General features: G+C 48.2%; 2 protein-coding genes across 3 annotated transcripts; both read left to right on the top strand.

The window, feature by feature from the left end:
• Positions 1-21,584: 21,584 nt before the first annotated feature.
• On the top strand, positions 21,585-28,403 carry WAS (WASP actin nucleation promoting factor). The gene is made up of 12 exons (XM_082610498.1): positions 21,585-21,769; positions 22,140-22,280; positions 23,254-23,340; positions 23,448-23,550; positions 23,663-23,704; positions 23,798-23,851; positions 24,512-24,686; positions 25,685-25,727; positions 25,931-26,084; positions 26,294-26,700; positions 26,942-27,056; positions 28,099-28,403. The coding sequence occupies exons 1-12, from the start codon at positions 21,638-21,640 to the stop codon at positions 28,152-28,154; spliced, it is 1,509 nt and encodes a 502-aa protein (XP_082466624.1). The 5' UTR covers positions 21,585-21,637; the 3' UTR covers positions 28,155-28,403.
• Positions 28,404-33,740: 5,337 nt separating this feature from the next.
• Positions 33,741-46,019, top strand: SUV39H1 (SUV39H1 histone lysine methyltransferase). Of its 2 annotated transcripts, XM_082609542.1 has the most exons (6): positions 33,741-33,812; positions 35,935-36,080; positions 37,382-38,044; positions 43,375-43,521; positions 43,604-43,733; positions 44,470-46,019. In XM_082609542.1, the coding sequence occupies exons 1-6, from the start codon at positions 33,794-33,796 to the stop codon at positions 44,601-44,603; spliced, it is 1,239 nt and encodes a 412-aa protein (XP_082465668.1). In that variant the 5' UTR covers positions 33,741-33,793; the 3' UTR covers positions 44,604-46,019. The 2 variants fall into 2 exon arrangements, with proteins under 2 accessions (XP_082465668.1, XP_082465669.1); XM_082609543.1 differs by lacking the exon at positions 44,470-46,019 and having other exon boundaries at positions 37,382-38,031; positions 43,604-43,727.
• Positions 46,020-72,089: the final 26,070 nt, after the last annotated feature.

Genomic DNA, 72,089 nt, shown 5'->3' on the forward strand with positions numbered 1-72,089 from the left:
ACGAACCCGTGTGCTCTGCATCGGCAGGCGGACTCTCAACCACTGCGCCACCAGGGAAGCCCTGTTTGTAGAATTTTTGATGATGGCCATTCTGACTGGTGTGAGGTGATACCTCATTGTAGTTTTGATTTGCATTTCTCTAATGATTAATGATGTTGAGCATTCTTTCATGTGTTTGTTGGCAATCTGTGTATCTTTGGAGAAATGTCTAGTTAGGTCTTCTGCCCATTTTTGGATTGGGTTGTTTGTTTTTTTGATACTGAGCTGCATGAGCTGCTTATAAATTTTGGAGATTAGTCCTTTTTCAGTTGCTTCATTTGCAAATAATTCTCCCATTCTGAGGGTTGTCTTTTCATCTTGTTTATGCTTTCCTTTGCTGTGTAAAAGCTTTTAAGTTTCATTAGGTCCCATTTGTTTATTTTTGTTTTTATTTCCATTTCTCTAGGGGGTGGATCAAAAAGGATCTTTCTGTGATATATGTCATAGGGTGTTCTGCCTATGTTTTCCTCTAAGAGTTTGATAGTGTCTGGCCTTACATTTAGGTCTTTAATCCATTTTGAGTTTATTTTTGTGTATGGTGTTAGGGAGTGTTCTAATTTCATTCTTTTACATGTAGCTCTCCAGTTTTCCCAGCATCACTTATTGAAGAGGCTGTCTTTTCTCCATTGTATATTCTTGCCTCCTTTATCAAAGATAAGGTCACCATATGTGCATGGGTTTATCTCTGGGCTTTCTATCCTGTTCCATTGACCTATATTTCTGTTTTTGTGCCAGTACCATAGTGTCTTGATTACTGTAGCTTTGTAGTATAGTCTGAAGTCAGGGAGCCTCCGATCTGATTTTGAACTATGCCAAGATGCCAGCCTCTCTGGTTTGACCTCTTCTATTAATAATTCCACCATCAGTTCCCTCTGGTCTGCCATAAAAACAAGGTCTCTGTTAAGTATTCTCCCGTCACTGCTCCTTAGGCATGACCTTGAACCCAGGCCTTCATTTCATATTCTAACTGAAAGGCCCCTCTGGTCTCAAATCAAACCCAGACCTCTTATTAATTCTTCATCCAAGACTCCTACACTGTTGTACCTAGGCTTCTTTTTAACTATTCAACCTTCAATCCCTTCTGATCTGACTTTGAACCCAGGCCATTTTAACTCTTAAGCCACAGTGCTCCATTGGTCTGACCTCAGACCTGGTCCACTATTAACTGCTGCAACATCAATGTCCTGCTGGTCTATTCTCAAACCAGGGTCTCTTTTATTGTCATTCCACCTTCAGTGTCATCCTGCTTCCTTATCAAAGCTCTTCCACTATCCTTGCTCTCCCATCTGTCTGATGTTTACTCTTCCAAATTCAATGATTTACTGATCTAATTATGCAACACAGCCATTTAAATCCCTCCACTCCAGGCCTATCCTCAAACCTCTGTTAAATATACCACCATTAACTCCCCCGTGATTTGACCTCAAACCTATCCTCTGATAACTGTTCTGTTACCAGTAGCCTGTGAGTCTGTCATTGAACTTGTACAGTTATTTCTTCCAACATCAGTGCTCCTGGAATCTGAACTCTGGCTCTGTTAACTATTCTAGAATCTGTTCCTCTCTTGACTGAGCTCAAACCCAGATATTTATTCAGTTGTCTCCATCTCTGTTTTTTGGTCTGACCCTAAACCAGGGCCTTTGTTAACTCTAAATGCCCCTCTAGTCTGAGTTCAGTCATTTGCTAACTATTCTAACATCAACATCTCTCTGTCTAGATAATCAAACAGAACGATTGTTAACTAATTAAAAAAATCCCGGCCCCTCTTACATAACCCCAAATCTGGGTCTCTTTATTCCACCATCAGTGATTTTCTCATCTGTTATTGAACCCTGTGTGTAAACTCTTCTACCATCAATGCTCCTCTTATCTGACTTTGAACCACAGTCCCTGTTAATTCTTCCACTGTCAGTTCCCCTCTGGCAGTGTTGCCTTCCACTGGGGCCTCTGATAAGGCTAGCACCGTTATTGCCCCTCTGGCCTAACCTTAAACAAGGTTAGTAATTTCACCATCAGTACTCTTTTAGAGCACGGACCCTAGCATGTTAACTAGTCCATTATCCATGCCCTACGTTCTGACCTTGAACCTGGACCATTGTTAAGTCTTTCACCATCTGTGCCCCTTTGGTTAAGACTTCAAACCTGGGCTTATGGAAAATACTCCGGCATTAATGGCCTTCTTGTCTGAATTCAAATATAGGGGATGAAAACTACTGAACCTATAAGGACTTCAAAGTGGTCACTACTAGTGAAATACAGACTACAGTCAGATATAATGGGGTGGGATATTGCAATGTGGACCAAACTGTTCACAGAGATAAATGTAGATTCTAGTGGAGTCACAGACTGGAGCACAGACACTCCCATGATCCATACCTGACTCTGTGTGAGCCGAGGAGTCTCCACAACCTAGTCTGCATGACCACATATGTCCAAACTCCAGTCTGTATGACCCCCAAAGTGTCTACACCCCAATCTGTGTTACTGCAGGAGGTCCCTACCCTAGTACATATGTACCCAAGAGTGTCCACATTCTAGTCTTCGTGACATGAGTCATGTCGACACCCTAGTCTGTATGACTCCAGAAGTGTTCATACCACAGTCTGTGTTACACCAGGAGTGTCTGTACCCAGTCTGTTTGACCTGTTTCTGAAGTGCTCTGCACATGACTCATGGGACTCCACATCCCGGTCTGTTACCCTAAGTGTTCAGACACCTATCTTATGACCATAGGAGTGTTCACACTCCATTCACAAAGGAGAGAAGAAATGAATAGATATTCTTTCATTTCTGCTGTGGATAATTAGATAAATGTAGATTCAACTAAGTTTTTTTAAAAAAAACAACGATAATCACAAGTTGAATTAAAGACAGGAAAGAGAACTTTCTAATCACTTGAAAAAGAATGAGAAATGATTCCATAACAAAAGGTAGACCACTAAGGAAATACCAAGAAGGCATAAAAAATACCGAAAACATAAAACAACACAGAATTTCACTTTCTGACAATAAACATTAATGGATTAAAGTCCACACATTAAGTGACAAGGGCACGCAGATTGAGTAAAAATTCAAAAATCAACCAAATAATGTCTAAATCAAAATGATTCAGAAAGATTGTTTTAAACAATGAGTAAAAATGTGTGAGAAAAGTAAAGACATAGAAAACAGTAGTTGCAGTATAAATTCAAGATAAAGTTAAGGAAAAAAGCATTAAGCAGTTAAAAAGGACCCTTTTTATTGATCCAGGTCATGACCAACATTGAAAATATAACAGTCATGAATTTCTATAGTCCATATAACAGAGACCAGACCTTTAGCTAAAGAAATAGAAGACAGCCAATTGAACCCTTGCCATCTTATCCATATGGTTGGATCAAGTTGAGCAGTCTTCACACCAGACATTAAAAATATGATATAGTCTTATAAATTAGGTTTAGTGGAAAATGAAGCAAAATAGAGGAAGCGGTCTACTTGTTTTCCTATCCCGGACTCAAAGAGGGATACTCTCATGGCCTTGGGTGTTCTCTCTTGCAGTGAATATGAGTGGCCACAGGTACAACGTTTAACGTTCCTGTTAGATCTTGACGACGCTAGGTCCGTGTTTTTTTTAAAAATTGTTTTTTAGGGAATTCCCTGGTGGTCCAGTGGTTAGGACTCTGCGCTTCCACTGAGGAGACACGGGTTCATCCCGGGTCAGGGAACTAAGAACACGCATGCCGTGCAGCACAGCCGAAAAAAATTTTTTTTAATTTAAATTGAGGTATACTTGACGTACTATATTATATTTGTTTCAGGTGTAAATATAATAAAATATAATGATTTGATATTTGTATAAATTGTGAAATGATCACAATAGGTCTTGTTAACATTCATCACCATATATAGTTAGTTTTTTTTCTTGTGATGAGAAATTTTAAGATTTACTTTCAGGGGCTTCCCTGGTGGTCCAGTGGCTAAGACTCCACACTCCGAATACAGGGGGCCCGGGTTCGATCCCTGGTCAGGGAACTAGATCCCACATGCTGCAACTAAGACCTGGCACAGCCAAATAAATAAATAAATATTTTTAAAGAAAGATTTACTTTCAAATATGCAATACAGAATTATTAACAGTATTACTATAATATTACAGTATTATTATAGTTGCCACGCTGTACATTAAATCCCCATGACTTATTTATTTTATAACTGGAAGTTTGTACCTTTTGACTCCCTTCACCCATTTCACACTCCCCCCACCATACCTTTGGCAACCACCAATCCGCTCTCTGCATCTATGAGCGTCCACCTCCCACAAGGTCCATTTTCAGGTGCTTATTCAAAAGAAGAAGTCACTGATGGTCAAATTCTACCTCACAGCCTCGTCTGACTAAAAAAGATGTGCACTGCTCTATTACTGAACCACAAGAAACCCTCAAGTTATAAAAACAAAGAACAAAAAACAGGGACTTCCCTGGTGGTGCAGTGGTCTGCTCGTCAGAGCGCCCCCTGTTGGGAGGAAATGCTGGGCTTCGCGTCTCAGCCTCGCTGGGTCACCAGATGTGGGCTGGCCCGGGCAGGGCTTCACCTCGGGGAGGTGGCTCTCAGCAGCGGAGGCCCACCCTGCCAAGCTGACAGCTGCAGCCAGTGCTTCCTTGGAAGGGGGTCTGGGTGGTGCACATCCGCATCTACCACTGCCAGGAGAGACCTGAGGAGAGGGGCTGGGAAAGAAATGGCTGGCCACTGGGTGAGCAACTGGGGACCCAGTTTTTTAATCCATGGTCCTGAGCCAGTCACCTCTCCACTCTGTGCCTCAGTTTCCTCCAAACCCAGTTGAGAGATGGGGAGTCAGTTCATTCATTCTTCTGACATATATTGCCTGCACCTCTACAGTGTGCCAGGCACAGTGCCAGGATTTAACAGGGAACAAAACAGGCAAAACCTCTGCCCTCAGGAAACCAGCATTCCCAGCGACCCGTAAAATGCATCCAGTGATGTAGCCTCAGAGCAGAGGTCACCTCTGGCCTTGCTTTTGATGATTGTGACACACAGTGAGTGCCGTGGCCTCAATGCATATTCGAACAGATGACTGGCTGGTACGGAAGCTGAGGAAATGATCAGTGGGAACCATGTGATAACAGGAAGGAGGGAGCCACTGTGGCTTCTTGAGCAGGAGAACAAAGAGATAAGTGTGAGTTTTAGAAGGGCTATTCCAGCAGCAGTCAATAACAAAAGTGCAGGAAGAAGAAAATTTTACTTCGTGTCACCCTGCTCCTTGCAGGGGTCAAATAAAGAAAAATAGATAGCTGAGGCCAGGCCACACTGCCTGCCGAGCTGTGTGTTAAATGTTTTCGGCTTGTTGTAACCAAGTTATTGCCCATCGATGGCAGCAGTGATTGGGGATTTGCCTTTATGATCTGACCACAGGGTATCTGGTTTGTTAGGCTGTACCTTTTGCAGCTAGCCCCTCCAGGGCCTCTCTCCTCCATGTGGCCTTCACAAGATAGCCTGGACTTCTTTATATATTGGCTGGGCTCCAGTTGAGGGAGGGAAATAGAGAGAGAGAGAGAGCACCAGCAAGTGAGAGAGAGTGCACCTAAGACAAGCTGCAGTCTTTTTATAAACTAACCTGAGATGATGTTCCATCATTTCTGCCTTATTCTATTTTTTAGAAGTGACTCTGTAAATCTAGATCACACTCAAGGGGAAGAGATGACACAAGGGCATGAGCACCAGGAGGCGGGGGTCATTGGGGACCATCTTAGAGGCTGCCTCTAAAGTGTGTGTGGGACTTCCCTGGTGGCGAAGTGGTTAGGAATCTGACTGCCAGTGCAGGGGACAGGGGTTTGATCCCTGATCCGGGAAGATCCCACCTGCCAAGGAGCAACTAAGCCCATGTGCCACAACTACTGAGCCAGCGCGCTAGAGCCCTCGAGCCACAACTACTGAGCACTCGAGCCACAACTACTGAAGCCTGCGTGCCTAGAGCCCGTGCTCCGCAACAAGAGAAGCCACCGCAGTAAGAAGCCCGCGCACCTCAACGAAGAGTAGCCCCTGCTCGCCGCAACTAGAGAAAGCCTGTGCACGGCAACGAAGACCCAAAGCAGCCATAAATAAATAAACAAACAAATAAGTAAATATAAATTTTAAAAATATAATAAATTAAAAAATAAGGTGTGTGGGACCACAGACAAATATTTTTTGCAAGGCCTCTGTCTATACGAATAATTTGAATAAAAATGTACTAAAATCAGGGCTTCCCTGGTGGCGCAGCGGTTGAGAGTCCGCCTGCCGATGCAGGGGACGCGGGTTCGTGTCCCGGTCCGGGAGGATCCCACGTGCCGCGGAGCGGCTGGGCCTGTGGGCCATGGCCGCTGAGCCTGTGCTCCGCAACGGGAGAGGCCACAGCAGTGAGAGGCCCGCATACAGCAAAAAAAAAAAAAAAAAAAAAAAAAAAAAATGTACTAAAATCATAGGTCCATATGAAGTATTATGATTTATTGATGAAGATTTAGAAAAAAGTATAGAGAAGAGGTATTTATGTATTCATTTATTGTCCAATCAATACACCTGAATAATCCTTGTGTGTCCAGGCTCCATCTCTTCCTCTTAGGTCCAGGAACCATCTCCTTATGTTCTTTATTGTCAAATATGCCTAAAAAGGGAAAACAACCATTTTTCACCTCCCACGTAGGGAGAAACCAAGCTTTCCACCTCCTTTTGTGTTTCTCTTTCCAATGTGTCTCCTTTACTACTCACACAGAACACAACACCTCTGACACCAGATGTGCGGGTTGTTTTCCCCACACCAAGCAATTCTCTGTGACATCAGCTGGGTGTCCTACAACTGAACTCAGTTCTAACACTGTCTACCTGGAGAGGACATCAGATCCCACAGGTTAAGGGCTCAGCCCCACAAGACTGCCCCCCACCCCACTTCAGATGCCAGTTGCGATTAGTAGGTCCCCAGGTTACCCACAAATTCTGTCTGATTTGGTTGCAACTTGGAGGTTCCCACGACCTCCTCTTCAGGTTAGATTAATTTGGTAGAGCAACTCATAGAACTCAAGGAAATACTTACTTACGTTTACCAGTTTATTAAAGGACATGATAAAGGATGCAGATGAACAGCCAGATGAAGAGATACATAGGGTGAAGTCTGGGATGGTCCCAAGTGCAGGAGCTTCTGTTCCTGTGGAGTTGGGGTGCATCACCCTCCTGTGGATGTGTTCACCCACCCGGAAGCTTCTGGAAGTCCGTGCTATTGGGATTTTATGGAGGCTTCCTCACGTAGGCATGATTGATCATTAACTCCATTTCCAGCCCTCTCCCCTCTCTGGAGGATGGGGACCTGGGGCTGAAAATCCCAAGCTCCTAATCATGGTTTGGTCTTTCTGGTGACCATCCAGGAGCCCCCCCAGAGTCGCCTCAGTAAAATAAAGGTGCTGCTAGTGCTCTTATCATGTAGGAATTTACAAGGGTTTCAGGAGCTCTTGTCAGAAACCGGGGCAGAAACAATATATATTTTCTATTATCTCACAGTGCCATTCCTGGCTAATTTCATCTTCCACCACAAGAAGGTAGCAACTCCATTATTACTCAAAATGCCATGGCTCTTTAGAACCTGTTTGTACTGGAAAAATATAGATCTCTTGCCTCCACAGTTCCCTAATACCATTTATTTAATGCTGGTTACATCTTACTTGGGACATTGCATCATCCATTGGCCTGCCCATAAATACTGGCTTCCAGTGACTCCTCATACAGAAGTTACTGTGTTTTGTTGATAAGAACCACAAAAGCAAGCCTTACACAGAGGATGTGGGGAAACGTGAATAATACTTCATTTTCTGGTCATGTTAAATTTTCTGTTTGGAATTTTATAGCATAAAGGTAGAACAAGATAACTTCTAACCACGTCTTCTCCTGAACTCTTTGGACAATAATCAGTGCATCCTAGAATGAGATCTATTGCAAGCTTGACTGCACCCCTGCCTTCCACTCACCACCACCAGGGGGAAGGAAAGAAAGGTGCCCATGGCAGAAGTCCCAATTGTACAAAGAATGTCCATTCTTCATCTGGCATCGCTTGAGACCGACCTGGGGAGCATGATGTCACCACATTGATGAGCCAAGAGACCCCATTGGAGTTGTGGAGCAATTGTCTTGAAAGTCTCTGCAGGAAGTGGACATGCCCAGAGGACTGCTTGACACCTGGTGCAGAGCTTGTAGAGGGAATGACGGCCCTGGGTGCCATACAAGGTAAAGTCACCTGCCACCACCTCTGCACCTTTAGGTGCCCTAGACTGGAGGTAGTCCCACAGTTGGAATAGTCATGGTCAGAGCTGATACACATGCAACTCAAGCCCAAGGGATGGCACTGAATGTTCAGGCCTAGAGCCTTGAACTTGGCCTATAAACAACATGAGTGAGAGTCACTCAAAATCAGGCTGTCGCCACCATTCTGATGCCCCAGTCTCATAAAATCTTATAAAAGAAATGCCACACCAGCCAGCAGGAGCGATCTACTTGCCAGCCCCACGCCCCAGCCCAGAACTGGCCACAGAGCTCTGGGACAGCCCTATAGGTCTAAGTACCAGAGCTCATCAGGACATCTGTCTCACCCTATACATAGGGTAAAGGGTAAGAGAGAGCACCTTCAAAAAGGAAAAATAGGGATCAGGGCCCATGTGGGTCCTGGTCCAGACCAGGACCTCACTCAAATGGTACTTCTGCCCCGGCCAGTCCCAGCCACCAGACAGGGTTTTAGGCCACTTTGAGGAAGCCACTCCAAAGCATGGGGGCCCCTGCATCTCAGGGCCCGGAGCAGGGATCCTACTTGCACTGCCTGTGGCTTATGTACAAGATATACTAGGTTCCATATCATCTTTCATCAGAAAATTATTAAAGAAAGTTAGCTTGTAATATGTTAATGTGGTGGGTTTAGAATATGTCCATGAATTCTTCGACACTCTTCCATTCCAGAGATGTTACTTAATTCCCCTCCCCTTGAGAGTATGCTAGACTTAGTATAGTCTAAGTATAGTATAGTGAGTACGCTCACTTCTAATGAACGGAATTTGGTGAAATGTACAGTATGTAATTTCCTAGACTAGCTAATAAAAGACACTGCAGCTTCCTGCCTGTTCTCTCTTGGATCACCTGTCTGTGGGAAGCCAGATGCCATGTTGTGAGGCTGTATCAAGCGGCCATATGGAGGGGTCTATGTGATTAGGAACTGGGGCTTCCTGCCAACAGTCTTGTAAGTAAGCTTGGAAGCAGACCCTTCTGTCTAAATGAGACTTCAGATGAGACCGCAGCCCAACTACCAGCCTGGCCACAAACTTGTGAGAGAACTGGAGCCAGAACTATCCAGCTAAGGCACTCCTGGACTCCTGCCCCTCTGAAAATGTTCAAGATAGTAAATGTTTGTGGTTTTAAGCCACGAAGTTTTGGGGATAATTTGTTACACAGCAAAAGGTAGCTAGTACAAATACTATTGGTTAAATTTGTTCAATAGAACTTTATAAATTCAGTTCAAGGGTGGGGTGAAGTGGAGAAAACAGAGGGGGGATATATTTAGCTTTCCAAAATGGAAAGATCTTCATGTTTAAGTTTGTCAGCAGCTACCATTTGTATATTAGAAGTTGTGCTAATTACAGATGTGTGTCATTTTAAAAGCCCCCAAAAGAGCTACTGAATAATTCTTATTAACCATGAGTTACTGGATATATTTTAAAATATGAAACTGCATTCTAAAACTATAATTAAAACTTGCAAAGAATTTATACTTGTTTTCCTTCCAGGTAGTCTGGATAAGTGTTTGTTTATGTTTTTGTGCAGAGTTTGCTTTCCACTGACACAATTAAAGACTCAGCAGAGCTCTTACACAGTGTGACAGAGATGGTGGCACCATGGGATGTCAGGAACCAGGGTTTCTGAGTCAGTGATTGGAGGAGAAGCCACCTGCGCATTAGAAATACCCATTTTAGATTTTATTGCTTCCTGGAATCCCCTCCCAGGGCTGAGATGAGGCAAACAAAGTGTCTAGGGTGTAAAATTTAAGGAGACATGTCAACTGATGAATGGATAAACAAAACGTGGTCTATCCCTATGATGGAATAGTATTCAGCCATGAAAAGGAAAGAAGTACTGATCCCTGCTACAACGTGGATGAAGTTCAAAAACATCACTTAATATGGGGAACCAGAGGTTACCAGGGGACCCCAAGAGGAGCTGGAAAATGAAGACAACATGGAGAAGGCAAAGTTGAGGAATGCAGGGATCCTGAGTCTTGATGGTATTATCTGAGCCCCTGGATCCAGCCTTGTCCAAAGTCAAACTACACCTGAACCTCCTAGTTGTATGCTGTGAGTCAGGAATTCAGACAGAGCACATCAGCAACGATGGCTTATCTCTGCTCCTCCTTGTCTGGGGCCTCAGCTGGGAAGCTTGAAGGCCAGGGGCTGGATCGTCTGAAGGCTCCCTCACTCACACGCATGGCAGCTGATGCTGGTTGCAGCCTGGGCCTCTCCATGTGATTGGTTTGGGCTTCCTCACAGCATGGTGGCTGGCTTCCAAGGCCAAGCCCTGTGAGAGAGAGGCAGGTGGAAGTTGTATCACCTTTCATGACCAGTTTTGGAAGTTACATAGTGTTACTTCCCCCATCTCCTATTCATTGAGGCAGTCACAAGGTCCTGCCCAAGTTCAGATGGAGAAGAAAAAAGGTTCTGCTTCTTGATGGGTAGCGACAAGGTTCTGGAAAGGCACATGGGGCCAGAAATATTGCTGTGACCATTTTTGGAAATTATAATCTACCACTAACTGAATAAGACACTGGGCAAGTTTCTTCACCTCACTAGGCCTCAGTTTCCTCATCAATTAAATGGGCATAATAATAGTGTCTATGGTGGAGGGAGAGAATCACATGAGATAATGCATATAAAGTACTTAGCCCAGTGCCTGCAATATGGCAAGTGCTCAGGGAAAATTAGAAATTATTGTCAGAATTCCCTGGCGGGCAAGTGGTTAGGACTCCATGCTTCCACTGCAGGGGGCATGGGTTCAATCCCTGGTCAAGAAACTAAGATCCTGCATGCTGCATAGTGTGGCAAAAAAAAATTATTGTCAATAATCATTAGCATTGATCAATGAGGCATCTTGGTACAGCCAAAACAAGGTGTTGTGGGTTGAATTGTATCCGCCCCCCAAAATATATTCAAGTCTTAACCCCTGGTACCTGTGAATGTGACCTTATTTGGAAATTAGGTCTTCACAGGTGTAATTAAGGTGTAAGTTAAGGGACTTCCCCAGTGGCGCAGTGGTTAAGAATCCGCCTGCCAATGCAGGGGACACAGGTTCGAGCCCAGGTCTGGGAAGATCCCACATATTGCAGAGCAACTAAGCCTGTGTGCCACAACTACTGAGCCTGCGCCTGCCAGCCACAATTACTGAGGCCTGCGTGCCTAGAGCCTGTGCTCCGCAACAAGAGAGACCACCGCAATGAGAAGCCCGCCCGTGCACTGCAATGACGAGTAGCCCCTGCTCACCCCAACTAGAGACAGCCCGTGCGCAGCAACGAAGACCCAACGCAGCTGAAAATAAATAAATAAATAAAAATTAAAAAAAAATATGTACATTAAGATGAGGTCATACTAGATTAAGGTAGATCCTGATTCCAATCACTGGCTCCTGATGAGAAGAGGCACAGAGATACATGCACAGTGAGAATGCCGTGCGACGGTGGAGGCAGGAATTAGAGTGATGTGTCTGCAAGCTATGGACCACCAAGGATTGCTGGCAACCCATCAGAAGCTGGAAGAGGCAAGAAAGGACCCTCCTCTGGAGCCTTCAGAGGGAACATGGCCCTGCCACCAGCACCTTGATTTCAGACTTGTAACTTCCAGAGCCATCAAAAATTTGGGGGTTTTTTGTTGTTTTTTTTTGCCACGCCACGCGGTGCCGTTTGTGGGATCTTAGTTCCCCGACCAGAGATTGAACCTGGACCCTCCGGCAGTGAAGGCGTGGAGTCCTAACCACTGGACCACCAGGGAATTCCCAAAATGTCTGTTGTTTGAAGCTCCCCCCGCCAAAAGACTCAGCAGACACTGGCACCCTACTCTTTTCCTGGCACTGGGAATACAGTGATGACTAAGGTAAGGACTCTGCCTCCGAGGGGCTGGCAGCAATACAAGCAGTAAAGCAATGAATGGAGGGGCTCTGAGAATGATGGCATGCTACTGTGGACAAGAGGCTCTGTGTCGGGGGTACTTAGGTTTGATGATTTACTCTGAAGCCTTCTCAAATCGTCCCATCTACAAATCAGTGGGATCATCTTCAATTTGTTTTCTGAATCAATCACTCATGACTTCTGGTTTTTCTGTTCCAACAAAGCTTTCCTTTCTGGTATTGTAGCCTCATTTTGCTTGCCCACATGGCTTGAGGTTTTGTTAAATTTTCCTCTTGATGGCAATGTTGCTCCAGAAATGCCAAGATGCCCTCAAATCCCTCACCTCATCTGCATCTACACTGTTCCTTCGCCCGCCTTTCGCGTCTGAAAAAAACGCCTCCGAGCCAGATGGCTGCTGGAAAGGAAGTTGCTTGCTGCAGGGTTTGCGGGAAACCTGCTCACTGCCACAGAACTTGCCTTTCTTTCTCCTTTGAATATGAAATAAATCTGAGGTCTAAACTGCAAAGTCTCATCAGACATCGCTTCTAGAATTCCGTTTCTACTCGATCTAGGCTTTGTAAATCCGCACTAGTTAACCCCACATTAGATCCCCGCAATTTTCCCAAGTTGTCAAGAAATGCTGTAGGCTAAAGGCCTGGAGGAGGGCGTCCCTAGCCACCAAGCCCTGAGGTCCCGGGCCTCACACACCCGCCAGGCTCTGGGTGTCCTCCTCTGTTTGTGGACCCAGACGGGAGGCCGGTAGTTCTCAAAGCGAGGATGCAGCCGCATACTGCGGACGTGTTAGAAATGTAAATCCTCGGACCCCACCCCAGACCCACTGAAGGGGAAAACTGGGGATGAGGCCCTGCAGCCTAGGTTTTTTTTTTTTTTTTAGGTTCTGCTTTATAACTAATTGAATCAGTTATACATATACATCTGTTCCCATATCCCTTCCCTCTTGCGGTGCTTTGTGACCGACTGGAGGGGTGGAATAGGAAGGGTGGGAGGGAGGGAGACGCAGCCTAGGTTTTAACAAGCCCTCCAGTAGATTCTGTGAACCAGTGCACTAGGCCAGGTGTGCTAAGTGGGAAATAACTATCTGGGGCAAGTCCTCAAAAGCCCGGTCAGAGGGTCCCCATCAATTGATCGGTGTGCACCATACAATGCTCACACAGCGGACGCGCGCGCGCGCTCTAGGGGAGGGATACAGTTTTGTCTTGCGGTTTTATCATTTATATTGGAACGGGAGCCCTTTCCCACCCCATTAAATAGCCTTCCGTTGCTTCCTATTTCTTTTACTTTCATTCCAGAAATGGTGTTTTCTTTTATCATTAGAAAGGTCATCCACGCTGCTTGCAAGTTTTTCAGAAAAGAAGGAACTACGTTGTAGTAGAAATAAATGACAAACATGAACCCAACATCCTAGGAATAGTTTCTCATTTCTGTACTTTAAATGTTTATATATTTCTAAATTTCCGTGTTTTCATTTACATAAATATATTTTTCTAAAATTAGGTTCGCTTGTACATGCTATTATATTTTGGATCATACTTTTTCACTTCTGTATGTATTGTTATATAATATGCAGTTTCCCAGTAATGATAACTTCTGGATGTGTATTTTACAATTTTAAAATTAAAATGTAATACTTGATTATAGTGAAAAATTTTAAATATAGAAACATAAAATAAATATTTCAAATCTCAACCTAACTTTCTAGAAATATATCCAACATTACCAGCTTGATTTGCATAATTTCAAACTATAGCTATTTGTATACAATCATTCAATTATATCTAATGTATATGAGCATGGATACAAATGCCCAGGGTTCATCAGACCAATCCATATAATATTCATCTTGTAAGATACATCTAATTGTATATGAAAACATATTTATAAACAACACATTACACATTTTTATACAATAAAGATCGTATCACATATAGTGTTTCGTGCCCTCAATTCATCATTCACCCTCATGTTATAACAATGTCCCATATAGTTATTCTCAAAGTGCCTGCTATTTCTTTATTTTTTTAATAGATTAAAAAAAAACCTAGTGTTTATTCTAATTGGAAAGTCAACACATTCATTTACAAAGTTTAGAAAAATTAGAAATTATAAATGAGAAAATCATTTACTTTTAACCGTCATATAAAATCACATGTTTAAAAGTTCTAGGTGCATTCATTTTCTGCATGAATAATATTTATATTTCACATAAAAATGAAATGAGTTTCTACAGTTTTATATAATATTTCTCTAATCCTCATATTATGATCATTACTCACAAGTTTGTATTCCAAAAATTATCCAAAAAGTAAAGGCCTAAACAGGCTAATCCTATTCCTCAGACCTAATTACTTTTATATTTAATTAGCAGTATGATTTAATTTAATTAGTAGTATAACTTCTAATTTTAATCTACCCATATGTGGCTATAAATATTTTTACAACAAAATATCAATGTATGTGTACATTTATTTGTTTTACTTCTTGGATTGATTTAGGAGTTTTTATTCTTTTTTTTTTCCTCAGTGGCTTGGAAGTTATATTTTCTATTCCTACCAATGACTAGAGTTAATTAGTATCTCTATTGTCTGCTTTTTAAAAGTCCGAGGAATCACTTTAACCAAAACAGATTCATCAGCATCACAGGACACTCTTCTTCCTCCCATCTCTCCTGTTAATATTTTTGGTAATTTAATGCCTAGCTTGTTATCAAAACTTATCAGAAGTGTAAAGTATATAATTACTGTTATCTTTTTTGATAGTCAATGTTTTTTTATCTATACCAGCATTCTATACCAAGTTCTTTGCTCACTTTTGACCCTTGCATCCCACTACTTCGTTGTGTTATATTCCTGTTAGCTGGAGTACATTCTTTGGTACATTTTTCACCTCAGGTCTGTGGGCATTGATGATCGCATCCTTATTTGTCCAGTCATAACTGTATTTTGTCCTATTCGTTAACTGAGTAGTGATATAGATCTAGGTTTAAAGCTATTTTTCAAGCTACTACTCCAATCAGTCATATAACAAATACTTATTGAGTGTCCACTTGGTGTCAGGTACTGTTCTAGAGACTGCATACATGAGAGGAAAAACAATGAACAAACAGCTCTTATCTTCACCATTCAATCGAATGAGAAATGAGATATCACTTTGATCCTATTCTCACAAGTTTAATCTGTCCTTTTTTCTTTTACCTTTTTAGGATTTTCTTTTGATCTTTACATTTTTGAAGTTTCACTGCTATCTGTGAAACCTGGAGAAAGCCTCATGCTACATGAACTATAAATGGCAGGACTACTGTAGCAGACGGTGGAAGAAGGGTCAAAGAAGTGGGTGTGCTGGAGTGGATAGATGATGTGAAGCTGGAAAACCCCCAGAAAAACCCACAGAATGACTACGTCCCCTGGAAGTTCCAGGGGCTCCTCCATTTACCAAAGTGATAGGGAATGCTGTGGTGAGGGGGCCTCAGCTTCACTGAAAGGATGGGTGAGGACGCTCCTCTGTCAGCCATTGCCAGTGGGAGCCAGTCAGGGAAGGAGGTGGATGGGGCAAGGGGTGGGGAAGAGGTCAGGTGAACAAGAAGGGCCTTGGGATCAGCCTGGGGTGATCCACCCATCCTTCAAGTTGTCCAACATGAAGGTCCATAAGGGGTTCAAGATCAACAAAAACATCTACTCTTCTTCTTGCTGAAAAATAAAATTGTGTTTATTACAAAACTTACAACACACAAATAAAAGGGAAGTAAATGGTAAAATATACAGAAATAAAATCCAAAGGTTCTCTTTAATACATAAAGAATTCTTACAAACCAAAAAAAAAATTCAAAATTTTTAAATGGGTAAAGGATGACAAATTATTATTATTTTTAAACACCACAAATGGTCAGAATACACATGAAAGGGCTTCCCTGGTGGCACAGTGGTTAAGAATCCGCCTGCCAATGCAGGGGAAACGGGTTTGAGCCCTGGTCCGGGAAGATCCCACATACGACGGAGCAACAAAGCCCGTGCGCCACAACTACTGAGCCTGTGAGCCACAACTACTAAGCCGGTGCACCTAGAGACCGTGCTCCGCAATAAGAGAAGCCACCGCAGTGAGAAGCCCGTGCACTGCAACGAAGAGTAGCTCACTGCAACTAGAGAAAGCCTGCACGCAGCAACAAAGACCCAATACAGCCAAAAACAAATAAAAATAAATTTATTAAAAATGTTTTTAAAAATAAAATTTTTAATTAAAAAAATAAAGTAACTTTTGAGAGTTTTCCTAAAACCCTAACTCAAACAACGCTTTTTATTTTGAGTAAACTATAGAATAAATGAACGAAGAACCACTGGGCACAGGCATGAAAACTCTAGTGGGTGAGTTACAGAGTTTACGATTGTAACGCCCAGTGCACCAGGCACCATGCTCTGATGTATGATCTCAGTAAACCACAACAGTAAACTCCACCTTCTGCCCCTCCTACACTTGAACAATCTGAACTTCTGAAGCGGTATTCAAACCCACCACCCAAAATCCCCAAAGCCCGGCTTAAGTGGCCCGGCACATTCTTCTGGCATCTACTGCGCATGCCTCGAACCCACAACCAATGGGGGCCCGGAGCAAGGGAGCAGAGGCGGGACTATGTTATTCTCCGAACTCGCGTAGCTTCAAAGAACAACAAGGACGAGAACTCGGTCATTGACCAATCAGAGGCCACAGCGGTCTCCTGCTATCCCCACCTGTGAGCCAATTGCCGGCTCCAGTGCGTCGCGAGCTGCTTCGAAATTAAGGAATCGAGGGGGTGGTGAAAGTGGTTAAGATGGCAGATGTGAGAAGGCTGAGGGCGAGACCAGAGAGTGAGGCTCCCCCGAAGCGGGTGGGAATCAGGAGGACAGGATGGGGATCTTGGGAAAAGCAGAATTGTGACACTCCCCTCTTCATTAGGGAATGAGGCAGCCGTCGTATCCCTCCCCCACAAACAAAATGGTATGTTGCAAGATGGCCACCCCCTCCGCAGTGGTATGATCCTGGGCGACAGTTCCATTTTGCGTTCCTCCCCACGCCCGCAGTGGTCCATTCCAGACTGCCCCGTTAACACTCCTGGGCTCACACAGTCAAGGGAGTAGGCGGCCCTTGGGACCCACTGACCGGAAAGTTGAAACTCTTAGAGTCACACACACTCGGGTGTGTATCCTTCTGGTGTCACAGACTGGGAAGTAGACACTCGGGGTCACAGATCGGGGTAGGGGGTAGGGAGTACCCATTTAGGGAAAGTTGGTGGTGACTTTGAGGTTGTGGGACCTTTAGCTCCCCGGCTGGTCCGAGGTTAGCAGCACAAACCTAGAAGGGAAGGAGAGAGCTGGCTGGCACAGTGTTTTCCCGTGCAGGTGGGAGGAGTAGGGCAGGAAACGTGTGGTGGGTGGGACCTCCGAGGTTGGCAGGGAGGTCTCCAGGAACATATCACGGCCCTGGAAGAGTCTAGCTGGGCCCACACAATGGATCTCTGAGATGGACTTTGCAGCAAGGAAAAGTAGAGAAAGGGCAGTGGGAAGGTGGCCGTGTTCCGTCTCTGACCATCCACCAATGGTGGTGGGACCTGAACGTCTGATGGAGGAGGGTGAGGAGAGGATTGGTGCAGGAGTGGGGAGAATGCTAGGCTGAGGGAAGGATAGTTCATTCATCCAAGTTACTCAGCTATTCCATGAAAACAAACAGCAATGCAAAATTATAAGGCGTTAAGCTCTGCCCTCATCACATGAATTATCTCATTTAATCTTCCCAATAGTCACTACTATTATTATCTCCACTTTATGGGTGAGACAACTGAGGCACTGAGGAGTTACCAGACTTTAAACAGCTGGTAAGTGCCAGAGCCAGAGGCAGGCTGTAGGGCTCCAGAATCTGGTTCTGTCCACTGAGCAATTCTTATCTCTACAGTCGTCTCTGCTTTTCTGTGCACACCCTGTCCTCACTCCATCCTGACCAGGACTAGAAATCAGCGCCTCTCCTGAGGGCCCCTAAAGCACCCATTTGCCCATAGCATCAGTGAACAGTGTAGACATCTCTGTGGGAAGGGCTGGCCCCTGCACACTCTGAGCTGTTTTTCTTCCCTCTTTCCCCATGCAGGAAGGTGAAGAGAGGACAGGGGAGCCCAGTGGGGAGAGGGCAGTAAATCACAGCATAGAAATCTAGACCGTACAATGATTATTCAACAAATATTGACTGAGCTTTTGCATGCAGGGTCTTATGCTAGGTGGTGGAGGTATGGCAATGAACAAGGCAGATGAGGGTCCGGTTCCTGCCTGCCCTGGGAGTGTGTTTGGGGAATTCCTGGTAGGCAGACTTTGGTTATCACAATGATGGAGGTGCTTTGGCATTGAATAGGCAGGGGCCTGAGATGCTTGGGGACAGCTCCACACCACCAAGACTCATAACATCCATGATTGTCACTCCTGGATGGTAAAAAGAGGCCTCCCAAAATGTTTCTTATGAAACGGGAGCATTGGGTCCAAGGTTTGGGAACTGCTGTTTCCTTAGGCCTGTCCCCGGGAAGCACCCCTCAGTCAGGGGTAGGGAGGACCACGAGGGGCAGGAAGGAAGGGGGAGGAGAAGGATGGCATGGCAAAGGAAATTTTGCCACCTTGGCCTCAGTTTGGCCTTTGAGGACAGCGGTAGTGAAACAGGAGGGAAAGGAGCAGGACACAACTTTTAAGAGAATGGCATAGCTATAGGACATGACAAAAACTGACTAGAACCAACTGGGTGCAAGATGGTGGAAGATTCAACTTCCAGTAGACATTGAGCCTCATTATACGCTCATTGTAATACGTTGGCATACACTAAATGACACACCCATCAGTACCAAGACAGTTCCAAAGCCGACCATAAAAGGTCAAAAATGGGTGGTGGCCCAATTCCTGGAAATCCCTGCCCCTTCCCCCAAACAGTTGGAATAATCCTCCCACTCATTAGCCTATGAAATTACCCAGCCCACAAAAACTAACCACGCTGTATTTCGGGGCCTCTTGCCTTCTGAGATGGCCCACACTCTGTGGAGTGCTTCTCCTAAGGCCATTCCTGCCTTTTGAGATGGACCGCATTCTGTCTGTGGAGTGTGTTTCTCTCTAAATAAATCCACTTCTTACCTATCACTTTGTCTCTCACTGAATTCTTTCTGTAAGGAGACATCAAGAACCTGAGCTTCATTAAGTTCTGAGACCAGGTGTGTGATCTCAATTAAATGACAGTAGGTTCAAGTCCCAGTCTGGGTTTTGGCTGGGTTCGAGCCCCAATCTCAGTTGTGCGTGATTTCAGCAGGACCCTGCCCATTCCTATATCTCCTCCGTGGGTTCAATCGCGTGGCAGTGACTGGGGTGTTGAAGACACTCCCATGTCTTATAACCGACAATGTCTTATTACCTACTCAGGACTTGAGGCATGGCAGTCAGAATCTTGTAAGCAATATCCCCTCAAAATAAAGCAAAATAAGCACAAGATATAAACAGGAAATGACTCTCTGGTGATCCCTGGGGGTTGGCAGAGAGAGGTGATTGAGAGCATCAGGTGGGTGTAAATTGTTAGGCATATCCTGGTTCTTGGGGGTTCCTGGGTATTCACTGGATTACTAAGAAGTATGTTAAAACTTCTGCTCCCCTCTGTGGTGGGCTGACTTGTAAGTATTCAGTCCACTCTCCTGCTGAGAACAACCGGAAAAGCTAGATTAGGGTTTTTGTTCTTTTTAAATCTATTTGAAGGCCCTGGAGAGCAAATTATCTTTGAGGTCATCACCTCACCAAATACTGTCATCCAGTACAGAAAAGCAAGAGTTGGTGGGAGCAAATAAAAGTAAAATAAACCAGCTCCAAAATACTAGTGCAGGTCACCAGAGCAATTCAATAATCTGAATAAGATGAAAAATGATTGTAAAATGATGAATAAATCACTGTTTTCCAGGGTGGGGAGACTCATTCTATTAGGGACTAAAATAATAAAAATCTACTTTCGGTTTGTCATTTGGAGAAAAATATAAGTTTTAAACCTGTCTGCTCCTTAGAAGTAAGAACAGGAAATATACAACTTTTAAATGTTAATTTACAAAATAACCAGCAAATGTAGCAGAGGTTTAAAGCCCCCTGATGTAGACTTAAAGGGGACAGATCTAGGAGCGGAGAAAGAAGGAGAACAAAAGACAGAGAAGGAGCAGAAGAATTTTCTCTCGGGCCCCATGTAGCATTTAACAGTTTAGGAACCATTTCTCACATAATTGGCCTCAGCTCCACTACTCACAAGCTGTGTGACCTCGGGCAAGTTAGCTAAGCTTCTCTGGGCCTCAGCTTCCCTATCAGTAAAATGTAGATAGCTGGAGTGCTTACCTCAGGGGGTCGTCTGTGCCCATGAAATGAGTACATAAGTGTGAGGCACTTAGAAAAAGATCAGAAAACAGTAAATCAAATTAGACATTAGGGCTTCCCTGGTGGCGCAGTGGTTGAGAGTCCGCCTGCCGATGCAGGGGACACAGGTTCGTGCCCCGGTCCGGGACGATCCCACATGCCGTGGAGCGGCTGGGCCCATGAGCCATGGCCACTGAGCCTGCATGTCCAGAGCCTGTGCTCCGCAACGGGAGAGGCCACAACAGTGAGAGGCCCGTGTAGGCCCGTGTACCGCAAAAAAATTAAAAAATAATAAAATAAAATAAAATAAAATACATTAAAAAAATTGAATGAAATTTCATGTTAAGAAAAATAGAACGTTGAGCGGGGGGAAAGACAAGTCTCCAAATATCACATACTTTCAAAAGTTCAAAGGCAACAGCAACTAAACAAAATGTTGTTTAGGCATTTATATATGCTATAAAATCCATTTCTTACAAAAAAGGGATGATAAGCAGCAAGTAATTTGCGAGCTGCAGGGAGGCAGGGGTAGGGATGGGGAAGTTGAGCTGGGTGTGAGCAAGTTGTTGGGGTCTCAGGAGAGGGGTGGGATCCCAGGCGCTCACTGTGTAATTAAAGGAAAAGGTTTAGCGCAGCAACCCTTCAGCGCTAGGGGCCTTGGACCTCGGGCCCAGACTAACTAGATGCTTTGGGGAGGAAGGAGGCTGCCCAGCCCATGACTGCTCCCCGCCACACTGCAGAAATGCTGCAGTGGCCTAGCTCTTGCTGCCAGCCAACCAGGGGGAGGAGGGCCCGAGCGAGTTAGAGGGAGATGGGCCCCAGAGAGTAAGAAAAAAGGAGGAGGACATGAGCTGGTCCAAAACATGGGTCTAACCAGTCAAATGGAGGAGGGCCCCAGTCTAAGGGAGGAGGAGAAGGCCAGGCCCATCGAGGGGCCCCTGGAGGACTTGTTTCCCTTGTGGTTTTTTGCACTTCCTGTTCCCCTGCTCACTGCGAAAGTTCCTCTTCTTACCCTGCACTCAGAGCCTAGCCGGAGAGGACAAGGGCAGGAGGCACCATGAGTGGGGGCCCTTCGGGAGGCAGGCCTGGGAGCCGTGGAGGACCCGGGGTTCAGCAGAACATACCCTCCACCCTCCTCCAGGACCATGAGAACCAGCGACTCTTTGAGATGCTCGGACGGAAATGCTGGGTGAGCCTGGGATCTCCTGGCCCTCCCTGTCTCCCTTTCCTCGTCTTCGTCTCCTCCTCCTCTTCCGCCTCTTCATCTTCCCCATCCTCCCCCTCTCCTCCTTTCCCCTCCTTCCTCTCTCCTCATCTTCCCCATCCTCCTCTCTTTCTCTTTCTTCCCCTCCTCCTCTTCCTCTCCATCATGTCTCCTAGAATCCACTTACCCTCATTCACCAATCTCAGGAAGATCTCGATGTCCATTCAGTTTCCCTCTGGCTGCAGTTCTTCCTTCAGAGCCATGACAGCCATGGGCAAGGAAGGACCAGGTCTGGTTCCCAGACCCTCTGGCTGCCCCTGACCAGATTCCACTGAGTCCTGCTCTCCCCTCCCAGACGCTGGCCACCGCGGTTGTTCAGCTGTACCTGGCGCTGCCCCGTGGAGCCGAGCGCTGGACCAAGGAACATTGTGGGGCTGTGTGCTTCGTGAAGGATAACCCCCAGAAGTCTTACTTCATTCGCCTTTACGGCCTTCAGGTGACCCCCGCCCCCCACTGGACAGACAACCCAGTCTTCAACCCACAAACCCAGAGCTGTGTCCATAGCCCTGAGCCCTCAGGCAGATCAATGAACCCCTGAGCCCCAGAATCAAAGACGTCATCCAAATGTCAACCTCTGGTTTGTCTTTCTAAGTCCGCGATGACTGACCCCAGAGTCTTCATGTCAAGATCTATAACCCCCAATATTAGTATACCTCCTAAGTCTAATCTGTTCCACAAACTCCAAAAAAAATGAGTACTGTATTTTTACCTGAACCTCCAATCTGTTCGAAACTCAACATTTTGGGTCTCAGAAATCGCCCATCAAAACTCCTGAACTCCAGAATTTTGCCTAGCTCCTAAGTCATAAATCTGTTCCACAAATCCTCAACCTAAACTCTCTAAGCATAAACCCCAAATTCATCCTTCTAAACCATAAAGGTAGATCCAGTAGGACCACATCAAGATCCCAGGGCCATAAAATATTGACCAAACCCCTAAGCCATAACTCTGCTCTACAAACCTCAAATTGCACATACGTTGGCTGAACCCGCCTCCAAAAAAACCTCCCAAGTCTATATGTCTGAACCTCAAATCTCAACCCCAACTCCTAATACTGGAGCCCTACCTGCCCAAATGAAGGCCCCCATAAAAGGGGGGATTTGGGATGATTCTACGAATGGGCTCAGTTTCCTAGGACTAGAGTCCAAAATCCTGAAATTCAAGCCCCCAACTTCCACATCTAGGGCCCTGGACCCCAAATCCAAATCTCTCACTGAAGTGTCTGATTCCCATACTGTACCCCAACCCTCCACATCTGACACCTAGACCCCCAACTCTCTGATGCAGAGCTGGAAATCTCCAAATCAGATCCCGGGGCCCCAAGTTTATATACCATGTTCCCTGTCCAGAAAACAGAGGCCTGCCACCCAGGGCACGCCTCAGTGCCAGTGTGTTCCCCACTTCTCCAGGCTGGCCGGCTGCTCTGGGAACAGGAGCTGTACTCACAGCTGGTCTACTCCACTCCCACCCCCTTTTTCCACACCTTCGCTGGAGATGTAAGTGACCACCTAACCCCTGGCCCTCTGTTGGGGTGCAGGGAGGAGATGGGAAAGGTGTGGGGGGCCTGGAAGGCCACTGACCCCCCACCCCCACGCACGTGCAGGACTGCCAAGCGGGGCTGAACTTCGCAGACGAGGGTGAGGCCCAGGCCTTCCGGACCCTGGTGCAGGAGAAGATACAAAAACGAAATCAGAGGCAAAGTGGAGGTGAGGAGGCCTTGGGGGAGGAAAAGAGGTTGAGCAGAAGTGAGCGCAAGAGTGGGGAGCTGGAAAAGCCCCTCTCATGGTTCTGGTTCCCAGTTCACCTGTCTCTCCACAGACAGGCGCCAGCTTCCCCCTCCACCAGTGCCAGCCAATGAAGGTGAGTCCTCTAGTGCAAGGAAGAGTAAGAAGGGGCTAGCCCAGGAACCTGTGGCACGGTTGCGATAGCTCTCTACCCATTCTGTCTTCCCAGAGAGAAGAGGAGGGCTCCCACCCCTGCCCCCACATCCAGGTGGAGACCAAGGGGGTGAGTGCTGTTCTTCCCTGTGTCTCTACATGGGCAGGTGGTGGTGGTGGTGAATGGATACACAGGTGGGGAGTGGGTGGATGGATGAGTAGGTGAGTGGGTGCAGCGACAAGTGGGTGAGTGTGTGGGTGGATGGATTGGTGGTGGAACGATGGTTGAACGGGGACATGAATTGATGGAGGGATGAAAATATAGATAGATGTATAAGTGGGTGTAGAGATGTATAGGCGAGTGGGTATGTGGATAAATGGATGAATAGATGGATGGATGATTGAGTAAATTAATTAATGAATGAGTGATTGAATGAATTCGGCAGTGAATAAATGAATAAGTGACATAACATTTCAATCGGTGAAGAAAGTAACTATTGAATGAGTGAACAAATAATTTAACAAATTAGTCGATGAGCCAGTGAATAAATGAGTCAGTACTTAAGTAATAAGCATGAGTAAATAAATAAATAAATGAATCAGTGAATGTATGGATGGTTTGTGGCACCCACCCACCCACTTCTCCATAAACCCTATCTGGACCCTTCACCCACTCCCTCCATGACCATCAAACACACAGATTCCCTCAACCATCTTCCTGTCTCTTGCTCCTATGCTCTGGTTGGTAAGTAAGTGGGTCAGTGGCCCAGTCACCCATTTTTCTCCACAGGCCCAGCAGCTGGCTCACTGTCCCTGGGGCTGGTGACAGTGGACATCCAGAACCCAGACATCACGAATTCACGATACCGTGGGCTCCCTGCACCTGGGCCTGGTCCAGGTGATAAGAAACGCTCAGGGAAGAAAAAGATCAGCAAGGCTGATATTGGTGCACCCAGTGGATTCAAGTGAGAACCTCTCCCCAGTGGGCCCACGGATCCTGGGGGTGGGGGAGCAGATGGGCAGGTGGATAGGAGGAGAGTTGAGTGGATGGAAGGATGGGAAAATGGATGGGTGGGTGGGGGAGTAGGTAGACGAGTGGATGGGTAGGTGGGTGGGTTCAAAGCCGGGGACTAGGGAGAGGCACCAAAGGCACCAAGGTTCCCAACTTTTACAGAGGCAGTCACTCTCCGGGCCATGCAACTACGATTCATGACTCAGAGAGTGAGTGCCTCCTGAAATTTTGCTCCTCACTCACCTCAAGCTAGTCCCACCCTAGTCCCACCCTGGGTGGGCTGGTGGGTGAGTGGATGGGTGGGTAGATGGATAGTTGGATGAATGAATGAATGGGTGGGTTGGAGAATGGATGGATGGGTAAATGGGAAGTGGGTAGGTAGATGGATGGGTGAGTGGATGACTATGTGGTCTGATGGGTATATAGGCTGATTTGTTCACAGACAAGGTGGATGGGGATGGATAGGTGGCCAGATATGTGGATGAATGGACAGTTCAATGGGTAAATGGACAGAAGTGTGTGGTTGAATGGGTAGTCAAGTGAGTGAATGGATAGAAAGATGGGCACATGGGTAGATGGATGGGTGGATGGACAAGTGTGGGTTAGGGCAGATTGGTGGACAAATGGGTAAATAGACGTGTGTGGACAGATGAGTGGGGAGACAAATGTATATAGATCAATGGTCCGACAGGTGAATATGAATGGCTACGTGGGCAAATAGATGGGTGGATGGATGGTGGAAAGAGGGCTGGGCGGACAGATGGGTACCACAAACTATGGACCCCTTCTAGTTCCATAACTACTGCTCTCACTCCTTCATTCACTTAAGACTCATTCATTAATTCTGGCCCCTCAGAGTCCCTCTGGGCAGGAGAGGGCAAGAGGGCTTCACTAGGAAGAGAGGGAAGGAAGGGCTGTGGGGCTTCACTGGGGTCTCCTCACCTCCCCCAGACATGTCAGCCACGTGGGGTGGGACCCCCAGAATGGATTTGACGTGAGTAACTCCAAAGTCCCCTGGACCCCACTCAACTCCCACCTACCTTTCCATAGCCCACTGCTCCAGACCTACCCCCCAGACCCCACCCTTCCCACACCCCTCTTAGATCCCTCTCTGGGGTGGACCCCATGATAATCTGTGCCCCTTCCCTCCCCACCTTATTCCCACACCCCTGCCCCGGCCTTTTTCCTCCTGGGCAGGTGAACAATCTGGACCCAGATCTGCGGAGCCTGTTCTCCAGGGCGGGAATCAGTGAGGCCCAGCTCACTGATGCGGAGACCTCCAAATTTATCTATGACTTCATTGAGAACCAGGGAGGGCTGGAGGCTGTGCGGAAGGAGATGAGGCGCCAGGGTGAGCCCCCCTCTTTCTGGACACCCCCTTCTTCTCCAACCCTGGTAGCTGATCTCTAAGAGATACATTGCAGGCACTCAGTCCTCGTGGAAACCCCTATACCGCTCGAATTGGGAGTTGGTCGGTTAGGGTACCCATTTTATAAATGAGCAAAACTGAGGCTCTGAAGAAAACTATAATAATAGCTCTGTGTTATCTTTCCCCCTCAGAGCCGCTTCCACCGCCCCCACCGCCATCCCGAGGAGGGAACCAGCCCCCCCGGCCCCCAGCTGTGGGGAGTAACAAGGGTCGCTCTGGCCCACTACCCCCTGTACCTTCGGGAGGTCCTCCTCCCCCGCCAACTCCCCGGGGACCCCCACCCCCGGGCCGAGGGGGCCCTCCGCCACCACCCCCTCCAGCCACTGGACGCTCTGTACCACCGCCCCCTCCACCCCCTGGAGCTGGGGGACCACCCCTGCCTCCGCCACCGCCGCCACCACCGCCACCACCCAGCTCTGGGGTCGGACCGATCGCTCCCCCACCCCCTCCTTCTCTGGGGCTCGTGGGGGGCCAGGCCCCTGGTGGGGGTCGGGGGGCGCTTTTGGATCAAATCCGGCAGGGAATTCAGCTGAACAAGGTGAGGGCCGGCGTGATGGAGGATTGGGGGACTGGGACTCTGGGGTGTGCTGCACGAGTCAGGATATTAAGGGGCTAGGGCCGAGACTGATGGGGGTTCCAGGATTTGGGGGTTGAGTGATAGGGTTGGGAGGTTGGTGGGGAGACTGGAGTGTGTGGGAGGAGAAAGGATGATGAGGGGCGGGGAGAAGCACTCCTCTCACAGGCCCTGAGCCCTGTGTGCTGGACCCTGCTTGCTGCAGACCCCTGGAGCCCCAGAGAGCTCAGCGCTGCAACCGCCACCTCAGAGCTCCGAGGGGCTGGTGGGGGCCCTGATGAACGTGATGCAGAAGAGAAGCAGAGCCATCCACTCCTCGGGTGAGAGCCCCCACTCCCCTGCAAGCCTGCCATTTGGAGCCCATTCTGCCGAAACCCCGACCCTGGTTCCCAGCTAGTGTCAGCCTAAAAACACCCCTAACAGCCACCATCAATAGTAACATTAGCCCATATGTTGATGAGAGCATGAACATGAATCTTTTATCAGTCTCTTTTTCTACAACGTTAACTGTCATTATGTAACAGTAATATGATTAACTCTATCTTTGACAATAGTATTAACATTAATCCCATATGTTCAATAGTATTAACATTAGCCCGCTATGTGATGAGAATATTATAAGGAACCCCATCTTTGACCATCATATTGACTCTAACTCCATGTGTCAACAGATTAACCTTAACACATTATGTGATAATATTATAATTAACCCAATCTTTTACAATAACGTTGACATTAATCCCTTCATGTGTCAACAATATTGTCATTATATGACAATTATATGAGGATAATATTAACCTCAACCTATTATGTGACAATAATATAATTAACTCCAACTTTGACAATAATACTAACATCAACCCCAGAGTCTGTTCACAAGATAAACATGAATCCATTACATGACAATATCATAACAAACCTCGTCTTTTGACCATGACATCATCATTAACCCCATTCCGTGTCAACAATGTTAACCTTAACCCATTATGAAACAATAATACTGTAATTTCCTCCACCTTTGCTAATATTTAAATCCACCCCATTAAGTGATAAGTCTGTTAAAATTAACCCTTTGTGTGACAATAATATCCCAACTAACCACATATTTTTGACAATAATATTAACCTTGACTCCAACTAGAACCCAGACCCCAGCTATAGTCCCTACCTTGCCCCTAAATCTCCCTCCTCTGAGGGAACCCCTTCTTCATCCAACACACAGGCCCCAGATCTAATTTCCAAGCATGAGATCTCAGTCCCCCAGGGTCCTGAGTCCCAACCTCCCAGGCCCTAGTAACCCCCTCCCCAGGGCTTCTGAACCCTCCTGCCCATCCTGAGTTCCACTCTTTCTCTCTCCCTCTAGACGAAGGGGAGGACCAGGCTGGCGATGACGATGAGGAGGATGAATGGGACGACTGAGTCACCCCCCGCCACTGTTCTGTGCTCACTCCCCTGGCAGCCCTGCTCGCCACCCTCCACTCTCAGCTTCCAGGCCCCTAAGCCCCGTTTCTTCCCCACCCACCCCTTCAATGCTGTTATCTCTGACTTCCCCCCCCCCGACACTCACCCTAGCAATAGCAGGGGACCTTTTTATACAAAATTTCTCAGTTCTCCTCACTCAAGGATTTTTAAACAAAAATAAAATGACGGTCTTTTTGTTTCTTTAAATCTTACTTCCTTTATATTCCAAATGTGGGAATTTGGGGTCCTTTTCCCCCAAAGTCCCTTTTATTCCCATTTCATTTATTTAACCTTATAGGTATACATTCATTCATTCATTTGTTCCCTCAGTCATTTAGCCTGTACTTCTTTGTTTCCTTCTACCCTTCTTTCTTTCCACAAATATTTATTGCCAGGCACTACTTTAGGAGCTAGGGATAAGGCAGTGGGAAAAAAACAACAAAAATTCTTGGTCTTGTGAGGTCAACATTCTAGGGCAGAAGACACACAAGAAACAAGGAATTAAATCGAAACAAAAGATAGTTATAGGACTTCCCTGGTGGCGCAGTGGTTAAGAATCCGCTGGCCAATGCAGGGGACACAGGTTCGAGCCCTGGTCCGGGAAGATCCCACATGCTGCGGAGCAACTAAGCCCGTGTGCCACAACTACTGGGCCTGCACTCTAGAGCCCACGAGCCACAACTACTGAGCCTGCATGCCACAACTACTGAAGCCTGCGCACCTAGAGCCCGTGCTCCTCAACAAGAGAAGCCGCCGCAATGAGAAGTCTGTGCACGGCAACGAAGAGTAGCCCCCACTCACCGCAACAAGAGAAAGCCTGCGTGCAGCAACAAAGACCCAACACAGCCAAAAAATAAAAATAATTAATTAATTAATCTAAAAAAAAGATAGTTATAGATCATGATAAGTGCTATGATGTGCTGAGGGGAAGTGACATCAAGATGGAATGTTCAAGGAAAGCCACTTGGAGGAGGTGACCGTTATTCTGGATCTAAAGAGAGAGAAATCAACCATGTGAATATTTGGGGAGAAGGGCATTCCAAACAGAGGCAACAGCCAGTGCGAAGGCCCTGAGGTGGGAAAAAGCTTGGTGTGAGGCTGAGTGGGGTGAATGAGTGAGAGTTATTTGTTCATTCACTTACTTATTTTTTTTAAAAAACGTTCAATCAACATAATATTAGGTCAAGAGAGTACTCGATGGTCAGACTTCCCCACTCTCCATGCACACAACTCACACACTACAATCCTGATGGGCAGGATCTCCCTCTCAATTTTCAAATTTGATTCTGCCCAGTTCCCAGTGCAAACCAAGTCCTGGCCAATGGCAATGGAAGAAGCAATGACTTAATAATCAGATAGATCTGCTCTAGAACCCGGGCAAGATGCCTCACCTCGGAGCCTCAGTTTCCTCATCTATACAATGGGGGCAAAAATATGTAAACTTTTCTAACTGGGATCCCACTGGGTCACCCTCCTCCTCTAGAACTTTCTCTCCAGGAAAAAAAAAAAAAAAGGCACAACTCAAAACTGTCCGTGGTGTTTAAAGCTGTTTCCAAAGGAGTAATTAGAAACTCTTGTACATCAAAGCCTAGAATAGAGGTGCCTACTCCTTCCCATTTCTGAAACCTGGTGGATTCAAAATCTCAGGTTTCCTTAGATCTTATTCCTTTAGAGGAATAAGAAAGGGGAGAGGAAGGTAAAGGTGAGGGGGAATTCAAAGAGGGCAGACTTCTTCCATGTGCAAGACCAGTGGAAGAATTTCTGAACCATCCAAGGGCAGCTTGAGGGGTTAGGGGAGGGCGGAGGTGTGGGGAGTGGAGCTGGCTTTGCCCCTTAAGAATTCTCCCGCAGCCGTGGAAGTTGGAGAAGTGGGGAGCCTCAGGTTCTCTTTAATTCTTTCATTATTATTCATCCCCTATTCCACTCCCCACCCAACCCTGGTCGGTTCCCGTGGCAAGCACTGAGTCTAGGAAGGGCCTATCATATCACTTCTCCCCCACCTCCCCCCGCCAAACCCAGAGTTCTGTAACCCGTTGGGCAGGCTTTGTCCTGGAAAAGACCTTACATCACACAACCTCTGAAGCCCCAGGAGCACAGGCTAGAACAAGCACAGACCTGTGGTAAAAGAGTTGACTGTGGGTGAGTTGCTTGACCTTCCTGGAAATGTTTCCTCAGTCTTTAAAATGAAGATAGGGCTTCCCTGGTGGCGCAGTGGTTGAGAGTCCGCCTGCCGATGCAGGGGACACGGGTTCGTGCCCTGGTCTGGGAAGATCCCACATGCCGCGGAGCGGCTGGGCCCGTGAGCCATGGCCGCTGAGCCTGTGCGTCCGGAGACTGTGCTCCGCAACGGGAGAGGCCAACAACAGTGAGAGGCCCGCGTACTGCAAAAAAAATAAATAAAAATAAATAAATAAATAAATAAATAAATAAATAAATAAAATGAAGATAAAAATGAAGATAAAACTTAAAGTAGCTGGTGTCTGCAAAGTCCCTGGCTCCTTGTCGGCATCTATAAGCAGCAGATGCTGCTACTGCTATCGTTATTATTATTACTGGATGTCCCTGATCCTGAGTCACCACTGATTACAAAATGCATCGTTATTCTATGTATCGCTAAGAAAGACAAAAAAGTACTGCCAATTAAATTACGACCCATCAGCGCTTGTAAGACACAGCCTGATTTCAGAGATGTTAAAAAATTAAATGCTTCTGGAGCCCTGGCTGGTGATGTTGTTCCTTAACCTGCATTCTGGCTCCACATGTATGTTTGCTTGTGAAACTCATGGCATGGGTCACCCACGGTCTATGTGCTTTTCTGTATGTGTGGTACAGTCCATATGAGGTTTACATTAAAAGCAGGTCAAACTTGTGCAGCTTGGAATGGATAAAACCTTGTATTGGCCTCACACTGGGAGTATACACAGGTACTAAATTAATTCTGAATGAACGGACGAGTGGCTGGGAGTAGGACACAGTAATAACAGGGTAGCCTCTTACTTTGAAGTCTCTTGAAAAGGTGCTAGTCCAGAAAGATTCATTTTCTTTTTTTTAAATAAATTTGCTTATTGTATTTATTTTATTTTTGGCTGGGTTGGGTCTTCGTTGTTGTGCGCGGGCTTTCTCTACTTTCGGCGAGCAGGGCCTACTCTTCATTGCGGTGCACAGGCTTCTCATTGCAGTGGCTTCTCTTGTTGCGGAGCACAGGCTCTAGGCACGTGGGCTTCAGTAGTTGTGGCACGTGGGCTCAGTAGTTGTGGCTCGTGGGCTCCAGAGTGCAGGCTCAGTAGTTGTGGCACGTGGGCTCAGTAGTTGTGGCTCGTGGGCTCCAGAGTGCAGGCTCAGTAGTTGTGGAGCATGGGTTTAGTTGCTCCGTGGCATGTGGTATCTTCCTGGACCAGGGCTCGAACCTGTGTCCTCTGCATTTGCAGGTGTATTCTTAACCACTGTGCCACCAGGGAAGCCCCAGAAAGATTCATTTTCTAGATGAGCAGGAGATTCCCACCCAAGGTCATTCATCCGAGGTTTTACAGACGCAGAAACTGCCTAAGGTCACACACTTTAGTAAATGGTGGACCTGGGATTGAACCTAGGTACTTGGGCTCTAGACTCCAAGCCTTTACCCACTACACTGTACTGTTTGGGGAAGACCAAGGGATGCTTCCCAACACCCATAAACCTCTACATTTTCCCCCAGATTCAGGCAGAAAGAGGTCATGCCTTAAACCACTTTCCTGGGTTGGACAAGCCTTCTGGACTCCTGGAATTGGGAGGGTCCTGCCTGCGGGGGGAGACTGGGGGCATGTGAGGACCAGCATCAGACTCTGTTCTAGAAAGAATAAGGGAGGGAAGGGGAATCTATGGTGGGACTTCACTGTTAACTGTTCCACTCACAGCAAGCAGGGACTAATGGAACCTCAGCCTGACCAGCCATTTCTCCAACCGGTGCACAGCTGGCCTGGCAGGCACAGAATAACCGTTTGGTTAACTGTATAACCGTTTGGTTGACTACATAACTCATGGACTGACAGGGAGAGGGGCAATTTGAGGAAATGACAGTGCAGTTTCCTGACACTGTGAGCTACTGAAAATCGAACTGAATTACAGCCCGCCTGGGACAGGCTGGGGCTGGTGACCTGATGGTGCAAAAGATGGGCAGCCTCCTGAGGGACTTACAGGCTGGCTGACTGATGATCCACGCTGTTGCTGCCTGCCTCGGTGGCGGGACGTTGCAAATGGCTGACTTGCTAGGAATCACACCCAGCCCGAGGGGCTGTCTGGATGTTACACTGTCTGGCGATGTGTAAAGGAGATCTACCCTGAGGGAATTTCAGGCTGACTGATGGACACATCTGTGGCCTCCTGATAGGCAACTGTATCTGGTGACTGACTGTCTATCCTGACCAAATCACAGGATGCTTGACAGACCATGTGGTCAGTCGGATGCTGAGAATGGCTACCTGGCTGACTGATATGAGGGGCAGACTGAACAAGTCACAGACCAGCTGACCCACTGAAAGATCAGTATAGCTGCCTGACCCCATGGCTGTCCATGGATAGAATCACAGCCGCCCCAAGAGGGCCCCGGGGTCAGAGGTTGCTGACTGATCGACCAATGGGGGGCATGCCTTGCCTGAGAAATGACAGATTGTTGACGACTGACAGGTGGCCTGGAGGCTTTAGCTGCTGTGACTACGTGCTCTGAGGGAATAAAGTGCCTGATCATGGTGTGAATGAGGAGGAACCTGAGGGAATTACAGAGTGACCAACTGACAGTGGAGAGTGCGACTGCCAGGGCTACATTAGATGCTGACAATGACAGCCTGTCCTGACATAATCACAGCCAGCCCGAGGACCCGGCTGGTTGCTGTGGCTTCCTGGGTGAGAAGATTCTCCCTAGGGGATTCGGAGCTACTCCCATAGCCAGGGTAGATAGAGAGCCCAGTTGCTGGACCGACTATCGGTGCGATGAAGGGACAGTCTAAGGGAATGAGAGGCTGGCTGACGAGCAGCGAGCAGCGTAGCTCGTCAGTGCCGTGTGTCTGCCTTGAGGGCCTCGCAGCTGGCCCGAGGGCACGAATGGATGCTGCTATTGACAGACTGTGTGAATGGGGGGCGGAGGTCTGATAAGACAGTGGTCGTGGTGATTGTCTGATTTGAGTCGGGTGACTGACTGAGCAAGCTGTATGTGGAGGTAATCCACCCGGGGAGTCACGGCCTGCTTGGGGTTAAAATGTGGTGACGGACTGACGGCGGTAATTGGGGGTCTGACAGGACGGAGAATCCCCCCGTGCAGCTGGCTGACAACGTGATTGGCTGACAGCGTGACAGACAGACCGGCTTACGGGCAGGGCCTCCGGCAACCTCAGCTGCCGCCGCCGCCGCCTCCCAGACGCACTCTGGGAAAGCGCCGGCGAGCACCCGCCTTCTGGACCGAGCCGGGTGGCGGGGAGGGGTCCGGTCACGGCTCGCCGGTTGGTCCGCGCGGACGCTGCTCGCGGCACGGTGCGGCCAATAGGCTGCGCGTTCTCGGCCACGCCCGCGCGAGCTCTCTTCTCGCGAGGCCGGTTAGGCCCGAATGTAGTTAGCCGTGGGGAAAGATGGCGGAAAATTTAAAAGGTGAAGCAGTGGCGGCAGCGACGGGGGCCCGCTGGCCGGGCCGGGTGGGCTGGAGGGGTGGCGTCGCTGGCTCGGGGCCCCGGCGTCCGAGGCCACGGGGTCGGGAGCCGGAAGCTCGGCGCCGAAAGGCTGGAGCTCGGGGCGCGCGGGCCTGGCGCGCGGGGCTGGGCGGGGCTGAGGGGAGGGGGCGCGTGCCTCGGAACGCGGCGGGCACGGGGCTAAGTGGGGACACGGGAGGGGCGCGCGCGCCGCAGGTCGCGACCGGACGGCGCGCGCACGCGCGGGGGTTTGTCTGGGAGGCCGCGCCCGCGCGCGGGAAAATTGGCCGCCGGTGACCGTTACCCTCCTGGTGTCCACGCGAGACGCCGGAAGGGGAGGGGAGGGAAGGGGACGGACCTCCTTTTCAGAGTTAGGGGACGGGGGACTCTTCTGGGGGAGGGTATTTCCTCACAGCGTGGTGGGGGAGGGGCTTGCGGCAGAGAGGGCTCACCCAGGAAGAGGGGAAGGGGGCTTCCCTAAGGGGAGAGCTGGACTCCCCCATGCGCGGGGAAGGAGGGGTGACTCAGTGTGTTGGGGAAGGTGGGCCCCTCTGGGTGAGGGAAGCTGCGGGGAGGATGGGTTCCACAGGTGTGAGGGGGAGCTTTGAGGGTAGGAGAGTCCATCTGTGGTCAGTGCGGAGACAGCAGCTGACGTGAGCTGGGACCACGTTACCGGGGCTTCAAAAGCAAGTTAAGGGTTTGAAAGGGAGAGGCATCACAGGGAAAGGAAGGCGTGGGTACAGGCCGAGTCTCCACTAGGCCTGCCTAAGTGGAGGGGGGGGAAATGCACACGTAATAATTTTGCAAAGCTCTTGTACATTTGTAGGTTGACATCTAGAGTATTTCATCATGAGTTTAAATGTTTGGTTTTTGTAATGGAAGGTAGAAAATATTAAACATTTTTAAAAGATGAAATAGGTTGAGGACTGCCTATATTTGGAATAAGGGTTTTGTAAAATGATTTGATAAAATGGCTTCTAAAGCACAGTAATTAAGAATACGCCTTGAACCGAAAGAAGCCTTTTTAAAAATAAAAAAAATCTGTGTGTCCTGAAAACTTTTGGTAGCCCCCCAAAACATTCCAGGTATATTTAAAATAGTTGCTGTCACTAACCTATATTGTTCTGTGTGTTCTTGAATTCAGAGCACATCCCTTTGGGCCAGCCTTACCCTTCACAGTAATGTGGATGAGACAGAGAAAATCAAAATGCAGCGTGAAAAAATATACCTTGTGGGTTTAAGGCACCTACACTAACCATTTGGGGAAGCGTCCTGTAATCTGATACCACTCCACAATCTCTTATTCATAATTCTGAAATCCAAAAAGCCCTGAAAACTTAAATTTGGTATCATTCAGTGGTAAAACTAGGCTATATGGAGGGACTTTTCAGTGCCACTATCTTGCAGCTTTATTTCTCCTATTTTTGTGAAAATTCAGACTTTTGCTACAGAACTATTGATGTATTTGATTATGGCTTGATGCCCTGACCACACTGGGGGTTGTTAGGGAATGTATGGGATGTACCTAGAACTGCACTTGTAAAATCTAAAAAAGAAATTTGGATTCCAAAACATCTGGCCTCAGGAGCTTCAGATAAAGGATTATGGACCAGTCTTTCTAGTTACGCCTTTGTTTGGTGCCCTGGAGGTTTTAATCCTATCCCTACCCACACCCCTTGGGGAAATGCACCCTACTGAGATGGAGGGGGTTGTTCTCTTTCTTTTGCAAAGTGGGGAGAAGGATGGTTAGGTCTTGAACTCCAGGCAGGTTTGCAGGCAGTTTAAGGAATGGTATAGAGGGAGCTGGAAGCTCTGGGAATAGATTCCTTTAGGACAATCCATGCAGCAGATCCCACTTGGAAGTCTGCTGCTCCAGGGAAAGCCTTGGACAGTGAACACTGGGGTAGATGGGAGTGGCACATTTTTGTTGTAGAAGGGTCTTAGCGTTAGGAAGGCCTGTGGATTAAATTTCACTGACTCTGAGGTAGTCCTTTGGAAGTCCCAGGGAGGATTTGGGGTCCTCTTTGACCCCTGGCCTTGCCAGGGTGCCCAGCAATAGTTCCTTCTGGCCCCCTTTGTTCTAGGCTGCAGCGTGTGTTGCAAGTCTTCTTGGAATCAGCTACAGGACCTGTGCCGGCTGGCCAAACTCTCCTGCCCTGCCCTTGGCATCTCCAAGAGGAATCTCTATGACTTTGAAGTCGAGTACCTGTGCGATTACAAAAAGATCCGCGTGAGTCTGGGGTGACCATGGCCGGGGCAGGGGTGACTCAAGGAAGTCACCTGCCCCCTTACCCCCAATTACCCACATCTGTTTCCAAAAGTAATTTTCTCCTCTGATCTTAAAAAAATAGGATTAGTAGGCCCTCTTATCATCTCCATTTTACAGGTGGGAAAACTAAGTGGCTTTCCGAGAGGGGCAGGAGCCAGAATAAATCTCTCCTCCCACCTCCCTAGGAATACAAACCAAATTGCAGAGATTGAGATGTTGAGCCCAGGAGTGGAGATGATGACAGTTAATGGTTTTGAGCACTTTGCATGCCAGGCACTTCCTTTCAGAAACTCATTAACTCATCAAAAACTCATTTAATCCCGCCAACAGCATTGTAAAATGGGAACTGTTATTGTTGCCAGAGGAGGTAATGGCAGGATAGTTAAGAGAGCAGCCTGGAGCCAGCATGCTTGGGTTCAGATACTGGTTCTGTAACCCCGGGATACTTACCCAAATTTTCTGTACTTAATTTTCCTCATCTATAGAATGGGTATAATTAGTAGTATGTACCTCATATAGAGTTGTGAGGGTTAGATTAGTTAATAATACATGTAAGTTGCTTAGAACGGTACCTGCTACATAACGAATGCTAGAAAAATGTCAGCTTTTTTTTTCTTATTTACAGATGAAGAAACAGGCCCAGCAAGGTTAAATAACTGCCTAAGTTTACACTGCTAGGGAGCGGCAGATTCAGGATTTGTCTAGTTGTAGAATCTGTGTAGTTAAACTCTATCCTATAGCTGCCACTCAGCAAGAAAAGATCCCTCTGGCTGCTGCGCGGAGAACAGACTGTAGGGGCAAGGGTGGAAGTGGGGGGACAGGTGAGGAGGCTGCTGCTGCACTCCAGGCAAGCGATGACGGTGGTGACGGTGACAGAGGTGTGAAGTGTAGGATTCTGGATGTAGCTTGAAGGCGGGGGCTGACAGGATTTCCTGAGAGTGGATGTGGGGAGTGTGAGAAAAAGGAGTCAAGGATGACTTCGAGAGCTGGGCTGAACAGCTAGCAGGAGGGAATATGTTTGGGAGATTAAATTAAAAGTTGGGATTTAGACAGTAAGCGGGAGTGAGGGATTTGAACCCAGTGAGCCTCACTCTAGAGCCCGTGCTCTAGAGTGCACAGAGTCATTCCAGGAAACGGGGGGAACAGTTTGGGTGTTGTCCACAGGCGTTGGGATGGAAGTCCCATGAGGGCTGGCCCAAGGGTCTCGTCTGTCACTTACAGTGACCCCATCCCTCCCCACCCCACCCCACCCCACCCCCCAGGAACAGGAGTATTACCTGGTAAAATGGCGTGGGTACCCAGACTCAGAGAGCACCTGGGAGCCACGGCAGAATCTCAAGTGTGTACGCATTCTCAAGCAGTTTCACAAGGACTTGGAAAGGGAGCTGCTCCGGCGGCACCACCGGTCAAAGCCACCCCGGCACCTGGACCCAAGCCTGGCCAACTACCTGGTGCAGAAGGCCAAGCAGAGGCGGGCGCTCCGGCGCTGGGAGCAGGAGCTCAACGCCAAGCGCAGCCACCTGGGACGCATCACTGTGGAGAACGAGGTGGACCTGGACGGCCCCCCACGGGCCTTCGTGTACATCAATGAGTACCGTGTCGGTGAGGGCATCACCCTCAACCAGGTGGCCGTGGGCTGCGAGTGCCAAGACTGTTTGTGGGCACCTGCTGGAGGCTGTTGCCCTGGGGCGTCACTGCACAAGTTTGCCTACAATGACCAGGGCCAAGTGCGCCTGCGAGCCGGGCTGCCCATCTACGAGTGCAACTCCCGCTGCCGCTGTGGCTATGACTGCCCCAACCGCGTGGTACAGAAGGGCATCCGCTATGACCTCTGCATCTTCCGCACGGATGATGGACGTGGCTGGGGTGTCCGCACGCTGGAGAAGATCCGCAAGAACAGCTTCGTCATGGAGTACGTGGGAGAGGTAGGGAGACGGGGCTGTGTGCAGCTCTCCCCACGTGTGTTCCCACCGTGCGCACCCAGCTCTCCCCACTGTGTGCCTGCAGCTTCCCTGCTTTCCCTGTGGGAAAGGTGTTGAGGGGGTTAACCTGAGTGTGAGAGGGACATCCTGGCAGGGGCGAGTATTCCAAGCTGGTAAAGGCACGTTGAAATACCTCCAGACTGGGTTGACTTCATAAGGGTACCTAGCAAAGAGGAAAGCGGGAACTGAAATCCAGGCAGCGTTCCTTTTAACAGGCCGTGTGGTCTGCACAGGATTGCATCACCTGAAAAGGCACTTCCTCTTCTCATTTCACGAGGGTCCAGCTTATCACCAAGCAGTGCCTACCCGGAAGGAGCACCTTTTACTAATCTGCACAAAAGGAACACAGTCTGGAGTAGGACATAGACATGCCTTGGGGAGGTTGGCTACCTCCTCCTTTAGCCGCACAGGACACTGGGGGAAGGGGGGCTGTGTCCAGCAGGCTGGCCGCTGGACCAGACGAGCCCCACATCTTAATGGCTTTGCACGCTATAAGTCCGTTTGCTCCTCCAGTGTGGGCATTTGGGTCCTATCCTTCCACACGATGGCGTGGCCACCTAGGTTCTTTCCCTCTTGTGCCTTTGCCATGCCTTAGAGTCGCCTCTGATCCTCAGCATTGCCTGACAAGTAGGCTCGGGGGGTGCAGAAGAGGAGATTTTTAAGGGGCCAGGCCCAGACGTGGTGCACATCATGTCTGCCCGCACCTACTGGCTGGAACCGAGTCACTGGCCTTACCTCAGTGCAAAGCAGCTGTGAAGTGTGATTCAGCCATATGCCCAGGTGGAAAACAAAAAGGGATTTGGGTGAATAACTAGCAAATATCTGCAACAGCAAGTGTCATCTTCTAAGATGGGACGTGGTGGGCATTTGGAACGGGGCAGTTCTTTGTTACGTAGGACCGTCTCATGCATTGGGGGACATTTAACGTCCCTGGACCATGACCATTTAAATCCACGTGTGTGCCTTGTCACGATGACAACCCCAAACACCTCCGTATTTCTGTGGGTCTCTTAGGGGTATGACATGGCTGGGAAGTGACAGAATTGGCCTAAGGGATGCACACCTGAGGATGTCTACACTGTAGTGATAACACTGATGAAGAGGAGAGGCTCCTGCTCTGAGGAACTGTAAAGTAGAGAGGGTCATAGCCCCCGGGGCTGGGGGCGGGGCAGAGACCGTCTAGAAGCAGAGCAGTCCACACTGCAGAGGACCCTGACAGTCTGGACAAGGAGATGTCCACACCCCAGATAATCCCGGTGGTCGGGTGGAGGAAATGTCCACATGTTGAAGGACCTGACTGTCTAGAGGAAGGAGGTGGTGACCACAGCCCAGAGGGTTCCTGACAGTCTAGAGAAGGGGGGTCCTGACAATCTGTAGGAAGAGGTGTCCACGTCCCAGAGCAACCTGAGGAAGAGAGCAGGCTCTCCAGAAGACCCTGGCGGTCTGACTTAAGAAATGTCCACACCCACACTGCCCTGACACTCAGGAAAATGAAGTGTCCTCACTCCAGAGGGATAGTGACAGTCTGAAGGAGCTCAGGTCTACACCTAAGAGACTCTGACAGCCTGGAGGAAGTGTCCACACCCTCAGCGCCCTGACACTCTGGTGGAGATGTCCAGACCTTAGAGGGACAGTGACAGTGTGGAAGAGATGTCACGCCCCAGAGCTATGTTAGCAGTGCAGGGGATGAGGTGTCCACACCCGCAGGAGTCAACAGTCCTAGAGGAAGTCCAGAGCAGGGGGTATCCCTAGCTTCACTGCACTGACAGTCTTTGGAGGAGCAGTCAACAGCACAGGAGAATCCTGACAGGCAAAGGAGGAGGAAGAGTCTTCATCTCACTGGCACCCCAAGGTACCCTGGGCCCAATACTTTTCCCACCATTCTTCCTTAGTGTCCTTACTCCTCCAGCTGTAAACATGGCGGTTTCTGGGGACCCTGTGGTGCTGTCCTACCGGGTGTTATGTAATCAAGGGCATATCCCCGACCTGTTCACCACACTGTCCTCCAATCTGGACCCCCGTTCACTCTCCACCTCTGCACCGACAGTCCCTCCACGGGAGCTGCCCTTCCACGTTCTGTCAGAACATCCCCACCCTCACCCAGCAGAGAACATAGCCTGTTTTATCAGTTCTGAAACACGCACTTTCTTCATATTTTAACAACTCTGAAATGAAAGTGAGTCTCCCTTTAGTTTAATTAAATGATGGCATATCATCATTTAATTAGCAGCAGTTTTTCCTTTCTTGGGAAAGGGCGCACAAAATCAGGGAGCCTGTTAGATTTTGACAGGCTACGGTACTCATAACCACTCCTAACACAAAAACAAACAGAAATCCCTCTCACGTCTCTGATTTTGTTGGATTTTGACAACAGCCCCTATCAGGCTGGGATGATTGTCATTGTCATCTCCATTCGACAGATGAGAAAACTGAGGCCCAGAGAGGTATAGTAAAGTGCTCAGAGTCACCAAGCTAGTAAAGTGGGTAAAAGAGGCCCGAATGTTTAAAATTGGTGTGCTGCCAAACCTGGTGGAGTGTTGTTTTTTGGATTTGGGAGAGGGGTTTGGCTGAGGAAACAGGGGCAGGGAGAGAACATTCAGGATCCCATATCCGGGACTGGGGCAGAGCAGCAACTGGACTCTTGAGTCTTCTGGTTCCCGTTCCCATCAAAACCCTTTCCCGGCTGCCAGATTCTAGCCCATCTGTGTTTCCCAGTCACTCCAGAGAATTGCTGGGGAGCAGGGAAATGGACTGATTTGTTCTCAAGTTTTCAGGGTGGACCACCCCTTACAGAGTGGGAGTGAAAAGAAGACAGAGAGGGGCTTCCCTGGTGGCGCAGTGGTTGAGAGTCCGCCTGCTTATGCAGGGGACATGGGTTTGTGTCCCGGTCCGGGAAGATCCCACATGCCGCGGAGCGGCTGGGCCCGTGAGCCATGGCCGCTGAGCCTGCGCGTCCAGAGCCTGTGCTGCGCAATGGGAGAGGCCACAACAGTGAGAGGCCTGCGTACGGCAAAAAAAAAAAAAAAAAAAAAAAAAGACAGAAGGAACCGTTTGTGCCCTGCAGGGTTTGCAGTGTGACTCACTCCTGGGGAGACTGGGGGAGCAGGTAGGGGCAGAACAGGCAGGAAGATGGAGACTGGGGAGGAGGTGGGCATTCCCTCTGGTTGGGGAGGGGCCCAAAGGGAAAAGCTGGCCCAGACACCACCCAGTATGCTCATGAGCCCAGGAGAGGCTGTCCTTTGATCCCAGGCTTCTGAAGGCAGCGGTGGGTAGGGATTGGGAGCTTCAGGAAGGCTGCAGAGAGAAGTGACATCTTTGGGAGCTGATGTCACAAGGAAGAGTATGTGTTCTCTGGGAGGTGGAGGGAAACTGACCTTGATGTACTCTTCCTCAAAATGCTTCTGTGGCTCCTGTTTTGTCCCTCAGGAGAGTCCCCACTTTTCAATCTGGTCAAAGCCCTCGTGTGATCTGCAGTTTGCTTTAGATGGTGTATCTCTTTTCCACTGCCTCTCAAACTCTAAGCACTGTGGGTGTCTGAGTCCATCTGTGTTACCAGATTGTGACCCACGAGGGCCAGACCGGGCCTGGTCCCTGTGACTTCCCCACCAAATTGACCCCTGAGGGCCAGGACCAAGCCTGGTTCCTGTGTCTCCCCCACCCAACTGTAACCCCTGAGTACTGGGACCAGGCACAGGGTAGGCCTCATGAAAGTCCACTGAATGAATTGAGTGAACAAACAAACAAAAATTGGGGGTATGGGGGAGCCAGGTTCCCCAAGGAATGGAGCTGGAGTATGGGGCAGTGAGCAGCGCGGCCTGAGGGATAGGCCTTGGTCTTCTAAGGGGGTTGTTGATCGGCATTCAGCACGGAGCAGAGACTGGAGGTGATGGTGGAGGAGGCAGGGAGGAGGCTAGAGAAAACGGAGGCTGGTCAAGACCAGAAGTAGGAAGAGCGAGGCCACTGGCTGGCATGAGGATGAGCAAGGAAGGAGGCCCGGGTGGGTCTTGGGCTTATGCCCAGTGTGGCAGGAGGGTGGTGGTGGGCAGTGGGTCTCTGATGAAGGGAGAAGGAAGGAATAAGGGGTGTGGCGAGAAGAGAGTGCCCGAGTTGCCTGTAGGACCACTGCTGGACAGAGGTCAGGTCTCTAAGCTAGAAAGCAGGATACAAATAACAGGCATCTGCTGTGTGTCTGCTGTGTACTGTGCTGGCACTTGTGTCTGAGGGCCGGGCAGAAACCCGGGAGTGGAGGATGAGGCCGGCCCTGGTCTAGGGGCACCCAGGCTGAGGAGAGGGCAGTCTTGGCTACCGTGGGACCTCACCCAGAGGCATGGGCCCAGAAGAGGGGACGTGAGGGATGGAGAGGAGGGATGGGGTGTGGCAGGGGCTGGGGTGAGGAATCCATCACCAGCACTTGGGAGGCAAGGACAGACTGGGCTAGGATAATGGTCCAGTTACCAGGACAGATGGGGACCCACCTGGGGAGGAGGAAGTGCCTACTGCTGTCTTAAATACCACTTGCTGGCAGTGCGTGGTGTCAGGGCTGAGCGAGGGGTTCTACTCTGTGCTCTGGTCCCCTTTCTCTCCTCTTCCGTCTCTTGAGTTTTTGGCCTTGGTCTCTTTTTTGTGATCTCAGACTCCTTGGGGTCTTGGGCCTTTTTTCTGGCCCTGGATCTTTTGCATTAAGATTCTGTCGATTTCTAACTCTGCCTCTAGCTCTCTCTTCTGAGTCCCTTTCTCATTCATTCCGTCTCCCTTTTCCCAGGCCTCTCTCTCTCAGCTTACTCTCTGTGTTCCTTTTGCTGTCCGCCCCACCCTGCACTGGCTCAGTTCTCTAGTGCTGGGTCCTGCAGCGCCTCAGGCTCTCTCGCCCTGGATCAGTCAGCCTCTCTCACCCCCACTCTCCCCACCCCTCTCTGTTGAGAGCACTGGGTCTTTTTCTTCCTCGCCCTTGATCTGGGTCCCCTCACTATATCCTACTATGGGCCTCTCACTATGGGGACCTCTGTCTGTCACTCCTGGACCTTGTGGCCGCCCTCCGCCTACCGTTGAGACTCCCTGTGCCCTCCAGAGGCCTGAGAAGGGCTGACACACCCTGTGCGTCACTGCCTCGCACGTGTCCACACCGCCCAGCCCCACTGAGCCAGCTGCAGGGTGCGGGTGCCTCCTTGCTTCCTTGTTCTCCTCCAGAGGGGCCACGCTAGGGGGCTGGGAGCTGTGCTGGCTTTCCTGAACCTTCTTGGCCAACCTCCCCTCCCCCGTGGCCTTCTCCTCAGATCATTACCTCAGAGGAGGCAGAGCGGCGGGGCCAGATCTACGACCGCCAGGGCGCCACCTACCTCTTCGACCTGGACTACGTGGAGGATGTGTACACCGTGGACGCCGCCTATTACGGCAACATCTCCCATTTTGTCAACCACAGTGTGGGTACCCCGCAGGCGGGCGGGGGGTCGGGAGGAGCAGGCTGGGCCCCTCCTCACCCTCCCACTGTTCTTTTTTGCCCAGTGTGACCCCAACCTCCAGGTGTACAACGTCTTCATAGACAACCTTGATGAGCGGCTGCCCCGCATCGCTTTCTTTGCCACAAGAACCATCCGGGCAGGCGAGGAGCTTACCTTCGATTACAACATGCAAGGTGGGGGTGGCAGGGGACCGCGGGCAGGGACACATGATGATGTGGGGCACAAGGACCCCTCCCCAAGGAGCTTTAAGATGCTCTTACTCCCAGTCTCATATCTGGACTCCTGGACCCCTGCCTACCCTTTGGGGGTCCCTTCATTCCCAGCCACTGGACCCCAATTCTGAGACACTCATACCACCTTCTCCCAGGGCTCCCGGGGGAGGATGTTTGGCTCAAGAGTTATGACACTCCTCCTGACTCCAATCTTGTCTGAATTTCCCCAGTCCCCCAACCCTCCCCGCTCCTAACCCGCTTTGGCCTTCCTCATTCTAAGCCTCTGGACACCCTTGTGGCCTCCAACCAGTCCCCTTCTTGACCAACTAGCCACCTCTGAGACACTCGAGGGGGGATCTTTGGCAGGAGAGTTCAGATGCCCCTCTGGATGCCCAGGTGACCCTCCATTCCTGACCCCTGCCTGACACAACCCTCTTGGTTGCCCCTGACCGCTCCCTGACCCCCCCCAAGAACCCCCAATCCCTGGCCATCTTCCTAATACCTGAACACCCGTCTAGTGCTAAGCCCTGGCCCTTGCCTGAAACCACCAACCCCATGACCCCTTCCTGACTCAGATCTCAGACCTGCTCCCAGCCCCTAAGATCCCTGGGTCCCGTGGTAAAAAGGGCAGTGGGACAACTTCATCTAGGCCTTCTATCTAACAAGTACCCCCCCACCCCCGGCTATGACTCCACAGTGGACCCCGTGGACATGGAGAGCACCCGCATGGACTCCAACTTTGGCCTGGCCGGGCTCCCCGGCTCCCCCAAGAAGCGGGTCCGTATTGAATGCAAGTGTGGGACTGAATCCTGCCGCAAATACCTCTTCTAGCCCTTTGAAGTCTGAGGCCAGACTGACCATGGGGGCCTAAATATGCCTACCCCACCCACCCACTGCTGCCCTCCTGTCGAGGAACGACTGCCAGGGCCTCCTGCCTGCCTCCGCCTGCCCCCACCTGCCCCATGCTCGGCGCTGCGGGGCCATAGGGAGGACAGACTCCAGGAGTCCCCTCTCCCTGTCCCAGCCCCATCCATGGGTTGCACTTACCCCTGCCCACCTTCGGAAGTGATTTTTCAGCACCAGGACTTTCTGCAGTTGGGATTCATCGCCTAGCAAGGAGGTCCAAGGGCTGAGCCCCAGCCCAGACCCAGAATAGAAAGACGTTTGTTTTTGCACCTGCTTCTGCCTGGAGCTTGAGGGGTCTGTTGCAGGCCCTCTCCCCACTGCCCTTAGGGTGTGGGGAAGCGGCCCCAGGACAGGCTGATACCAGAGCCCAGGGTTCCCAGCCCACTCATCTCCCTTACTACAGAAACGTTGTGCTAGTGAAAGAAAGGGGGTCTCCAAGGCTGGGGTCTGAGGCTGGTTCCTGCTCATGCTTGCATGCTCCTAGTGTTGGCCTAAGAGCCGTAGGGTCTCTTTTTCAGGGCTGTGCGTCTGAGAAGTGGACACCCACATGCCACTGGAAGGACAGTGGATGCCCATGGCCTGTTGGCCAGTGAAAGGCAGTCCAGACTTTCTCAGCCCTTAAGGTGGGCTGGGACTGAGCTCTACCTTTGGGAGTACCTAAAAGGTGCCCAGGGCTCCCAGGAGCTCAAAGGGTGCTGGGAGCTCTAAACCTGGGGTGCGACGACTGCTGGGAGTACCCAGAGCTGGAACTGAGACCTGGCTAGGCTGTAGATAGCACTTAGGACAAAACGTGCATTGATGGGGTGCTGACGAGGTGCCAGGCACTGGGCAGAGCACCTGGTCCACGTGGATTGTCTCAGGGAGGCCTTGGAAACTACGGAGGTGGATCCCAGGAACGGGCCCATGTGGCAGAAGGCAAAGCGCAGGCCAAGAATGGGGGTGGGGATGGCTTACCCACGAGGGTGTGGTGAGGCGAGGGGAGCCCCTGCTGCCTCCCAGCCCTGGCCCTTTGCGCTCACCTCGGGTCCACTGGTCTCAAAAGTTACCTGCCCACAAATGTACAAAAGGCGAAGGCTTTGATGGCTGCCTCGCCCCTTGCTTCCTCTGTGAGGTCTTCTCTCGGAAGCCTTCCCTGACTACCTGTGCGTAGAGTGTCCCTACGTGAGACTGTGTGCCCTGCCACCAGATGCCACATCTGTGTGTCTGTCTGTATGTCCGTCTATGTGTGCGTGTTCCCCACCCCAGACTGACCTTCAGGCATGGACTGAATCTTGATTCTCCTCTTGTATATCCCTCAGCCCTACCCAGCCTGGGATGGGCATCAATAAAACAAATTATGGACTGAACAAACAAACCAAGGTGTGGGGATTGAAGACCTTGTGTAGGTGGGGGTTGGGGAGATGAGGGGCTGGGAGCCGGGGGCGCCCGGGAATGCGGTCCTCCAACCTCAGCCATTTGACTAACACTCCCCGCAGTGCGCCACTTGCGCTGTCGTCTGCATCACACCGCGACGTGAGATAAGCGTTTGCTTCACACTGAAGGTTTATAGTGCACCGGAAAGGCAAGCTAAATCCACTGCTGTTTAAGTGGACAAACCATTATCACTGGCCGTAAACAAAACCCACAGAAATACAGTGGAGATAGATACAGAAATGTGACACGATTCTAGCTGGATCCTCCCTGCTCTTCAAAGTTTCGAGCCCAAAGCCTGCCTACTACATACAAAGAGAAAAGTTTGTGTGTGCTGGGGGAAGGTTTTTCTGCGAATATTTATTGAGCACCTATATGTGCCAGGGTATAAAGCAGATAACAACGAGATGGTGTTTCAAGTATATGTACTTGTTTTTATCACCCCTCAACCTGAACGTGAGCCAGTGCCCTTTGGTTTTGCTCAGAGACCGCACATGCTGTGACACACATACCCAAATATTTCAAAGACCTCACACACAGGTGACAGAATCCTCAACAGCTCAGAGACCTCAGGGCACCTAGGGCATGGGCCTCCAGACAGCTCATAGACCTTATACACTGGATATTGACCCCCAAACCTCAGGGACCTCACACCCTGGGACATACGTCTCCCTGCAGCTCAGCAATCTCATACCTGGACACAAACCCCACATCACTGAGGCTGCACTGAAGCCAGGGGACACAGACTTCCAAAGAACTCTGAGACTTCAGATGCTGCCTCATACACTGCATTGGATTCGTGGGATAGAGATGCACAAACATCTCAAATACCTCACAGTCTGCAGTACTGCTCCCCAAGCTATTTGGAGCCTTCACACCCTGGTCATCGAGTCCTAAACTGCCCAGACGCCTCACAGCCTCAGATAACCCCCACAAAACAGCTGAGATGTGTGTGACACCCCTGACATGGACCGCCCAAACACCCGAGAGACTTCATACTCTGAACACAGATCCCTAAGTTATTCCAAAACCTCATACCTTAGACATGGACCCCCAAGTTGCTGAGACACCCTGGAACACAGAGCACTAAACACCCCAGAGGCCTTGCTCCCTAGAACACAGTGCCGCAAACAACTCAGACTCAAGTCTTGGACACAGACCCCAAAGAGCTTAGAGATCTCAGAGCCCAGAAACAGACGCAGTTCAGATAATTCCGACTCCGGGAAACAGATCTATACATGGTTCAGAGACCTCACACCTTCTGACACCCCTAAACAGTTCAGAGTCAGGGCATCCTAGGAAAGACTACCAAGCATTTCAGAGACCTCACGCTTTGCAACCCACATACATACCCAAAGAGTTCAGAGACCTGAAAATCTGACTACAGGCCCCCACAAAGCTCAGAGACTTCACAGCTGGGGATAAAGACCCACCAACTTCTTGGAGAACTTACAAACTTGGGTAAAGATGGAGAAACGGTTCAGAGACCTCAAACCCTCCTCTCAGACCACCAGACAGCCGAGAGACCTCACAACACGAACATGATGCTAGACAGCACCAAAATCACATCCGCTGGGACACGGGACCTAACCCAGCTCAGCAACATCGCACTCTCGACAGATTCCTGTTCAGAGATGTCACGTACCGAACACAGATTTCCCCCAAATAGCTCAGAGCCTTCAAACACTGAGACAGACCCCCAAACAGCTCAAAGGCCTCATATTCTAGTTCACAGAAGAGCTCAGAGATCCGAAGATCTGGACATGGATCCTTTACACAGCTTCTAGACTTCAGGTCCTGTGATACAGACCCCAGATAACTCTGAGGTCACACGTCCTGGACACAGACCCCAAACAGCTTAGAAACCTCACATCCTAGGCTAACATCCCCAGCAAAAAACACAGACCCGCAAACGACTGAGAAATAGCACACCTTGGACGCAGACCTCAAAACCACTCAGGGAACTTGCACTTTGTACTCATATCCAGAAAGATTTCAGATACCTAACCTTTATGGACACAGATCACCAAACAGCCCAGAAAGCTCACAAACCTGGGCAAAGTCTGCCACAAATGGCAGAGAGACCTCATAACTGGGACACAGACCCACAACAGCTTGGGGACCTCGCATCATGGAGGCACAAAAACGGCTCAGACACAGCACATCCTGGCTACGTGTGCCCAAACACAAACACCTCACATTCTGGGACAGAAACCCCCAAAGAGTTCATTAACCTCACAACCTGGAAAGTAGACCCACAGACAGGCCAGAGACCTCACATGTCAGACATACAACACCAAAATGCTCATTTAACAAACCTTAGGGCTTCCCTGGTGGCGCAGTGGTTGAGAATCTGCCTGCCAATGCAGGGGACACGGGTTCGAGCCCTGGTCTGGGAAGATCCCACATGCCGCGGAGCAACTAGCCCCGTGAACCACAATTACTGAGCTGCGCATCTGGAGCCTGTGCTCTGCAACGAGAGGCCGTGATAGTGAGAGGCCCGCGCACCGCGATGAGGAGTGGCCCCCACTTGCCGCAACTAGAGAAAGCCCTCGCATAGAAACGAAGAGCCAACACAGCCATAAATAAATAAATAAATAAATAAAATTAAAAAAAAAAAAAAACAAACAAACCTTACAGACAGACCCCTATGTGTAGGAGACAGACCCCTACACAGCTCAGAAACATAACAACCTGGACACAGACCCCCAAACGCCCAAGAGACATCATAAACCGGTGACAGAACCCCAAACTGCTCAGAGACCTCAAACCCTGGAAACAGACCCCCTAATAAGTCAGAGGCCTCACATCCTGGGGCAGAGACTCCCCCAACAGGAGCTACCTCACCCTTGGAAACATACCCCAATGGTTAGGGACCTCAATATTTAGGGATACAGAGATCAGAGATCTCACACTCTGGGACACAGAGGTCTGAACCAGTAGAAAGACCTCAGCAGAAAGACCTCAAACCCTGGAAGCAGATCCTGAAACTGCCCCGAAAAATCACACCCAAAGACAAAACCCCCAGCATCAGAGAGAGCTCACTCCCTGGGACATGGGCTCAAAACGGACCAGAGGGGTGACAGCCAAACAGCTCAGCCACCCCCGCCCTGGAAAGAGAGACTTCTAAGTAGTTCAGAGACATCATACTCTGCACAGAGACCACCACAGAGTTTAGAGATTTCACACACCGAATAAAGACCTCCAAATAGCACAGAAAACTCACTAACTGGCACCCAGCCACCCCCATCCCCCCATTAAAAGCTCAGAGAACTTGAACCTGGAACAAACCTCTAATGAGTCGGATAGCTCACACCCTGGGACTGAGGCCTCCTGAAAAGAAGACTTCACACCTGAAAATATGTTCCAAACAGGTCAAGGAATTCTCCAACCAAAAGAGCTCAGGGACCACAGACTCTAGGACAGTCACCCAAACAGCTCAGTGGACTCACCCCTGGAATGTAGACCAGAAGAAGCTCAGAACCCCCAAATCCAGGATTCAGAAATCCTTGAGACTTAGGATATAGACCCTAAAGTATAATTCAAAGAAAATATGCTGGATGCAGAACACTGAATAACTCAAAAGACCTCAAATCGTGAGACATATACACCCAAACAGATCAGGAAACTCACGCCCTGGGACACACACACACACACACACACACACACACACACACACACACACACAGACAAACAGCTCAGAGAATTCAAATTCTAGGAAATCATGCCCCGAAAGAACAGACCTCACATCCTGTGACATACTCACAAAAAGATCAAAAACCACACAGGCTGAGATATACACCCACAAACATTTCAGAGAAACAGCATCCAGGGACATATACCCACAAACAGATCACAGACCTCAATCCCTGCAACATTTGCACATAAAAATACAGACACGTCGCATGCCGGGATACTTGCAAACAAACAGATCAGAGCATTCATATCCTGGGAAATACGCCAAAGAATGGATGGACCGGGTACTCACACCCACAAAGAGACCAGAGACTCAAATCCTGGGACACAAACCCAAAACACCTCTGACACTATGGAGGTTCCTTAAAAAACTACAAATAGAACTACCATATGACCCAGCAATCCCACTACTGGGCATATACTCTGAGAAAACCATCATTCAAAAAGAGTCACGTACCAAAATGTTCCTTGCAGCTCTATTTACAATAGCCAGGACATGGAAGCAACCTAAGTGTCCATCATCAGATGAATGGATAAAGAAGATGTGGCACATATATACAATGGAATATTACTCAGCCATAAAAAGAAATGAAATCGAGTTATCTGTGGTGAGGTGGATGGACCTAGAGTCTGTCATACAGAGTGAAGTAAGTCAGAAAGAGAAAGACAAATACCGTATGCTAACACATATATATGGAATCTAAGAAAAAAAAAGGTTCTGAAGAACCTAGGGGCAGGACAGGAATAAAGATGCAGACCTACTAGAGAATGGACTTGAGGACATGGGGAGGGGGAAGGGTAAGGTGGGACGAAGTGAGTGAGTGGCATGGACATATATACACTACCAGATGTAAAATAGATAGCTAGTGGGAAGTAGCCGCATAGCACAGGGAGATCAGCTCGGTGGTTTGTGACCACCTAGAGGGGTGGGATAGGGAGGGTGGGAGGGAGGGAGACGCAAGAGGGAAGAGATATGGGAACACATGTATATGTATAACTGATTCACTTTGTTATAAAGCAGAAACTAACACACCGTTGTAAAGCAATTATACTCCTATAAAGATGTTAAAAAAAAAAAAACACCTCTGAGACCTCACATGCTGGGACAAAGAAAGACAGATCAAAACCGTGTGACCTGGGACACAGAGTCCCAAACAGGTGAGACACCACACACTGTTGACGGACATACAAAAACAGACCCTGGGCTTCCCTGGTGGTGCAGTGGTTGAAAGTCCGCCTGCCGATGCGGGGGACACGGGTTCATGCCCCGGTTCGGGGGGATCCCACCTGCCGCAGAGCGGCTGGGCCCATGAGCCATGGCCGCTGGGCCTGCGCGTCCGGAGCCTGTGCTCCGCAACGGGAGAGGCCACAACAGTGAGAGGCCCGCGTACCACACACACACACACACACAAAAACAGACCCTCACATCCTGAGACACACCACCACTAGGGATCAGGTATCCCACGTCTTGAAGTACACCCACAAACAAATGTGACAGCCAGGGACAGGGACCCCCCACATGGATCAGAGACTTCAAACCCTTGGACATACACCCACAGACAGGTAATAGACCTTGCAAGCTGGAAATACAGAACTAGATGAAAGACCTCTCATCCTGGGACATAGACCCTAAAAGAGGTCAGAGAACTTATGTCTTAGGACATATGCCCACAATCACAACAGAGACCTCAGACCCTAAGACACAAAACATCAGACAGAGAGCATACACCACGGAATGTACACCCACGAAGGGATCAGATACTGCCCACCCTGGGACATACATCAAAAAAGACCAGAGAGGGCTTCCCTGGTGGCGCAGTGGTTGAGAGTCCGCCAGCCGATGCAGGGGACATGGGTTTGTGCCCTGGTCCAGGAAGATCCCACATGCCGCAGAGCGGCTGGGCCCGTGAGCCATGGCCGTTGAGCCTGCGCGTCCGGAGCCTGTGCTCCACAACGGGAGAGGCCACAACAGTGAGAGGCCCACATACCACACACACAAAAAAAAAGACCAGAGGGCTTCCCTGGTGGTGCAGTGGTTGAGAGTCCGCCAGCCGATGCAGGGGACATGGGTTTGTGCCCTGGTCCGGGAAGATCCCACATGCCGCGGAGCGGCTGGGTCCGTGAGCCATGGCCACCGGACCTGCGCGTCCGGAGCCTGTGCTCCGCGACAGGAGAGGCCACAACAGTGAGAGGCCTGCGTACCGCAAAAAAAACAAAAAAACAAAAAAACAGAGAGAGGCACATTCCAGGAAATATACTTTAAAATCCTGGGAAACAGCAAAATGTACACAGAAAGTGGAGAGAGACACACATTCTGGAATACTCACCCACAAAGAGATTAGAGACCTCAAACACTGGGACATTTGCCCACAAGCAGATCAGAGGCCACACAACCTGGGACACATACCAACAAACAGTTTGGGATTTCACATCGTGGAACAAACAGCAAGAAACAAATCAGAGACGTCAAAAGCTTGACAATACACATGAAGATATCAGGGCTATCACATACTGGGACATATAGCGACAAAATGTTCACAGACCTCACATGCTGGGAAGTACACACAGAAACAGATCAGAGGGAATCCCCTGGCGGTCCAGTGGTTAGGACTCGGCACTTTCACTGCCGGGGCCCAGGTTCAATCCCCAGTTGGGGAACTAAGATCCCGCAAGCTGTGTAGCGTGGCCAAAGAAATAAAAATAAAAATAAAACAAAGAAAGAAAGAAAGAAACAGATCAGAAACCTCGCATCCTAGGACACACACCCTCAAACAGATCACAGACATGAAATCCTGCAAAACACCCACAAACCATTTACAAACCTTGCATCCTGGAACATACAACAAATCAGAGACCTCACGATCGGCGACTACACCCAAAGAGAATACAGATAACACATCCTCAGACAGACACCCAAAAGCATATCAGTGACCTAAGGTTCTGGGAAGACAACAGCAAACAGATCAGAGACCTCGCATCAGCAAAATAAACACACAAAGTGGAGAGAGACACACATTCTGGAAAACTCATCCACAAACAGCTCCCCCAAAAATCACATATTGGGAAATACACCCACAAACACCTCAGAGACTTCACATCCTTGGACATTCACCAACAGATCAGACACATCAAAACCTACAAATCGCACATGGAAATCAGTCCTCCTATATAGGGGAATACACCCACAAATAGATCAGAGGGCTCAAGTCCTGGAATGTACATTGACAAAAAGATTAGAGATATCACAGTCTGGATACAAAACAAACAAACAAACAAAGACTTCAAAGCCTGCAACATCCATCCACAATCAAGTTAGATACTCCATGAGCTGAAAAATACACCCAGAAAATACACCAGATGGCAGACGGGACATCTTGTGGCATAGCCCACAAACAGGTCAGAGGATCCAAGCATTGTAACTTCAAATCTCTCTCTCTCTCTGACCTCACATCTTGTGCCATCACATCACCTTTTGTGACTTTACTTATGTCACCACAGAGCCCTCCCTGTCTCGACATACACAGTCACTTGGTCTTCTCTGATCCTGCAGGTTCTGCCTCTCTCATATAAAGATTATACTGTTGGGCTTCCCTGGTGGTGCAGTGGTTGAGAGTCCACCTGCCAATGCAGGGGACACGGGTTCGTGCCCCGGTCCGGGAAGATCCCACATGCCATGGAGCAGCTGGGCCCATGAGCCATGGCTGCTGAGCCTGCGCGTCCGGAGCCTGTGCTCTGCAATGGGAGAGGCCACAACAGTGAGAGGCCCACGTACCAAAAAAAAAAAAAAAAAAAAAGATTATACTGTGACCATACTGGACCCTCGTAAGTAATGCAGGATAACTGCCCCAATCTCAGGATGCTTACTAATACATATCTGCCAAGTCTCCTTTTCCAGGTAAGACAACACATTAACAAGTTCCAGGAATGGGGTGAGGACATATTTGATGATCCATTATTTGAGCAAACAGAATATACATGCACAAACAAAAAGAAACCTCACATCCTGGGACATACATCCATGAGGTGCTCAAAAAATTCACATCTGGAGCCACTCACCTCCAAAGACATCAGAGACCTTCCGCCCAGGGACATACATGCAAAAGATGAGAGAGCCGCACATTCTGGAACGTTCACCAAATAATGCTTAGAGTCCTCACACCTTGAGAATTAAACTCACAAAGGCATAAGAGAATGCACTCTCTGGGACACACACCCCCGAAGACAAGAGGGACCCAACATGCTGGGATATACATGCACAAAGAGATCAAGGATCCACATTCTAGGACCCCCAAATACACTAGACCTCTGACTCTGGGACATACACACACAAAGAGCAGAAAAAAAGCCCACATTCTCTGACATATACACACAAACAGATCAGGGACCTCACAAACTGGGACATATAACCCCAAATAGAACAGACCTCATATACCCTTTTACAAACACATCCAAGGAGATGATATACTCACATGTGACATACATGCACAAACAGATCAAAGACCCGATCTGAGAAATACAACCCAAACCACACCAGAGACCTCCAATCCTGCAACATGAACTGACAAACAGGTTACAGACCTCACATGCTGGTAAATTCACCCAGATAAATACAGACACTGGAAATCTTGGGGCACACAGACTCAAGGAGATGGGAGAACTCAGATCCTTGGGATACACACCCACAAACAGAGATCCTCCCAGAAACAAGTGCACGGAAATAAACCCAGAAGCACATCGGAGAGCTGTCAACATGGGACATGCATCCACAAACAGATCAGAGGCCCACATCCTGAAATACGCACCCAGAACAAGCTTAGAAATCTCACATCCTGGAATATATCTATCTCTATCTCTATCGATCTATCTATATCTATATCAATACTGATATACATAGACTTTAATAGGTAAGAATTTCACTTCACAGCATATATGCCAACAAACAAGTAAAAAATGCTTAAAATATCCCCGTAAGACATCAGACATCTTACAACCTGGAATAAATACCCACAAACAGCTCAGAGACCTCACACTCTGGGATGTACATTCACAAAACATCAGAGACCTCACATCCTGTGACATGCACTGAGAAACAGATCAGAGAACTCACCTCCAGGGAAAACACCCTCAGACACATCAGAGACCTCATACCCTTGTTCATTCCCCAGTGAAAAGGTCAGACACTTCAGGGACTTCCCTGGTGGCACAGTGGTTAAGAATCTGCCTGCCAGTGCAGGGGACACAGGTTCGAGCCCTGGTCCAGGAAGATCCCACATGCCGCGGAGCAACTAAGCCCGTGCACCACAACTACTGAGCCTGCGCTCTAGAGCCCGGGAGCCACAACTACTGAAGCCCGCACACCTAGAGCCTGTGCTCCGCAATAAGAGAAACCACCGCAATGAGAAGCCCACACACCACAACAGAGAGTAGCCCCCGCCCACCACAATGAGCGAAAGCCTGTGCACAGCAACAAAGACCCAGCACAGCCAAAAAAAAAAAAAAAAAAAAAAAGACCAGATACTTCACACTATCAGACAAGAGACAAGTACCCACAAACAGATGAGGGAATTCCCATCATGGCATATACACCTGGCTTCACTCACCAGCAAACATACCAGAGGCCTCACACCATGAGACTGAGACAAACAAATCAGGAAGCCTCATATCATGGGACATAGACCTAGAAACAGATCTGGGGTTTCAAGCAAAGGGAAATGTACCCACAAAGAGCTCAGAATCCTTACACCCTGAGCATGCACACCTCAACAGTTCAGAGAACTCACATCCTGGGACCTGTACACAAACTCAGATCAGAGACCTTCTCTCCTAGGACATATGCCCCAAAAGAGCTGCGCCCACAAATTCTGGGACACACAACATCAAAGAGGTCAGAGACCTCACACCCTGGTTCAAACACCTGCACACAAATCAGAGACCTCCCAACCAGCAGACACAAACCCACAGATGGTGGAGTTCACATCCTGGAATGTGCACTGACAACCAGATAGAGACATCACAACCTGGGACATCGTGTTCATCTCCTTCCTTCCTCCCTTCCCTCTTTCTTTCTTTCCCTCTTTCTCTCTCTCTCCCCTCCCTTCCTTCCTTTCTTCTTTCTGAAAAGAAGGCCACATTTATTCTACTTCTTTTTTTTAATTTTTTTTTTTTTTGGCTGCACTATGAGGCTTGTGGGATCTTAGTTCCCCGACCAGGGATTGAGCCCAGGCCCTCGACAGTGAAAGCGCGGAGTCCTAACCACTGGACCACCAGAAAATTCCCTATTCCATTTCTTTTTTTTTTTTTTTTTTTTTGCGGTATGCGGGCCTCACTGTTGTGGCCTCTCCCGTTGCGGAGCACAGGCTCCGGACGCGCAGGCTCAGCAGCCATGGCTCACGGGCCTAGCCACTCCGCGGCATGTGGGATCTTCCCGAACCGGGGCACGAACCCGTGTCCCCTGCATCGGCAGGCAGACTCTCAACCACTGCGCCACCAGGGAAGCCTTCTATTCCATTTCTGGAAGGTGCAGGCCTTTTATCTCCTCAGGACTTGGTGCTGTAACAAATCACCACAATCTTATTGTCATAAAACAACACAAATATGTCATCTTACATTTCTGCAGATCAGAAGACTGGCTAGGAGTTTTACAAGGTAAAAGTCAAGGTGTCAGCAGAGCTGGCCTCCTTCTGGAGTTCCTAAGCGAGAACCCAGTTCCTACAGGCCGCCTGCATTCCCGAGCTCATGGCCCCTTCCTCTGTCTTCAAAGTCAGCAGGGTTTCATCTTCAAATGTCTCTCTCTTTGTATTCATCTATCTCTATCTCCATCTCTCTTTGATCTCTGCTTATGTCATCACGTCACCTTTTCTGACTCCACTTCTGTCACTACATTGTGTTCTCTGACTCTTGCCTTCATGCTTCCCTCATATAAGGACACTTGTGATTACACTGGGCCTACCCAGGTAATCTGGGATAACCTCCTTATCTCAGGATGCCTAAGTTAATCATACCTGCGAAGTCCCCTTTTCCGTGTAAATTAACATAATCACAGTTTCCAGGGATTAGGAAGTGGACCTCTTGGCGGGGGGCTGTTATTCAGACACCAAAGACATACAGGCATAAACAGCTCACAGACCTCACGCTCTGAGTCATACACTTCCAAATAGATGAGACACCTCCCACCCTGTCATATTCCTCCAAAAAGAAAAGAGAGACATACATTTTGGAACACATACCCCAAAAGTGCTCAGAGTCCTCAATCACTTGGAATTAAACTCACCATCTGGGACATACACACACAAATTGCAGAGAGAAACACATTCTTAGACATAAACCCACAAAGAGCAGCAAACTGAACAGACCTCACGCCTTGGATAAACCCACACAAAGAGATCAGGCACTCACATACTGTGATAAACACTCACAAACAGATCAGAGACCTCACAACCTGAGAGAGATACCAACAAACAAATCAGAGATCTCAAATCCTGCAATATATACCCACCATCAAGTCAGAGACCACATATGCTAGGAAAAAAAGAACCAGAAACCAATCATAGACCTGAGATCTTACAACATATGCCCATTAAAAGGTCAGAGAGCTTGTATTTTGGGACATCCTCCCAAACAGGTCAGAGGTTTCAAAACAAGGGAAATGACCCACCGAGAGTTCAGTAACCTCACAGCCTGGACATACACACCTTCAGATCAGGTAAGTATATAGATATAGACATAGATATAGATATATAGACACAGACTCACACATGTATCAGCAAACAAACCAGAAATCTCATAAGCTTGGAAGTATCCTACCCAAATTTCAGAGATCTGACAACCTGGAACGTGCACACCCCAAGAGCTCAGAGGACTCACATCCTTGGGATGAACATTCATAAAGAGTTCAGAGACCAAACACTTCCCAGGACAAGCCAAAAGCAAATGGACTAGAGAACTCAGATCCTGGGAGAACACCCTCCTACAGGTTGGAGACTTCACACTCTGGTTCACTGGCCAGTGAATACATCAGACATTTCATACCATCAGATGATACCCACAAACAGATCAGGGCATCCACATCCTGGGACACAGACCAATAAAGGGATTACAGACCTCACCACCCGGACATGTAGCCACAAACAGATCAGAGACCTCAAACAAATAGTTCAGAGGTCTCACACCATGTGATATACACCATCAAACAGATCAGGGAGCTGAAATCCTGGGATATGCATCCACACACAGATTAGAGACCTCACAACCTGCACATGAAGTCACAAAAAGACCACAGACTTCAAACTCTGCAACGCATACCCACAAATAGATCAGAAACCTCAAGCCCTGGGTCATATATAACAAACAGATCAGAAAGTTCACATCCTGGGATATATTCCACAATGTTGAGGTCATAGATACCTGAGACCCACAAATGGATCAGAGACCTCAAGTTCTGAAACCCACAATCACAATCAAGTCAGAGATCTTTCAGGGTAAGAAAACACCAGAAACAGATCAGAGACCTCACATACTGGAATGTGCTCCCCAAATCAGCTCAGACACCTCACATCCTAGGACATGCACACACAAAAAATTTGTGGAGACCTCACATTCTGAGACATATCCCCACAAACAGCTACAAGACCACAAGTTCTGGGACACACATCCTCAAACATTCAAAGACCTTTCAACATGGTTCATACACCTGCACAAGATCAGAGACCTCCCACCATCAGACACACACTCACAAACAGATCATGGAGTTCACATCCTGGCATGTGCACCGACAACCAGATAGAGACATCACAACCCAGCACACTGCTCATTTCCAATCGCTGTTGTAAAAAGTCACAATCTTAGTATCATAAAGCAACACCAATTCATTACCTTATGTTTCCACAGGTCAGAAGCCAAAAAATGGGTTTCAACGGGCTAAACTCAAGTTGTGGGCAGAGCTTCATTGCTCCTGGAGGCTCTCGGGGAGAATCTGTTTCCTTGCCTTTTCCAGTACCTGAAGCTGCCTGCGTTTCTTAGCTCGTGGCCCCTTCCTCCAACTTTAAAGCCAGCAATGTTTTCATCTTCAAATCTCTCTCTCTGATTTCTATTTCTGTCATCACATCTGCTTCTCTGACTGACCGCTCTGTCTCTCTCCTATAAGCTCCCTTGTGATGACACTGTGCTCACCTGGAAAATTCAGGATAATCTCCTCCATCTCAAGATGATTACTTCATCACATCTGCAAAGGACTTTTTAACTTGTTCCAGAGATTAGGACATGGACAGCTTTCAGGGACCTTTATTCCACCAACCCCAGATATACTTCCACAAGCAATTAAAAACACCCCATCCTGAGATGTATGCGCATAAGTAGCTCAAAGACCTCACATTCCATGCCATACAATTCCAAGGAGGTCAGACACCTCCCAACCCTGGCCATACATCCAAAAAAGAAGTGAGGCACACGTTCTGTGTCATCTACCCACAAACAGGGTAGGAACCTCACAAACTGGCACATATAACCACAAATAGAAGACTTCTCACATCCTTGACAAACACACACAAAGAGATCAGAAACAAATACTGAGATAGAAAGGCGAAAACAGAACAGAGACCTCATCTGAGAAATGCACCCACACACAGAAGAGAGACCTTGCATCCCAAGACATACACCCACAAACAGATCAGAGATCTCAAGTCTTGCAACACACACCCACAATCAAAGAAGAGACCTCACATTCTAAGAAAAACACCTCGAGGCTGACTGTATACCTGACATCTTCACAGAACACCCACAAAGAGTTCCAAGGGTTCATGTCTTGGGACACAGACCCACAGAAAGATCAGAGACCTCAAGCCCTATGAAATACAGGCCATAATGAGCTTCAAACCTCACACCTGGATATACACACCAAAACAGATCAGAGACCACTCATCCTGGTATGTATATATGCATATACATATGTATTTATATATATGTATACATGTGTATCTATATATGTATATACATACATCACCCAATGAATCAGAAATCTCCTATTTCAGAAATACCTGTGAAACATCCAAGACCTACCAACCTAGACATAACTCACAGACATCTCAGAGACCTCATATACGTACACACAAAATCAGTGAAGACAGACTTAGAGAACAAACTTATGGTTACCAGGGGGGAAGGGTGGGGGGGTGGGGTAGTTAGTGAGTGTGGGATTGACATGTACACACTACTATATTTTAAATGGATAATCAACAAAGACCTACTGTATAGCACAGGGAACTCTGCTCAATATTATGGAACAACCTAAATGGGAAAGAATTTGGAAAAGAATAGGTACATATATATGTATAACTGAATCACTTTGCTGTACATCTGAAACTAACACAACACTGTTCATCAACTATACTCCAATATAAAAGAAAAAGTTAAAAAATAATCAGTGCAGAGACCTCATATCCTGGGACACGCACTCACAAACAGACCAGAGCCTGCATGTCCTGGGATGTACACCCACAAAAACCTCAGAGCCCACAATTTTAGGGGGACACACACTCTCAAACAGGTCAGAGATCTCTCACCCTGGTTCACACAGCCACACACAGATCAGAGACCCCCACCATCATCCACACACTCACAAACACTGTGGAGTTCACATCCTCGGACAGCCAGATAGAGACACTGCAACCCGGGACACACTGCAAACCCATTCGGTTCTTAATGCTGTTCTAACAAATCACCACAATCTTAGTATCATGAAAAAACACACATTTACTTATCATATTACATTTGTGTAGGTCAGAAACCCAAAAATGGGTCTTACAGTCCTAAAGTAAGGTGCAAACACAGCTGTCTTCCTTCTGGAGAATCTAGGGAGAATCCATTTCCTTGCCTTTTCCAGTTTCCAGAACTGCCAGCATTCTTGGTCCCTGGCCCCTTCCTACACCTGCAAAGCCATAATCACTTCATCTTCAAATCTCACTGATCTCTGACTCTGCTTCCATCATCATATCTCCTCCCCGATTAGGGCTCCCTGGTCACATGCCCTTTGCTGGGACCTATTATTTGCCCAACTACAGACATATATGCACAAACAATTAGAAATGTCACATCCTAGAATATACTCCCAACAACAGCTCAAGGACTTCACAAGCTGGGACACACACCCACAAACATCTCCATCATGAGATCACTGTATCTGACCTGGCCCGTGTCATTACTTTGCGTTCCTGACAATAACCATCCTGTCCCCCTCATTTCATTGGATTACATTGGACCCACCTAGAAAATCTAAGAAAATCTCCCCATCTCAATATGCTTAATTTAATCACATCTGCAAAGTACCTTTTAACATGTAAGGTCACATCTTCACAGTTTCCAAGGATGAGAACATGAGACAAGGATTATGACATCTTTAGGAGGCCTTAAGTCGGCAGAGCAGAGACATATACACACAATTAGAGACTTCACATCACAAAACACACACCTCCAAAAAGCTCGAAAAGCTAAAATCCTGGGGCATGCACAAGAAATAGCTCACATCCCTCATCCAGAGTCACACATCTAGAAAGTAATCAGAGACTTTCTACCCTCAGACATATATATAAAGAGAGCAGAGAGATGTACATTGTGGGACACATACCCACAGACAGACAGACCTCACACCCTTGACTAACACGCAAAAGAGACCAGAAAAAAAAACTTCACATACTGTGATACACACACAAATGGATCAAAGACCTCATCTGAGAAATACAACCAAAAATGGCTCAGAGACCTCAAACCCAGCAATAAGAACCTACAACACGTTAGAGAGCTCATATAAAGTAATGAGCTCATATAAGTAATTAAAGATACTTGACATCTTGGGGCATATACCAACAAGGAGATGAGAGAGCTCAAATCCTAGGGCACATACCTGCAAACAGATCAGAGACCTCAACCTTGAGATATACATCCAGAAAGAGCTTGGAAACCTCATACATTGGATATACACACTTTAACACATAATAAACCTCTCATCCTGTTATATGTTTGAGCGTATAAATCAGAAATCTCATACGCTTGCAAATAACACCAAAAGCATCAGAGATCTAACACCCTGGGGTATACAACCTCCAACAGCTCAGGGAACTCACGCCTGGGATGTACATCCACAAAGAGCTCTGAGACCTCACGTCCTAGAACCTGTATTCAGAAACAGATCAGAGAACTCACATCCTGGGAAAACATCCTCAAACACATCAGAGTCCTTCTAACCTGGTTCATTTACCAGAAAACAGATCTGAATCTTCACACCATTAGACATATACCACCCCACCCACTCCTGACACACACACAAAGATCAGAGAGTTCACATCCTGGGATACACCTCAACAAACAGATTAGAGACCTCACAACCTGGACATGTAACCACAAAGAGACCACAGACCTCAAACCCTGCAATCTATGCCTTCAAAGAGATCAGAGAGGGGCTTCCCTGGTGGCGCAGTTGTTGAGAGTCTGCCTGCCGATGCAGGGGACACGGGTTCGTGCCCCAGTCCGGGAAGATCCCACATGCTGCGGCGCGGCTGGGCCCGTGAGCCATGGCCGCTGAGCCTGCGTGTCTGGAGCCTGTGCTCCGCGACGGCAGAGGCCACAACAGTGAGAGGCCTGCGTACCGCAAAAAAAAAAAAAAAAAAAAGATCAGAGATCTCACACTCTGAGAAATATACCAACAAACAGAACAGGGGACGTCACGGGATATACTCCAGAACACATCAGACACCGTATACAACCAGACACCCACAACTATATCAGAGATCTCAAATCCTGCAATGTACACTCACACAAGCATGTCAGAGACCAGACATGCTATGAAAAAGAGCCAGAAATAGATCACAGAACGAATATCTTGTGACATGTACCTGCAAAGAGATCAGAGAGCTCACAGACAAGGACAAGTATTCACAAGAGATCAGAGGATTCGGGCCAAGGGATGTACACTCACAGCGAGCTCTATGAAACCTCACAACTTGGATATTCATAACTAAACAGATTAGAGACCTCATATTCTGGTAGATGTACCACCAAGGAAAGCAGAAAGTTCACTATCATCAGAAATACCTCCAAAACACACCAGAGACCTAATAACCTGGAATGCAAACCACAGACATCTTAAAGACCTCATATACTATGGGAGTTCCCCAGCAGTCCAGTGGTTCGGTCTCAGTGCTTTCACTGCCATGAACCTGGGTTCAATCCCTGGTCTGGGGAACTAAGATCCCACAAGCCACAGGGCCAAAAAAAGACCTCATATACTGGACATACACCCTGAATCAGCTCAGAGACCTAGCATCCTAGGACACATACAGATTGGAGACCTCACATTCTGAGACATAAACCAACAAACAGCTCAGAGACCACAAATTTGGGGACACACACCCTCACACCATCAGACGCACATTCACAGATGATGGAGTTATCATCCTGGGATGTGCACTTACAACCAGATAGAGACATCACAACCCGGGACACTGTGCTCATTTCCTATCACTGCTGTAACAAATTACTACAATCTTAGTGTTGTAAAACAACACTAATTTATTATCTTACATTTCTATAGGTCAGAGACCCAAAACTGAGTCTTACATAGATAAAATCAAGTTGTTGGCAGAGCTACCTTCCTCCAGGAGGCTCCAAGAGAGAATGCACTTCCTTGCATTTTCCAGTTTTAGAGGCTGTCTGCAGTCTTTGGCTCACGGCCCCTTCCTCCATCTTCAAAGCCAGCAGTGTTTCATCTTCAAATGTCTCTCTGATCTCTTTGCTCTCTGCTTCAGGTGTCATATCTCCTTCTCTGACTCTGCTTCCATCATGACATCACCTTCTTTGACAGCTTGCATTGTCACAGTGTTATTTCTGACTCTCACCATCCTGCCTCCCACACGTAAGGACCTTAGTGATTACACTGGGCCCACCTGGATAATCCAGGATAAACTCCCAGCATTAAGGTGTTTAACATAGCTGCATCTGCAAAGTCCCTTCTGCCAGAAAGTTAACATAGTCACAGGCTCCAGGGATTGAGACATGGATATCGCTGAGGGCCAGTCTTCAGCTGAACAGAGACATACGTGCATAGACACATATCCTGGGATACACACATCCACAAACTAATCAGGGAGCTCACACCTGAAATATACACCCACAAACAGATCAGGGACCTAAAAACCTGGAAAATATAGCCATAAAGAAATTACAGGGACTTCCCTGGTGGCAGAGTGGTTAAGAATCCGCCTGCCAATGCAGGGGACACAGGTTCGAGCCCTGGTCTGGGAAGATCCCATGTGCCGTGGAACAACTAAGCCTGTGCGCCACAACTACTGAGCCTGCGCTCTAGAGCCCATGCGCCGCAACTACTGAGCCCACTTGCTGCAACTACTGAAGCCCATGCACTACAGCCCGTGCTGTGCAACAAGAGAAGTCACCGCAATGAGAAGCCCACACACCACAACGAAGAGTAGCCCCTGCTCGCCGCAACTAGAGAAAGCCCACGTGCAGCAACGAAGACCCAATGCAGCCAAAAATTAATAAATAAGTAAATAAATAAAAAAGAAATCAGAGACCTCAAATCCTGCAACACAAGCCTACAAACAGTTCAGAGACCTCACATGCGGGGTAGTACACCCAGAAATAGATTAGCGTTCTCACACCAGCACACATACTGACAAACATGTGAGAGTCCTCAAAGCCAGGTACATACACTCATAAAGAGTTCAGATATATCACTTGCTGGAATTCACTTCTAAACAGATCAGAAACCTCACAATATATACCCACAAACCCGTCATGGCCCTCCCTCCCTGGGACATACACACACAAAGAGCGCAGACACCTGACTCTGGGACATTCACCACCAAGCAGATGAGAGACTTCAAGTCCTGGAATATAAAACAAACAGATCAGAACACCTACATCCCCGACAAAAGTCGTGAGCACATACTGAAACATAGGAATGAACAGAGAAGGGACTTCATACCATGAAACACAACCACAGAGAGGTCACAAACCTTATACTCTCTGGACATACACACCCTAAGAGATCTAAGACTTCATATTCTATGGTATGTACCCAAAACCAAATCAGAAATCTCAAATCTTGGGAAATAATCCTCCTAGCAGATCAGAGAACTCACAGCATGGGATGTACACCCGTTAAAAAGTAGAGAGGGCTTCCCTGGTGGCGCAGTGGTTGAGAGTCCGCCTGCCGATGCAGGGGACGCGGGTCCGTGCCCCAGTCCGGGAGGGTCCCACATGCCGCAGCGCGGCTGGGCCCGTCAGCCATGGCCGCTGAGCCTCCGCTTCCGGAGCCTGTGCTACGCAACGGGAGAGGCCACAGCGGTGAAAGGCCCGCGTACCACAAGAAAAAAAAAAAAAAGGTAGAGAGGCCTTCCCTGGTGGCGCAGTGGTTGAGAGTCCGCCTGCCGATGCAGGGGACGCGGGTCCGTGCCCCGGTCCAGGAGGGTCCCACATGCCGCGGAGCGGCTAGGCCCGTCAGCCATGGCCACTGAGCCTCCACTTCCGGAGTCTGTGCTACGCAACGGGAGAGGCCACAGCGGTGAAAGGCCCGCGTACCACAAGAAAAAAAAAAAAAGGTAGAGAGGCCTTCCCTGGTGGCGCAGTGGTTGAGAGTCCGCCTGCCGATGCAGGGGACGCGGGTCCGTGCCCCGGTCCAGGAGGGTCCCACATGCCGCGGAGCGGCTAGGCCCGTCAGCCATGGCCGCTGAGCCTCCGCTTCCGGAGCCTGTGCTACGCAACGGGAGAGGCCACAGCGGTGAAAGGCCCGCGTACCACAAGAAAAAAAAAAAAAAGGTAGAGAGGCCTTCCCTGGTGGCGCAGTGGTTGAGAGTCCGCCTGCCGATGCAGGGGACGCGGGTCCGTGCCCCGGTCCGGGAGGGTCCCACATGCCGCAGCGCGGCTAGGCCCGTGAGCCATGGCCGCCGAGCCTGCGCGTCCGGAGCCTGTGCTCCGCAACGGGAGAGGCCACAACAGTGAGAGGCCCACATACCGCAAAAAAAAAAAAAAAAAAAAGTAGAGAAACACACAAATAATTAGATACCTTAAATCCTGGGAATTAGGCCCACAGTGAGATCTGAGACCTTACATCCTGGGATATGCACCCTAAAACAGATTAGAAATCTCACCCCTGGACAAATATACCCAAAGAGATCAGAGACCTCACATCCTGGGACAAATGCCTACAAACAGCTGGGGTTCTTACATCCTGGGACATAAATGCACAATCAGATCAGGCCTTACACCCTTGATAATCACACACAAACAGATCAGAGACCCCCATTCTGTGATGTACACCCACAAAGAGATTAGGAACCTCACAACCTGAGACATATATACATAATATACCAGAGAACTCAAATCCTGCAGTATCCACCAAAAACAGATCAGAGACCCCACATACTGGGAAAAACATTCAGAAATGAAGCAGAGTCCTCTCAAATTGGAATATATCACTCAAAAGAGAGGAGAGAGCTCATATCCTGGGAATACACCTGCAAATAAATTAGGGGCCTCACATCACAGGACATACACCCTTACACAGGTGAGAGACCTTACCTCTCTCATTGGGGAAATACATTGAGGAATAGATGACAACCTCACGTCAAGGGATATACACCCCCGAAAAGATAAGAGACATCACATGATGGGACATATATTTGCGAACAAGTTGGCAATGCCAAACTCTAGGAATTAAATCCATAAATCAGCAACCTTACACCCAAGGACTCACAACCACAAATAGGTCAAAGACGACATTGTTTTACACACACCCATGTAAGAGACCTCACATATAGGAACATACAATGACAAACAGTCACAGACCTCACATCCTGGAACATACAATGACAAAAAAGGTCATAACCCTCAAAAGGTCATAAACCAGTAAATAATCCCCCAAACCAATCAGAGACCTCACACCATGGGACCTATACCCAAAAAGACCTCAGAAGCCTCACACACTGAGACATAACCCACAAACAAAAAGAAACCTTACAACCAGGTTCATTCAACCCACAAACATATCAGAGGACTTACATTTTTGACATACACCCATGAACGATACCTCACATACTGGTAATTATAGTGACAAGAAGATCACAGATCTCAGATCCCGGGACCTATATGCACAAACAAATCAGTGACCTCTCAGTCTGTGACAGACACCCACAAACATATCAGAGCTCTCCCATTCTGGTGACTATACCCACAAATAGATCAGGACCTCACAACTGAGACCTACACACACAAAGAGATTGGAGACCTCACATCCTGGGATATTGCAGAAACAACCCAGATACCTAAAATTCCAAGACATAAAGCCACAAACACAACACAGACATCACACCTGGGAATTATAACCATAAGAGATGAAAGACTTCAAACTCTTGATACGGCTATGAAAAGATCAGAGACCTTACATACAGAGACTTATATGGACAAACAGATCAGGGACTTCTTACTGTGGGACATACACCGAGAAACAGATCAGAGTCCTCATGCTCTGGGAAATACACCCACCAACAGACCTTGACATACACCAAGGAAGACAGACTTACATACTAGTGTACAGCAACAAAACAGATCAGAGACCTTACATTGTAGGAAATATACCACCCAACAGACCAGAGGCCTCACACCTTGGGATATATACCAACAAAGAGCTCAGAGACTTTTCACCATGGGATACACATGCCCAAAGAGGTCAGACACCTACATCATAGGTCATACAGCCACAAACATACTTGAGAACTCACATTATGCAACCCCCCCAAAAAAAACACAGGTCAGAGACCTCATTCCCTGGGACATATGAACACAAAAGTATCAGAGAGCTCATATCCTTGACATATACCCACGAAGAGAGACCTCACATACTGAGACATATACAGGGACAGAGAGATCTGAGACCTCATTCTGGGACATATACCCAGAAATAGATGATAGATTTCACATTGTGGGACATACACCCACAAAAAGTTCAAGGAACTTACATATGGGGAACTATACTCACAAACACTTTAGAGACCTCACACCCACACCCACAAACACAGCAGAGACCTCACACTCTGGGACATACACCCTCAGATAGAAGTCCTCATATCCTGCAACACACACTTAACAAACAGGTTCACAGTACTTATACCCCCAGAAAACCACAACCAAAAAAGCTCAGAAATATAACAACCAGGGAAATATATCCACAAAGAGCTCAGAGACCTCGTATCTTGGGACATATACCTCAAACAGATCAGAGAGCTCACACACAGGCACATATACCCACAAAGAGATCAGAGCTCTAACATCCAAGGGCATAAACCCCAAAAACAGATCAGAGACTTTATACATTTGACATACACCCAAGAAGAGAGACCTCACATCCTGTGACATACAATGACAAACAGATCAGAGGTCTCATACCCTGAGATATATACCCACAAGCAGATCAGAAACCTTATACCATTGGACATATACCCACAACAGAGCAAAAACCTCACGCCCTGGACATATACACCCAAATAGATCAGAGAACTCACATCCTGGAATATACACCCACAACCAAATCAGAAATCTCTCATCCTGGGAAACAAACACCCAAACAGATCAGAGAGACATCATAACCTGAGACACACACTCAAAGAGCTCAGATACCTCACACCCTGGTATATATACCCATGAACAGAGACGTCATATACTGCAACATTCAGTCACAGTCATGTCTGGGATCCCACACATTTGGGATGTACATCCATAAACAGCACAGGAACCTTATAACACCCATAAACCATTTAGAGAGCTGAAGCCCTAGGACACAGATCCCCCCTGCCCTCAAAATCAGTAATATCAATATCTGGACACAGACCCTCAAACACCACAGAAACTTCATATCCAGGAACTCAGTGGCCCAAACAGCTCTGACACCCAGTGCCCTGGATGCAGACTCCAGTCACCTTGGTGATATCTCTTTCTAGGACATAAAAATCCATATACCTCAAAGAAGAAACAAAACCTGTACACAGTCCTTCAAAGAGTTCAAGGCTGTGAAACCTGAGACACAGACTCCCAAACACCTCAATGCCCTCATATCCAGAACAGACTGCTAGAGGGCTCAGAGACTTCAAATCCTGGACCCAAGTACAAAGTATTTTAGAGACGTCATACCCTGGGATTAAGGATCCCAAATAGTTATGATCACATTCTAGACATGAACAGAAAAACAGCCCAGAACTCCCTTAATTTTGGACCTAGATCCTCAAATAGTTCAGAGACCTAAAACACAGAGAGAGGGCTTCCCTGGTGGCACAGTGGTTGAGAGTCCGCCTGCCGATGCAGGGGACACGGGTTTGTGCCCCGGTCTGGGAGGATCCCACATGCTGCGGAGCGGCTGGGCCCGTGAGCCATGGCCGCTGAGCCTGCGCGTCCAGAGCCTGTGCTCCACAGCGGGAGAGGCCACAACAGTGAGAGGCCCGCATACTGCAAAAAATAAATAAATAAATAAATAAAAAAAACACAGAGAGAGAACCCAAAGAGATCAGAGACCTAAAAATGTGAAACACAGAATGCTTAAAACATGCAGATATGGATACAGGTTACAAAAAACTCAGGAAACTGGAACCCTGAACAGACTCTCAAAGAGCTCAGAAACACCACAAATTACCCCAAAATTTAGCAGCATGGTAAACATTAATTATCTCACACAGTTTGGGGGAGTCAGGAACTCAGAGCAGCTTAGCTGCATCATTCTGGCTTTGGTCTCTTGGGCTGCAGTCATCTGAAGGCTGGAGTGGTGGGGCCAGAAGCTCCACTTCCATGTTGGATCACTCACATGGCTGGTGAGTTAGTGCTGGCTTTTGGCTGAGGTGCCTCAGTTCTGTGGTACAGGTGTCTCCCCAAGGGGCTGCTTGAGTGTCCTCACAACATGGTGGCTGGCTTCCACTAGAGCAAGAGATCCAAGAAAGAGCAAGGCAGAAGCCAAAATGCCTTTTAAACTTCCCTCTAAGTAAACACTGTTCTGCTGCATCCACAAATTGGTAAGTTTTATTATCATTTTCATTTCATTCAAGCTATTTTTAAAATTATTCTTCAGGCTTCTTTGACTCACTGAGCCTCTGCACCCTCCCCCTCAGACCCTGCCTCTTGCATAAATGCACAAATCTGTCTCTCTTATAACCAGACTTACAGTTTTCACAAAAGGAACAGTGTTTTTTCCTCACTGTGTACCCTTGCCTCATGGTGTACAGCCTATTATGTCTGTTCTCAAGAGAACAGCTGAAGTAAAATTGTGGATTTTGTAGAGATGGGAGGCACAATTCTGGAGAGTGTCTACTCTTTCTTGAACCCAACATACATTTATAGTAAATGATATGTGCACGTTACTCCTACATTCCAACTGAGACAATCTCAGACCCACACTGGCCCCTGGCCAGAGATGGCACTTACCTGGATTGCATCCCTCCCCTGACCCCTGAATTCTGCTTTCAGAAGTCAGGGGATTGTAGGTGCGTGGATTGTACATTGTCCTATTGACTCAGAGAAGTCTTGTAAAACCTCAGCAAATTAAGGTTTAGAAAGATGATCCAAAAAATTAGACTCTCCTACCATCCAACCAGGACTTGGGGGTTCCAGACTCTGAAATAGGGTCTACCAGGCTCCAAAACCCATGTGTACTGGGTGTGAACTGGTAGTACTAGGTGTGAACAAGGCCTGAGGGGAGATGGATCCCGACATCCATATGAGCAATGTCCATCCTGAGAGACCGGGGTCTCCACTCTGGGGCTGGTGTCAGGAGACACAACAAATACCTCCCTATAATACAATCTCCACAAAGAGTGTCAAAGGAGACCCTGTGACCTCCAGAACAAAGGGCAAGACAGGTTCTGAAGGAAGCCGACCACCTATACTTCATGATCCAGACGAGGAAGCTGGGCTTCCATGTGAAGGAGGTCACAACCAATCACGTGACCCCCACCTCTCACTGCCTTTCTGAAATGGCCAGGGATGGTGGGGGTGCCACAAACACCTCATGTCTGGATTTTGGTACATGATGAGGTCACTCATTCATGACACAGCACCCCAAAAAGCTCAGAGCTTTCAAACATTGGGGCAGAGACCCTGAGACAGACCAGAGACTTCCCATCCTGAGACACAGATCCAAACATCTCTCAGAGAACACAAACCTCAGAAAAAGACCCCTAACTGCTCAAACACGTCACACCCTAGCCCCCAGGGAATATGTGGCAATATCTAGGGACAGTTTTGGTTGTCAAGGCTGGGAGGGCAGAGGTGCTATTGGCATCTAGCCAGTGGAGATGTGATGCTTGTCAGTGCTCTTCAGCCAAAGACCCCCACCCCCCAGGAACATACCTGTAGTTAAACAAGTTGGGCTTATTACTCATTGCAGTGAAGAAGAATGTGGGGAACCATGGGACATCTTGGTAAGAGGGTGTTCGAAAGAACGGATCACAGAATCTGGGCTTCAGTTGAGTGGTTTGGGGGAGGGTCTAAGGAAGCGGGGGCTCACTCTAGATTGGAGGCTGTCAGAAAGTGAGGGAAATTTTGATTGGGTATCTCAGTAAACCTTTAAATCTATGGGGAGGGCAGACTAGAGTAAGGATAAAGCTGAAATTGATAGAGGAGTAGCAGTCACTCATTTTAACCAAACGAGGGGAATATTTGGTATCTTGTGGGTGGCACAGCAAACTTGTTTTTGTCTGTGCTTAGATAACATTATAAAGTGGCTTTGCTTTGTCTCATTTTAGCATGGTCTCAGAATAACCTTGTCTGAGGTTAGTATTCTGTGAGATTGTTTATGTCTAATAAGACAATAACATAGCCCAGCTGTGAGTGCCAGGATAGCTTCTGAATGTTGGGGGCTGCTCCCTCCCTCTCTCCCTCCTTTCCTTTCTTTCTCAGGCTAAACATCTGTTATGGGTTGAATTGTGTCCCCTCAAAATTCACATGTCGAAGTCCTAATCCCTAGGACCTCAGAATGTGACCTTATTTGGAAATAGGGTCATTGCAGATGTAAGACGAGGTCATACCGGAGTGGGGTGAGCCCCTAATGCAGTATGACTGGTGTCTTTATAAAAAGGGAAATTTGGGCACAGAGACCCACACAGGGAGAACGCCATGTGAAGATTAAAGCAGAGATCAGGGTGATGCAGCAAAAGCCAAGGAACATCAGACTGCCAGCAAACCACCAGAAGCTAGAAGAAAGGCATGGAACAGATTCTCAGCCCTCAGAAGGAACCAACACGACTGACGCCTTGATCTCGGACT

Source organism: Mesoplodon mirus, assembly GCF_964341445.2.
Source record: "Mesoplodon mirus genome assembly, chromosome: X".
Classification (NCBI taxonomy): Eukaryota; Metazoa; Chordata; class Mammalia; order Artiodactyla; family Ziphiidae; genus Mesoplodon; species Mesoplodon mirus.

Coding starts and splice junctions, on each gene's coding strand:
- WAS (XM_082610498.1), top strand. CDS start 21,638: ATGAGTGGGGGCCCTTCGGGAGGCAGGCCTGGGAGCCGTGGAGGACCC. Junction 21,770..22,139: donor TGCTCGGACGGAAATGCTGG/GTGAGCCTGGGA, acceptor CTCCCCTCCCAG/ACGCTGGCCACCGCGGTTGT. Junction 25,728..25,930: donor ACCCCCAGAATGGATTTGAC/GTGAGTAACTCC, acceptor CCTCCTGGGCAG/GTGAACAATCTGGACCCAGA.
- SUV39H1 (XM_082609542.1), top strand. Junction 36,081..37,381: donor GCGATTACAAAAAGATCCGC/GTGAGTCTGGGG, acceptor CCCACCCCCCAG/GAACAGGAGTATTACCTGGT. Junction 38,045..43,374: donor TCATGGAGTACGTGGGAGAG/GTAGGGAGACGG, acceptor CCTTCTCCTCAG/ATCATTACCTCAGAGGAGGC.